This window comes from Parasteatoda tepidariorum, chromosome 10 (genome assembly GCF_982258835.1).
Source record: "Parasteatoda tepidariorum strain Cologne lab strain chromosome 10, Ptep-v5.0, whole genome shotgun sequence".
Classification (NCBI taxonomy): Eukaryota; Metazoa; Arthropoda; class Arachnida; order Araneae; family Theridiidae; genus Parasteatoda; species Parasteatoda tepidariorum.
Genome location: NC_141764.1, coordinates 35902856 through 35974944, shown reverse-complemented (window position 1 = coordinate 35974944; position 72089 = coordinate 35902856). Strand labels below are relative to the sequence as shown.

Below are 72089 nucleotides of genomic sequence, written 5' to 3'. Positions count from 1 at the left end.
ATTATTATTTTTACTCCTAAAATATCACTACTTTTTTGATCAATAAAAAAATATATCCCAACTATGATAATATGCATAATTAACTATGTTTTAGTTGAATTTATGAACTGTTACAATTGGGGACAATTGTAACAAGTGCACGACTGCCAAAAATTATTAATAACTAATATAATAACATTTAAAAGAATATATTTTTTTTATTAGTAGAGGATAGTCTACTTTACTTGTCTGTCAATTAATACTAATAATATATTGAATTTTTTGTTAGTTAAAAATAGTTAAGGAAAAAAATTTTACAATTGACCCCACTTTCCCATATAATTAAAACAAAAATATGACTCGGTTTTTTACTTTATGTGAAATGTTCGCTTTTAAACTTCTTTTCTGCCCAACTTATTACTCAGTTTTTTTAAGCTTTTTGTTGTTCACGCGAAAGAAGGAATTCCATTTAGAAATTTGCAAATATGTACAGTATCGGTCAAAATTTTAGACTCACTTGTATTTACTTCAAAACTTTAAAAAATAGTTAAATATTTCTGACTTAAACGAATAATTTTTCAAATCTAAACATCAACAAACTTCGCAAAACATTGTTTTCATTTAAAACTGTTAATTATTTTTTCATTTTGTATCTATTCTGTAGTTGATTACGAATCGAACGAAAGTGCATGTAAATCTCTATTATAAAGAGGTGTACTTTATTTAAAGAATTTCATTAATTACCGGATTCCGGATAATAAATTCCAGTAAAAAGTAATGGAACCCTCGGTGCATCATCCGTAAAATCCATTTTACCGTAAAATTTTATTCGTACTTTTTAAAGTGATATTTAATGATCCAGTGATATTACAGTAAATATGATTTTATATATAAAAATTGCGATATATCAGATTTTTTGTTCTGTAAAATTTTATGGTAAAAATGGGTTTTACGATAACAAAGTACCTGGTATTTGCCGTAATTTTATCCGGAATTTTTTGCTGTGTAGTCACAGAGTTTTGAGTGCTTTAGATAGTTGGAAAGTAGTTTAACATATAATTGTAACACTCCATTCCCACACACATGAAAGAGAGTTAACAAAAACGAAGTAAAAACAATGTGTTGATTGACCTAGCAAAACTTTGCAATCTCAATAACTCTAAGAAGTACCGACACTGATGGTGACGTTACTGTTTACCGTAATTTGATCCGGAAGATTTTACAGTGTAAGCACAGAGTTTGGAGAGCTTTAGATAGTTGGAAAATAATCTAACATATAATTGTGGCGCTCAATTGCCACAACCACTAAAGAAAGATAACAAAAACGAAACACAACAACAAATTAACAAAAACGAAACAAGTTAAAAAAAAACGAATAAAACAACATGTTGATTGATATAGCAAAACTTTACGATCTCAATAAATTTAGTTTACAACTCAAGATTTAAAGTTGTATAACTTTCTTTTCGTTCTAGTAACCTCGAATAAGTTGTTTTCAGGTGCTATTTTTATTATTTTTTTAGCAAATTCATAAAGCTTTCATTTATTTTTAAAGCCAATTAGTCTTAAAATTCCTTTTTGTTTTTATTCTAGCTTTATTAATAATAAAATGCTAGAAAAACAAGAAACATTAAACAACGACACGTGAGCAGAGTTAATCATTATACAACACCCGTATCTTGAACTTTTTTTTTAAATCAATAAACTATCAAAGTTTATTAGTTTAGCTCACGAAGTTTAATGATAATAGGTAATAAAATAAATGTTTTAACTTTTAAGACACTTATCTTTTGCATAATATAATGCATCTAGATCATGTAAAGTTATTCAGTACAAAAGTTCTGTGTAATATTTAACAAGGAAATCTATGTTTATAATTATCTACAATCGAAATCATAAATTTTCTTCAATCTATATGTGTCTATACTTTTTAATCAACATAATAAAAAGTGAAATTAGTTCAATGAAATATGCAATCAAGTTATTAAGTACCTTACATACACTACCCTACAATAACAGAAGTGACTCTTTTAGTTTTTGATATATTTTATTTTAATTTTTCAAGAAACACTTAGGGGATTCATTTGTAACTTTAGAGATTGTTTAGTTCATGCAATGTTTCATATTTAGTAGAAAGATCTATAGCGTTTTTCGAGGTTTGAGGGACCAACTATAAATCTAAAAAAAAATGTATTTTTGAACATCTTATGCCAGATTGTAAACCAATAAGCTAGCAACTTGTATCGATTACTTTGGTGATTATTTCAAATAACTGAATATAATTCAATGATTTTCTTTAAATTTTAAAATAATAATCAAATAAATAATTTTAAATTGCTTCAAAGATTTTTTAATTCTATTGAGTATTTTTAAAGTTTTAAACAAAAAACGTAAAACAAATATTTTTTTTCAAAAAAAGGTCAATGTCTCAATAAATATTTAGGCGAAGTTTACGAAATTTTATGCAGTTATTGCAAAGAACAACCAAAGCAATCAGTACAAGTTTATTGCTTGACTCCCTGGCATAAAGTGTTCAAAAATACTTGTTTTCTATTGTAATTTATTGTCGTTTCCTTTTACCTTTGAAAGCTTTAAACTTTGTAGCTAAGTATGAAAAATTGCGCGAATGAACCACCTTTAAGGCCATTAATAAGTCATTTGATTCCTGTGAGACAAACTGTTTCACATTGCTTTAAATAACACTTAAGTAAAGGATTTGGCCATATTTTGAAAATCTTGAAAATCGTTAATAAAAAGAATAGATTAAATTAAATAGAACTAAAGAAATATATATTAAACTAAACAGATGACAAACATTATAATAAACTAATAAAAATGATAAACCAAAAATATAAAACTAAACATAGCTATCAAATAATATCATATTGGAATTTTCATTAAGCTAGAAATACAAATAGTTCATGTGGGTTAAATTTCTCGGATACTGACTGTGAGTTGAAGTTAAAAGTTTATAAAAAATTAAAACCTTTAGTAAAACTTTATTGATAGGAGAACTACCGTAGTCAGGAGTAACTTCGGTTCTAAAATTGGAAAAAATTGTTATTTTCCTAGTAATTCTGAGTATTAGTGGAGAATTTCAAACTTTAAAAACAGAAAATATTTAATTGAAGAACATTTTAATTTTTTAGGATTTTTATGTTATGGGATTGGCTGCGAAGAAAATATCATAAGCACTGAAATCTGAATACATCACATGTAAAAGATATTTAACCCTGCAAACTTTTATCACTACGACCAGTTATAGGAAAGCAATCAAATCGGGGTAATTATGAAAATAGTATTTGTAAATATGGGATAAAACAATGTTTAATATTCCCCTCTGTTTGTTTACTTAAAAAAACATTTACGTAAAACTTGCGTTTTCCGAGGGGGAAGTTTAACCCTTCACTGTAAAAAATTCTGATTAAAATTATGGTAAAAAGATTCTCTTTACCATAGAATTCATTTTTACTGAAACATGTTACGAAACGAAGAACCAGTACACCGTAATTTTTACAGTAATAATTCCCGTAAAGTCACTGAATACGCACTGAATTACAGTAGAATAACTTATTAAATGATTATATCTGTAAAAATAGTAGTAAAATATTTTATGGTAAAATAGTTTTTACGGATGATGCAGCCAAAGTACCGGTACTTAATAACGTCATTTGATCCGGAATTTTTTACAGTCCAAATTTGGCTCTAAATTTGAATAAAGTTGCTGCCCAGATTGCAGCAGGCTTCGTTTGTTATCAAAGAATCAGTTATAATATTAAAAGCAACTATATTTTCATGGTTTTAATGCTTTTTATCTTTGTGTCCTTCTCTAGGTTATAGTAGTACTAATATACTACATTACAATAATGGAAGATACACTTTCAGTTTTTGGCATTTTTTCAAAGCTTTTTTTAAAGAAATAATTAGAAATTTTGTTGTGTATCGTTTTTGAAATGATTATATTAGAATTTCTTGAGGAATTCGAAAAAATACCAAAAACTGAAAGTGTCTGTACCATAATTGTAGAATAGTGCATATAGCAGTAAAAATAATTTTTTTATAAGTTCACCAGCTCATAAAGCAGACAATAATTTCAGAGAAAAAAAAACGACTGGCCCAATATTTAACTACTCTTTCTTTTTTTTAAAGCTATTAAAACTTTAAATTAATGCCTTACTCATCAACAAAACGCAATTACTGAAGAACGTATCAAAAATCTTTCGCATCTTTTATTGGCCTAAATTTCATACAAATTGTAGAAAAAAAGATCCAAAAAAAGACGAAGTCTTATCAGACCGTTTTGAAGGAATAAAGATTAGGAAAGAAAATGTTATAAAAAATAAAGAACTACTTTTTTTATTCAGTGGTCATTTCGGAATGGATTGTTATATAACCATTTGCTTATGATATCTTTGTCCTTAAGTTATCAATTTGTGAAAGTGGACGCCTTGCCTTCAGGCGGTCGTTTCGTTGTAAACTGTGGTAAGTGAAACATGCTAATAGCGATATAAGTACCTGGAATTCCTGATGAAACCTCTTCCTAAAAAATTTCCTACATTATAATTACAGGACTTCCTAACTTTATTAGCTTTTTGATCTAATTTTGTTTCACGTTTGAAACAGACTCAATGAAGCATTGAAACGGAAAGTTTTCTTCTTCAAAACAATGAAGAATGTCTGCGGAAGGTTTTGCAACAGTTTTTGTCATTGTATTTATCTTATGCTGAAGGAGTCATATATTTGCAAATTTTTTTAGGTTAATCAAATTATTGAATGGTGCAACGGATTGAAATTATACTTAATGAATTTATCCGTATTTGAGTGAGGTTTACATTTCAGTGGTGGGGCACGGTACAATTCATAATTATTCCGAAGTATAATTAGTGAAAGGGTTATTTCCAGGCTGCATGCAATAAGATTATCATTCATAAAAAAATGACGAAGATGAAATATTTCTGTTTCATTTTTCAAAATAGGAAATCTTAAATTGGAATGTATTTCATTTTTAGCGTCAATTGCTATTTTAAGTAAGGTTTAAGCAGGAAATCCTCTAACGATATTTAATTAATCTAGAGTCAGTTTACTTTAAAAGAATATATTTTCCATAAAATAATTTTAAAATATAACATTATACAGTTCTTAAACTACTAAAAAAACATTTAAAGCTTTATTTATATAGCTATTGCTTTCATTAAAGCTTCTTTTCTTCATATAGAAAACATTCTTTATATAATAAAAGCGTGGTTGATTCTATGTATTTCTCTCCTTAGAGTTACATTAAAACAGAGGTAGTTAACCTTTTGAAATGCGCCGATAGACAAGTTCAGATTCATCAAATAACTCTAAAACTTTTTATTTTGCTTTTATAGTCAGGGGTTAGTACGTAGAGATAAGTATAAGCCTTTACTCCGTTTGAAGATTGAAAAGATATAGCTTAATCACATAATGAAAGAAATTTATTAATTTTCCCTCCATGGTCAGAATTTTCATTCTGAAAATACGATAAAGAATTTTTTTTCACCTTTACTGTTTTGAAACCGTTTACAACTAGTATTGTTAAAAAAACATGAATGAAACTATAACTATTTTAAACTATTTACAACTAACATGGTTTCAAAACGGTAAAAAAGAAATTTAACTGGAGATTGTAGCTGGGCTTTTCAATTGGAAATGGGCATTTAAATTAGGCTGTGGTTAAGTAGTGTTCTATCAAATGAACCGTGGAATGTGGTTTATTTAGCTTATCTGGTTGTTTCACTTATCGTAACAGATGCGAAATACTAGACTTTCAGCATTAAGCGACTGTATGGTGCTGACATCCATGCTTAAATAAGAGTATCGCATTCTAATTGTCCAGGGTCACAAACTTGGGAGAGCCCGACGCTGGAAAGATGTTGAAGAGAATCGAAGGAATATTGTGGTGTCACCGTGACACTCGATCCTTTGTTCTACCTGTTACGAGATTGACAGTGTTATGTGCACTATTGCTTTTGAAATATATCCACCAATGTAACAGCAACAAAATAATATTTATTAAAATTTAAAACGACAAAACAAAACAATTATGAGCATATAAGGGCCCTCTGCGGCCAAAATACAGAATTATAAAAATATTCTCTTATCGAGGAAAGACCAGCCTACGCGCCGGCTCCTCTTCATTCCTCTTCTATTCTTAAATCTTTAATTGGGTTAGTGATTAACTCGCCCTCTAGCGGTGAGCCAATCACTACAGACAGATTAGCCCTTTCAGCTATAATTTGTACTCAGCTGCAAGGTACTAAGTGGCTTCCTAAGGTGGGCCTAGTTTACGCGTATAAAATTCTGGTTGTTTAGCTGTATTACTAGAAATCAGTCAACATCGATTTTTCTGACTTTTGACAGTTAGAATAACATCTTATTTATGGTTATTTAACTGTTTTATTTGAAAATTGTAAAATAACAATTAAATAAGTTATTATTTAACCATTTTTCCGATAAATATTTAACAGCGTCTGTGTAAACTATGCGTCATCCTTACGAGACTCAAAACTAAAGTAGAATCAGTGGTTGTTTGACTATTTTGTTTGAATATGGCGAAATGATAATTAAATAAATTGTTTTTAACCAATTTTCCCCCCCGAAATTTCTAACAGTTTAGTTGCTTAAAGCAGCAATTTACTATAGTCAGCGATCATTTTCTGTAGGTGATCGTATGGTGATGTTATAGGTTTGATTCCATGATTTCGATGTCGCTCACGGAGTGTGAAACTAGTTAATCTGTTTGTCATAAAATACTGTAAATATGTATCGGTGCATGAAATATCTTTGTTCTAAACGTGAGGACATAAAAATAGTTTTAATAGTACTCATAAAATACCCTGTGTAAATTTATAAATTCTGATTGTCCTTTTGACGTAGAATTGCTTTTTAGCTGCCAAAGATATTTGTGAAGATAACTCTGAAGCTTAGTTGTTTACCCCCAGTGATATATATAGTTGAAGCTTAGTTTCTCTCAGCTTCCTAAAAGGAGTCCTGGTCATGTATCTTCAGAATTTAGATTCTAGAAAAAAATTGAATCGTTGGATAAATTATCTGTTTAATAATTGCTTTTGATTAAAAACGAACACATGCTCTCGATCGTTGAAGTTATAGTTAAGCAGCGATCTGAAAATAAATGAAATTAATAAAAATGACGAGGCTTTTTTTTCCCGAGAATATTTTATATCGACATGCGTTTGTAGTTAATGTTAAGTATGTAGAGTTAAGTATTGGGTATGCTCTCAGACTAAAAGAAATAGTTTAATCCTATAGCAAAATTAATTTATTTGCCCCTGTTTATCGAAGCATCAATTTAAAGTCAAAAAGTCAGCAGTATTCTTCTGTACGTTACCACTTATAGAAATGTTATAGAAACGTTATAAAACGTAAAAAATTATACGTTAGCACTGACATCATATCTGTCAGAAAGTCTGGAGGTGATATCTTTCGAGAGCACTTGCAGACACTAATAAAGATGTACACCGAAGAGCCATTACATTAGGACCACCCTCCATCTATAACAATGGCCTCGCCTTGGTTTTCATGGCTTCTCGCATGTTTTCATGGGGCACATTAGGACCCATAATCCTCATAGAACAATCCCTGACGTCTGTAAGCTACTTGAACAAAGTTACAGACCAGGTTCATGGCAACAGTTTTCCTGCGGGGGATGGTGTTTACCAACAGGATAATGCACGATGTCATAAGGGTCGAATCGTCGAGGAACATTCCAGTGACTTTCAAGTCATGTCTTGGCCCCCAAATTCACCTAACCTTAATACAATAGAGCATTTGAGTTCCTACTTGGGAAACCAAATTCGTACTACCACGCTACCCCCTCGCAATGTGAGGGAATTGTAGGATCAGTTGGTGAGCGCTTGGTACCAGATACCTCAGACTACCTATCAGCTCCTTGTGGAACCAATGCCACGGTGGGTGCTAGCAGTTTTGAGGGCTAAAGGTGGTCCTACTTGTTATTAGCAGGGTGTTCACAATGTAATTGCTCTTCGGTGTATTTTGTTTGATATTTGTAATATTTTTCATTTTTGACTATTCATTTGCAAAAAATTTCATTTGTAAAATTTTTTTTTCCTTTCAAATATACACTCTAATTTTATGAAGGCATTAAAAAGAAGTACTTTTGTATGTGAATTTAAAAAAAAAATCATGTGCATTAAAATATAATCATTAAACACACATTTTTATTTTACGATGTCTTAACGAATAAATATTTTTCTCTGTATGTGAATTTAAAAAAATTCATGTGTACTTTAAAAAAAATTTTTTTTTTTTTATAAAGCACATTTTTATTTTCTTCAGTCATTAAAAAGAAACTGCTCTTTTTAAACAGGAAAACATCATGTTCTATTATGACATCGTTTCTTTACAATTTTATGTTTTACAATGTTATAAATACTAGAAATGAACCAGTATCAAATGAAAAAGAATAAAAGAAAACAAAAATTTTTCATCAAATGCGGATATCTTCTTTCAAGTGAAGGTCATGACTATGATATGATAAAGAAATGCTTTTTCATTGCTCCAGTTACAGTTATTTGTTCAGTTATAGCCGTACTATTTTAAATGCAATGGATAATTTTTTTAAACTTATTTGTATGTTAATTTTTATTTATTAGGACCACAAAATATGCGTTTTCTAAAAATACATGCTTCAGTAGATCTCTAAAAAGTTAAATAATTTTTCAACATCTATATTTTATAAATTTTAAATTATTTTTGCTTTGTAGAAGCTACAATATAACTATAGCATATTTGAAAGGTAAACTAGCTTATTGTTCAGGGTTATTAATTAAAACTAAGTTCTTTATTGAGCTTATTATTTTTAATTATAAAATTTAGTTTTTATCGAAGTCCGCTTAAAAAGAAATTGATGCATGTTAATTTAGAACGGATATAAAACGGAACATCCTGCATAACTTTTGACCTTATGATATGATTTTCATATACTAGAACTTAATCTTAATCGTTCGAAGGGATGACTTCAAATATGTTTATTAAATAGTGCAGATGATATTTTAAGTCACAGAATCAGACATAGTCCTACGGACATCAGAATTAGTCCTACGATTTTTTATGATTTCAAAATATGGGAGTAGCACAATCTGGGAAATATGTTCACATAGCTTATTCAGGAGAGTGGCACAGTGGACCATTTAATGAAATTTTTTTTTGTGCAGTTTTTGCCACATTTCGAGCATTTTTTAAGCGAATTAAAAAATTTTTACTCTGAATTATTAAATTTATTTATTCAATAATAATTCCATGTAAAAATAATTTTAATATTTTATTTATTATTTCTTTATAATTCATTTTAATATTTTATTTATAATTTTTATTTATTATTTATTTATTGAATTGGAATGTATGCAAATTTTACATCGCTTTAAGGAATGTAAGTATTCGTGGTAAAATATGAAATTTAAATTTAATCGATGGAATAGCTTCTGAGTCTTAAAATTTAAAAAAAGTGTCATATTTAGAATTTCATTTCTCAAGAACTATTCAGCTGATTTATTTCTGATTTTGTATTTTGCCATATAAAATTATATAATTAAAAATGATGTAAAAATTTGAGTACTTTTAAATTAAGTTTTTTCGGTCATTTCAAAATAAAATAATGAAACACAATAAGTAATAATTAAAAATTATTTTTTTGCATGGGATTATCTTCGGACAAACGAATTTTATAATTTTGGTGATTTCTGTGATATTTTAAGTGTGATAATTTCTTTTTAGTATTTTAATTATTCCTTTTTTTACTCTGTTTAGATAAAACTATTCAGATTTTTAATTGGCCCAATTTCGTTTTTGAAGAAATTACTCAAAAACCGAGTCCGATACTATCTATTATAGACTCTATTTATACTATGTTCATAATAAAAAATATTGATTGCTTATTTATATTATTCAATTATTTGTTTCTTATTATGTGTTAATTTATTATTTTAAACTCTTTCGACTTTATTTCTGGATTTCTTTTTTTTAAAAAAAATATAGGAGGAAAGTAAAAGCAAACCTTGTTGCTTAAGCAAAGAATAGAAAAAAAAAGAAATTATGAAATTTTTTTTACTTAACCATTATTTGCACAAAAAAGTAATCATTTAAAAATATATGGAAATCTTACTGTGATAAATGTCAAACATATGTATATAAAGTAGCTAATTTCCTATTAATTAATTAGATAACGCCTTAATTAACCGCAAGAAGTAAGTTAATTAATTCTTGGCGTAAAAAATACTGACAAGTTATTTGTGCAATATTTATGGCTTTGATCTAATATTCTTGTTTTTTTTAGTGTAGTTCAAAGGCGTACCCTTAACTTCTCTCATAAACGCCAAAATATGATTTCTTTACGATAAAAAAACAACAGGAAAAGAGAATATATTGGTGAAAGTTAAGATACATAAAATGAGTTAACTCGTTTCGGTCGGGTCAAACATGCGAACGAACCCGATCTGTATTTGATTAGGCATAAACTACGAAATTTTAATCATTTATCAACCACGTGTGAGGCACTCACTGAAAGGAAAGGTTTGTGTTGCTGTTATGTTTTCGACATTGAAGCGTTTGTTGTTTCAAAAAAAGGTCAGGGATTTATATCAGGTTGAACTGCGAAGAAAAATTGAGTTTCGGACACCCACGTTGTAAGAATTATGAATTTATTTCAAAGGCTAGAAGTGGAAATATATTTTTTTTCCTTGTTTTACCTTTAAAAGTTATTCAAAACATTGTATTGATACTTGGCGAAATTTTGATTATTTATGGATATCGTGGGTATAATGAAACAATATAGAAAGTAAATTTTTCGGAAACTTTTAATACTCCAAAGGGAGTGCTCCTTTACCTTCATTAGAATGTTTTCTACACTAATCAAAAATATATTTTTTTTTGTCTTAGGTGGAAACAAAAGCGTGGGTGCTTTTTTATCTGCACTAAGATAAACAATATGGTCAAAACTGCCGGAATATCGTAAAAATTAACCTGATTCTGGCTCCGTGGTAAAAGCTAAAAAGCTCAGCAATTTTTACCCATGGCTATGGAAATGAATTTGGTAAAATTAATTATATAATGTAGTTTTAAAATGTGGGATAAAATTTGGTAAAGTGGTAAAATTAGGAAATTTTATTGCAATACCTTCGAACATAACATAATAACTATCAAGGCAGTTAAATTTAATTTTCAGTTTGTTTTTTTATTAAATGTTTGATAATATGAACTGTAATTTTGTAAAGCAGAGTTTCCTTTTCAATCGCTAACATATGAACGGAAAACTTTTCAAATGAGTAACTTAGATGTCGTATATTTTGATTCTATTAACCCAAATTATGGTTTTGCTCAACATAAAAACCATCAAGTCAGTTGAATTTAATTTTCAGTCTGTTTTTTTATTAAATGTTTGATAATATGAACTGTAATTTTGTAAAGCAGAGTTTCCTTTTCACTCGCTAATATATGAACGAAAAAATTTCCAAATGAATGGCTTAGATGCCGTATATTTTGGTTTTATTAACCAAAATTATGTTTTTTTTAACCATAATTATCTTTACCATACAGTATAGATAAGCTATGGGGCTAGAGGGGCAATCTTGATCATTCGTTTAGTTGTCATTCTTCACAATTCAGAAAGGTATATCTAAAGACAAAATGAAATTGATTTCAATCTAAGCTATATTTTAAAATAAATAATGACATATATTAATTAAAATATTAATTAGTATCTGATCATTAAGATTCGACATTGTAAGAATTTTGTGCTAGGATGGTGGACTTTATCAAAACCTGAAACTCCTTTTATGCTATTTACATAAAAATCTAGCCTTTTGAAAATAAGACTGGGGAACTAATTTTTTGTTGCATTTATACAAATACTTGATCTTTCCTAATTTGGGTGTTTTCAAATCTGAAATTAGTTTTGCCTCTAAAGCTACAAATTTTCTTAAAATTACATTTTCATTTTTTTAGAGAAATTTTTAACAGTGAAGAGGGTTCAGAAAATCACTTTGTACTGCCCTTTTCTCTAAATTAAGATATCCGTTCTCCCATTTGATAAGGGCTAATAATCCATTCCTTGTAATGAGCTCAAAACCTTGCAGATGAATGTGTAGTAATAATTAAATAAATACATAAATTTCAAATTATACTTTAAAGAAAATATTCTCAAAAAACCAGATTTTTTTCAAAAACTTTCTACACTACAGGGAGACAACGTTTTTGATAAAATTACTGTACTGTATTGTAATGACATAGCTAGTAAAAAAAAACCCTATTATTTTGTAATAAAACCAAAATATACGATCTTGGAACCAATCAATTGGTATTTGTTTCATTCCTATAGTAACGGTAAATTCTGGTTTTCAAAATTATAGTTCTTACTACCACACGTTAAGTAAAAAATACAAAACTGAAATGTAAATTTAACTCAATAAATTATTATTATGCCATGATTTAAAGTATCATGATAAATTTATACACGATATTTAATTGTTAATTTTACCAAAACATTTACCAAAACGCTTCAGGAAAAAATATTGAGCCTTTTGGTTTTTCGAAGAGTCAGCAATCTGGTAAATTTAACCATATTTTGGTAATTTTGACAATACTTTTTTTCTCAGCATAAGTACCAATTGAACGATGATAAGAAAGAGCTTGGTTAAAATATAAATAAATAAATAAAAAAAAATCGACTTTTACTTTAAAGAAAATATTTTCGAAAAGCCATATTTTTTAAAACAAAATGTTTTCTACATAGCTGTTTTTCTGAAGGGAGACAAGACATCAAAAATTTTCATAGAAACTCATCGATAACTTATTTTGAAACTTCATTGGTTTGAGCTTCATTGGTTACCCAAATTCTTTAGAAACATCATATTCATCTCCCATATGTAGTTTTTAATTAGTACTCAAAGACTTTTTTATTAGTACTCAAGAAGAAGCGTAGAGCATATATTTTTTTAACTTTACTTCAACACAAGAATCTAATAGTTTATTTTGGTTTAATCCTTCATAGATCTTAGAGCCAAAGGCTTGTACTAAATCTCATAAGAATTTGGCATCCTTAAGAAATTCTTTGTGCAATGAATGAACCAAAATGTTTTTGTTCATCATAAGAGAAGTTAACATATTTCAAAAACATTTACATAACTATAAATTTTTAAAATATTTTGATTAGTATTTTTTTATTATTTTTAGGTGACGGCATTTTTTAAAAAAATAATAAATAAATAAACAATATTGCTGAATTTAATTGGGCTGTTGAAATCGAAAAGTTCCAAATTTTGTTATACATTTACATTTCTACATCAAAGAAAAATTATGTTTCAGAAAGTTTGGTTGTGATATTTTATTAAGCATTAAAACAAAGAGTCGAAGTTAGTTCCTGACACTATGCAAATCACTAGGGCAAATCTAGGTGAAAAAATGGTATGGGTGGCTTGAAATTAAAGTTATGTACAGCTCTGACTAATCATTAGAAGGCATGATTAAGATTTTACGCTTTGAGAAGTGGCGTTGTAGTTACGCCCTAAGCTCCATTTATCAAGTTTTTAGTTCATTTAGGTATTTCTGTTATTATTTCAAAGCGTATATAATATTTCGTTATCCTTAAGTTTCTAACTGAAATGTTGATTACAGTTGTATGGAAATAAGGTTAAACTATTTTACATATTTCTTTTAGTTAATGTTACCGTTAAGTGATATTTCAACGAGTTTTGAGGATAAAGTTTGATCTGGGTGGGATAAGTTCAACATAATATTTTTTTCAAAATTATGAGACATCAATACTTTTTGTTCATGAATTTCAATAAATTAAGATTTATTTCACGCAATTAATTTTCCATTTAATGAAAAATTTTTGATGTACAGGGGGTGGAGAAAGATAATGGTAACACTTCTACACGAATGCATTAGTTTCATATTTATCAAGAAATACAGTAATTATTTTATAACTGTAGAAGTGTTTAGATCATGCATTTTCACATACTTATCAATAAAGTTTAATGCTTTTGGAGGTTTGGGGGACCAACAGCAAATTACTAACAGAAAATAGTGTTTTAAAAAATGTAATAATAAATTTTGTAACTTGTAACAATTATTTTGGCTATTAAATGCAATAATTGCACAAAGCTTCGCAAGTCTAGCAAAAATATTTATGGAGACTTGGACATTTAAAAAAAAAACAAATTTCTTTTCTCTTGCTTTTTTTGCGATAACTTTAAACATATCGAATGAAACAAAAGAAAATTTTGAGATCAATTTAAAATTAAATACAAAATATTTCTATCAAATTCGAAAAAAATTCGTTGATAATTGTACAATATATAAATAATTAAAGTAGTTCTTTTATACTGTGCATGCGTGGAAAAAAAAACTAAAAATTTTTCATAATTTTGCAGTGAATCGTATTTGACATATAATGAAAAGAGTCTGATTTGAATAGCGTAGAAATTTTGAAGTTTCAAGCTATTTTCTAAGTAGTTTTTGTACTTCTTAAAAGATACTTAAAATGATAAGAGGTTTCTACAAATATTATTTTGTACCATAAGACAGAATCAAATAATAAAGCAATGAGCGTTCATATACTGAAATATAATTGTATAAGAAAAGAAAAAAAATGCCGAAAAATAATACTTTTATGGGGGATGATCTCCAACAATGCCGGTGTCATTTTTAATAAATCTTGTTTAATATGTTTAAATAAAATTTGTGGAAAATCCCTTATCATCTTTAGCTTTCTTTTAAAGACTACGAAAACTACTTAGAAAGTTGCTTGAAATGTTTTAAATTTTTACGATATTCATATCGGAGTTTTTTTTTATTAGTTTCTAATTGCGATTCACAACAAAATTAAGTAAATAAAAATTTAATTTTTTCTCGCGCATGCTAAGTATAAAAGTTCTACTTCAATTACCCTTATTTTTTTTGCATTTTTTAACAATTTTTTTTCAAATTTCGGAACAATATTGTTATTAATTTTAAATTGTACCAAAAACGTTGTTTAATTTTATTGTTAAAAAAAGATAAGAAAAAAAATAGTTTTTTTAATTTTTTTTATTATAAAAATGTCCATATTTCCATAAATATATAAGCTGCTTTTACGAAATTTTGTACAATTCTTGCATATACTAATAAAAATAATTGTTACATGTTACAAATTTATTGCTGCATTTTTTGGCATAGGGCTCTCAGAAACATTATTTAAAATATATAAATTTAAAAAAAATCAAGAATTTTTCAGAGTAATTTCCTGTTTATTTATTAAGGGAATTATTTGATCGTTTTAAGGATATTTTTTTAAGTCGTAAAAAATCTTGGCCTTAGACTGTTATTCTTGCATTTTAAGTGATTATTTTTCATCTCAACTAATAATTTTTTAAAATCCTTTATTTTCACTAAGATTTAATGTAAAAAAATTTTATTTACGAACAAAATAAAATAGATAGGATAATAAGCGTTGATAAATAATGTATTTCTAAATCAAATTGAAGACTGTCCATGATATCTATATTGTTATCACTTTGAATATTTTGAAATCATTCCTTCTCCTACTACACGGTGAACACTATTCTGGCATAATTATTGTAGTTCATGATAATAATATTTTCTGAAAAAAAAAAGCCAACCATGATTCTGGTGATAAAAATTGAAATATACGGCACTTAAACCACTCATTTGGTACTTTTCACGCTCATATAGTAAAGGATTACTCTAAATTCTGGTTTTCAAAATTATAGATCTTATTACCACACATTTGGTAAAAAAAAAAGAAAAATGAAAAGTAAATTTATCCAAATAAATGGTTTTTATGACATGCTCTTATGTAACATGATAAAATTACCAAATTTTACATTTACCAAATTTTATCAAATATTATAAATTTACATTTTATCGTTAATTTTACTAAAATCGTTAATGAAGCGCTTTGTAAATTTAAAGCTTTTTTGGTTCCTTATAGAGCCAGAAACACGGTAAATGTTACCATAGTCTGGTATTTTAAATCAAATTTTTTTCTCTGTGTATAATATAAAGAATCGAACTGTTTAAAATATTATTAATATTACGGAAATTAACGTAATGTCATTGATGAATTTCCTAATATCTAAAATTTTAAGTTAATACAATCAAACAATCAACAATTTATTTGATAGAAGGAGCGAAATAAAGTTTTAAACATCAACGATACGGAAATCCCTCGGAATTACCTCGGTAAATTACAAAAAGCTCATGATTACGAGCTTTAACGGATTGCTCTAGTTAATCTGGAGATTATCTAGGTAATGTGCATATTAACGGCTTTCGAGCTTAAGCATTAACAAATATATACTTCTTAATTTTTTTAAAGAAAAAGTTTAAACAATTTGTGAAAAATAAATACTTTTATAAAAATGAGTATGAATTTAAAAGTCTTATTACTATTGAAAAGAATGTTATTTCGGAAATTAATCATTAATTAAATTACAATTAATTTATAATGGCTATTTTGTTAGTTTAATTTTTATCTATCTAAGTTTGATTTTTTAAAAAGAATTATTGATAGCTTTTATTGCAAAGTTCTATGAACTAATAATATTTTCTCCTTGTTTGATAATAAAGTTTGACTCAATGCATAAACACTGAATCATCCTTCTAAATAAGTCATTTTATGTGATTTATCGGAAACTTCAAGGGAAGCAGAATAAAATGTTATTGAATGCAAAATATTACGGTTTATGAAGAAAGCATTTGTTTTCATTCATATTTGTCATATATATAAACGCGTTGTTCATTTAAAATGGAATGAATTCAGTTGTTAAAATATCAAAATTATGTTCTTTCAAGTAAGAGTTTATGGTGAGTAGTTTTAACTTAGAAATTCTTTTGATAAAGACTATTTCTTAAAAGGATTAGTGTATTTAAAATTTTACAGCATTTCTTTTTATATTTAATTGTTTTGTGCAGAAAAATAATGTAATTATGCATTAAGATGTGAAATCGAAACATTTTGAAACAATTCTTCCGGTTGTGAATGATAAACGATTTAATCATGTCTTTTGTAATATAATGTGCCTGAAAAGTATTTTTCGATAAAAGAGTTTGTTTTATGTTATTATTTATTTATTAAAGTATAGATGGCGGGAACTTTTGGAACGAAAAACTGGTTTTTAAAAAGCAGACTTGGTTGGTTGGTTGGCTCTAATGCCACTTGCCACACGGGCAAGCCTGCTTGGTGAAACCGAGCAAATTTGAGGCAGAGTGTGCGTTTCTTATTTTTGCAGTGGCCCCATCTATGGTCAAGAATTCAACTTCTACTAAACCATACGTCGCACCCGTTTATAGGGTTCATCCACAGATCGTAATTTTGACCTGAATCAGAGAACGATCGATCTCTTATCCAGTACCCCCAGAGGTATTGATTTGTTATGGGAACATGAAGGACTTTTGCGACTCGGCAGATTTAACGTGCATCAGTCGGCGAGGTTTGAACCCACGAGCTCTCGGACATGGGCCCAGCTCCCTACCGACCAGGCTATCCCAAAAAGCCCACTTACATTATTGGATACTTTCAAACAGAATGACGTCTAGTATCAAAGAACAAAATTTTCATCCGAAAAAGGGACGTTTTTTAGACTTCCCCTTTTCGTTTTTTATGCAAAAAATTTTATTAAAAATCGGTAAGATTTTAAAGATATATAGAATTTTGAGTTGGTGTTTATTTTATTTTATAATTTGCTTTGAACAGCCGAGTAATTCTCAGTTAACGGATATTAGTCTTCAACTCCGTAGCCTTGTATTTGTGAATCCAACCAAGAAGACGAGGGACCTCTTGGATCAAGCACTGGAGCAGACTTGTCTTCGTGGGGGATATTTTGAGGAAATTAACCCACATTATACGGAGAGAAAAACTGCGAAAACCTAAAGCAGTTATCCTGACGGCAGGGTTCTAACTCATGATCCGTCTTCTACTGAAGATATTTTACGTCAGCACTGTGGTTGGCGCGTGAGGAAGAAGAATTCTCATTAACCAATCACCGATGATTTCCGAACCTGTAACCTATATCCCCTGAATCAAACGAGATAATGAAAAAATGAAAAAAATTGGATAAATATGGCAACCAAAGCTGACGTCTTCAGAGGGTACCAGCTCCGGAAGTCATAAAAGCAAACCCTTTCTATTGAGAGAGCAAGACAAAAGTCTAAAATTGCCCTCTCTGTACCCCAAAGGTTTTGCCAAAGTTCAGGAAAAGAATAGAATACATAATATACAATATAAAATACAGAAGAATACAATATAAAATACAATATGATGTAGGTAGCGTATTCCCAACTTTATGCGCACGCACATCATTGCGCACCTCATCACGTATCATACTGCGCACATCTTAATCCTTTAACTAAATTGTGGTTAGATTGCCATTCTTGTGATTCTTCCCACGCAGAGAATGTGATGAAAGCTGACGAGGCAGACGGCCTCTTCTTATATGTTAAAAGTCCTGTATTATGTCCTATATGTTAATAAATGTTGCTTAATGTAGTTATGCTCCTTGCCTTTTCCCATAATAATGTAATATAAAATACAAAAGCAAATACAGCTGAGTTACTGCAGCTCCAAATCTATATTTAAAAAAAAATTGCATAAATTTATTTATTTTAATTTTTATTCAAAGTGTGTTTTATTGTCTTAAAATAGAACACGAAATTTCCATTCACCTTGTAAAGCACGAAATTTCCATTCACCTTGTAAAGACTTTCAAATTTTGTCACAAAGACTAGTAACCTGCATCTTAAAATAGTCCCGCAGTGGACTGATCGTTAAGACACGGTTCCCAGCAGATCACCGAAGTCAAGCATCGCTGGCTACGGTCAGTGTGCTGGTGGGTGACCACTTGGATCAGCCTGCGTAGGGACCGAGAGTGTGCGGTATGGGTCCTCGTTAAACTGTTCTACCGTAAAGTGCTCAACTTCGCGTGCAGGTCGTCGGGCTACAGAAGCGGGGGTGCCATCCCCTCTGCAGATAATCAAAATTGCGATGGCATGTCTTCGGATCATCCTCAGGGATGTTTCCCTGACCGTCGCCAATAGCCCATTGTGCATCTCTAGTGCGACGTAAATGAACAACAACAGCATCTTAAAATAATTTATTCAAAAAGCTATAAATACGCATCACAGACACATAAAAATATTAGCAAAGACACAACATTTAAAGAAAACTGTCATCCATCTCTTTTACCCTCCACTCCTCTTCTCTTCAGGAAAACAGAAATCTAAAAGAAAGTTTTCTGCGCCATCTAGTGGCCAGCTTTTTACAACCTGCAAGCCATTGGTGTCTGAAATTTAGGACTGGCGAGTATAAAACCAAGGAGAGGATACAGAAACATTTTGAAGTTCAAGACAACTGAAGATTTGCTCTTAATTTCTAGAAATAGACCCCGTCCAACCACGAATGATTTTCGCTTTGCAGCTCACAACTGGTATTTTAATGCCGCAATTTTGAGGTGTATAAATTTGAAGGGTTAAAAATTTGGAAACATTCCTGATATTTTTCTTATTTCAATGACCTTACTGATATGTGGATGAATCGTTCCTTATCCTTGTGCTAATGAAACTCATATAATTAAAGTCAACTTTAACGCAACCTTACTTTAAGTTATTATAAGTATTAAGTTATTATTAAGCAGAAAAGCTTGGAGAGCAGGGGAAATGAACTAAACTTAAGATGTTTATTCTATTTACAAAGTCTATTAATGTATTTTGAACACATCGTGCAGTCAAAACAATTTGAAACAAAAAAGTCTATGTATCTTTTGTAGTTTTATTAGTCGTAAAAAAGAAGCACGTGAAGAAATACATTAAGAATTAAAGGCTTTTGAATGCTTTTTGAGCTGTCCTTATATATTACGTATAACTTGAAAACTCCTCAGCAGATCAGAATAGTGTTTGTTACCCCAAGTTCCTATGCCATTTTTGTTCGTTTCGTTTCGAATTTCACAATTTCTATGGAATAATTTCCAAATTCTTCAAAATCGAAAATTTTGAAACTGTGTTAAATGAAAATGCTTGGCAAATATCTTCAAAGCGAATGATATTAGCGTACTTTTGCATAAGTATCTTTTGATAAAGAATTGGTTTTATAATTCTGAAAAAACCTTTATTACAATTGAATGCAAACGAATTTTTTTACGTCGATAAAAATGTCGCAAAAAAATTGCTGCAAACCTGCTGTTAGAGTGGATTTTTTTCTCTTATTATGTAAGTACAATAAAAAATTTTTTTCTCTATATTTTAGTCTTTCAAATTTGTTTGCTTCAGGATAGTCATTATGCAATTTGGTATGAGTTATATATTCCCCACATACTTTGAAAATTTGAAAAAAAAATAAAATACCTGACCTATATTTTGATGTCAAGATAGCACCACCTGTCAGATCAATATATGTTTTGATATATAATCTCTTTATTTTTTTTACTTCATAGTGCACTGAATTGAAATATGATGCATTTTTATGAAGTTTGAACCTAATGATATATTGGGTTTGTTTCATTGCATCGAATATTAATTGAGGATCAAATTCTGTTTGAATTTTCTTATCTTGCCTTTTTGGTTAAGGGGTTGGTAATAGCACTCAACAGACAGTTTTTTTTTAACAGAATTAAAATGAATAATTTTAGGTTCTTTAAAAGTACCATTAATTGTCAATCAAGAATTATATTCAAGAATTTCTGAGTTTGTCTTATGCTTTAAAAAAATAAAAACATGACCCAATTTTTAAATTTTTGGCACATTTTTTTATTTTTTAAAGATTGCTTAAGTTTTTTTTAATCTAATTATTTCATTGATCATCGCTATTAATCTGGGCATTAGTTTGCTTAATATAAGATTTAGAATTTTTTGTATAGTTAGTTGTATGCAGTTATTGCGTTAAACAGTAGACTCATTTTTGAGTTTCTGGCTATCAGTGTTCAATTCTGTAGTCTTGTAGTTTTAAATAAATCAATGAAGATAAAGAAACTCTTGGATATTGGAACAGAATGGTCTTCGTAGAGGGCATTTTTTAAGAAATTTACACGGATTTATGCCAGGTGGCAGGAAAAATATGAAAATTTCTTTGGCTAGTTCGAGGGGGAAAAAATTCTAACTCATGATAAGTCACAATAGTTTTCTAAATTACGCATACACGAAAAAAACAAACTCTATACACTTAATACCTGCAAAAAGATTAATTATTTTTTATCTATTTATTGTTATCACTTTGAGGAATTTGAATCGATAAGAGTTCGCGGAAATTTTCTTCATTTGTCTGGAATACAGAGTAGGACTTTTGGAGATTTTTAATTATTAAGAGGAACGTATACCCATTGACCCTCCCCCTCCAACGACGCCCATGTATAGTTTATCTAAAGAAAGAACTCCCCTCACCAAAAAATCTAATACTGCCTGCTGCTATGGAAACAATAAATGATGCATTTCAAAGAGGGGAGCGTCTTTCTTTCCGGATTCTTTTTCTCACACCAACCCGAGGCAAAACCCGTCTTAAATATTCTCCGAACACCCTTACTTCAAATGGTTAAATCTCGTAACCATAGTTACCGGCACTGCTGCAGACGAATTGCGATGGGAGCTTCTTCCATAGACAGAATATATATCAGCATTGTGGCTGGTAGGGTAGGGTGTAGAATTGGAATCAAGTAATCATCGTTGGGATTCGAACCTATTCCCCCTCTATCGCTTGAGCCATCACGGCTCGTTTAAATAAAACAAAATAGTTAAAAGATAAATTTTTTTCCCGATACTTCTGTTATTTGTAACCTTGTGTTTCACTTTATTGTAGCCTTTTGATTTCACACTAATTAATTTAATTAATTAATAGTCAATTACTTTTTTCGGAAAAAGCAAACATTAGGCGTTTATTATTTAAAAAAAATGTTACTCTAAAGATGATTTGTAAGTTGTGGCAAATTTAAAAGCCAATTTAATATCATTTATTATACAGAATATACAAGTAGTGTATGCATGCATTTTAAAATACAGAGGCAGCATCTTTAAAGTCCAACAGACAGAAGATTTGATTTCTTATTTTGAAAGTAAAACAAAAAGATTATAAATTATATGCTCTTTTATTTTTAAAAACTGTGATAAAGAAATGCGACTTCCTACTCATTTGTACTCCCTAAGAGCGTCGATATGATTTTTAATAGTTGAAAATAAAATTTTAAAGTTATAAGGAAATGAATTTTAATAATTTACTAAGAAATATTTTATTTCTTGTAAAAACATAAAATATTACGAACTTTTATGGTATATTTCAGCTTGCCGTCGAAACAAACCTTTTTAAGCTATAAATAATTACGACTTCACGAAACTTTCAGACTGTTAGGAAACCGACATTTTTTTCTTATATTTTTCAAATTATTTTTAAACGTGAAATTGACTTTTCAGTTAACTATTCTTTTATTATAAAACTGCTTTTACTGTTGCTGTTGAATTGCTTCGCTATTCTATCTCATTAGTTATTTTTCTTTTATTTTTAGTCGAACTTTTTACATATACTGAGTGCTTCTTAAAATGTTCCAAAAATATGCGAAGCGTATATCTTATGTAACTTTTGATTTGAAATTATGGAATTCAATTTATATACATTATGGTTTTATTTATTTATACTCAAACAATATTTTGTAATTACACAAATGCACTGTAAAAATTTCCGGATCAAACTGCAGTAAAAAGTACCGGTACTCTGGGTGCCAGTACATTTTGCCGTAAAAAGCATTTTCAATTTCAAAAAATCAGAAGTACCGTAATTTTACAGTAATACTTATTATAAAATTACTGAATAGCTGTAATTAAAAAATATATAAAAGTTACATTATAAAAGTTTTGGTAAAAATAAATTTTATGATGTAAGGGGGTTTTATGGGTACTTCTCTTAGGGTACCAGTACTTTTTGCCGTAATTTGATCCGAAATTTTTCAATGTAGTTCATAGAATTTTTCACGAAATTTTAAGTTTCAAGGTTTGGAGATGTAACAGTTTTAAATCTTTGACAGATCTAGTGATCGAAGAACTTTTTCTTTGATTTCAACTTATTTTGCTAGCCAACATACACCGAAGAGCCATTACATTATGACCCCCCTCCATCTATAACAATGGACTCGCCTAGATTTTCATGGTTTCTCGCCCAGGAACAATGTTTTCATGGGGCACAATAGGACCCATAATCCTCATAGAACAATCCCTGACATCTGTAAACTACTTGAACATAGCTGCAGACCAGGCTCACCCATTCATGGCAACAGTTTTTCCTGCGGGGAATGGTGTTTACCAACAGGATAATGCACCATGTCATAAGGGTCGAATCGTCGAGGAGCATTCCAGTGACTTTCAAGTCATGTCTTGGCCCCCAAATTCACCTGATCATAATCCAATAGAGCATTTGTAGTCCTACTTGGAATGGAAAAACAAATTCGTGCTGCCACGCTACCCCCTCGCAATATGAGGGAATTGCAGGACCAGTTGGTGGGCGCTTGGTACCAGATACCTCAGACTACCTATCAGCACCTTGTGGAATCAATGCAACGGCGGTTGCTAGCAGTTTTGAGGGCTGAAGGTGGTCCTACTTGTTATTAGCAGGGTGGTCATAATGTAATGGATCTTCGGTGTATACTTTCAATAGAAAATCGGTTCATCGTGAAACCGTAACACGATGCAAATTTGCGTAATTAAATTGAATTATATTTCCGGTGAACGCTCCAATATTTGCGACTATATTTCCGATTCGTAAATCATATTTCAGTTCCATTGAAATTTGAGCCGACGTAAAATGTAATCAAGATGAAGAAGTACTATTATATGTTTAAATTTAGCACTATTTTAAGATTGCAGCAAATTTAAACAATATTATGATTCCATTCAGCTCCAAAAATTTTGACATAATAGGCAATGATATTTATATATCTTGCGTTCAATTACGAGCTTGAATTGAAAGTTTGGTTTTTATGACTTCATAAAAAGCTATCATGTCGCGATCAAAAGCTATTTGTCATCCTGTCCATTCGAGGTTATTTTTTATTCTGCTTTCTAAGGAGTCCCCGAAAATACTTTCTCAATGTCGGAATTTAAAATAAAAATAGTTAAAAATTTCATAATATATTTTTCAAATATTTTTACTACTTCTGATGATATTCTTTTGCGTGGTTAAAAATTAAATACAATAATTCTTTTTTTTTAAATTAAAAAATTATTTGAGAAAATTTGATCTCTTTTGCTTTACTTAAAGCATGTATAGCCTCTTAATAGTCATTAATACCATGCTAAAAAATTTAACAATTTTAAATTTAATTTTGTTTTAATTTAATAAAAATTCAATGAAATTTTTTATGCATTTAAAACAATTTAAATTTAATTTTATTTTAATTTAATAAAAATTTAATAAAATTTTTATGTATTTAAAACAATACACAAAAATTTTTATTAAATTTTTATTAACAACTCAAATTTAAAAAAATTAAAATTTAATTCAACAAAATTTTTTGAGCACTTTTAGGATTTTTTATAAAGTAATGAGGAGAAGCTTTGATCATTCAGGGAATATTATGTAAAAATTAAAAATGTTAAGTAATACTATTTCGTTTTAGTGGCACTAAGAAACTCAATTGGAATTTGATGTCATAAATACATTTATGACAATACATAAATACAATTGGTGTTTGCCTGAAACAAACAATAAAAACAAACGATATTTTATCTAATCTTTTTTATGTTCACTATGGAATGTTGACTATGTTCTTCCCTTCTACGTTATGTCCAGGAAAAATGTTCATGATGTGAAAATGATGTAAATTTGTTCCTTTTACACATTAATAAATTTGTTTTTTAAAAAACCTATCTGAAAACTTTGACAAGAGGACCAAGATGATCAGAAAGCGGTAATGGTCTTTCCATTTGGAAGCAGAGACAGCTATTGATACCAACTGCTTTTTTAAAATTCTTATATGATTAAGGGATACATTATTCGCAATGTAAATTTACTAAGTGTTTTATAATATGTGACTTTAAGTATTGATATTTCGAAAAAAGAAATAAAAAGATTTTATTGACTCAAAAAAGTATATGCTGAATAAACAATTCAAGTATTACTTTTGAGTGGATTATATGCTTTTATAAGTTAGTGAAAAGATAAAGCAATAAATTGCAAAATTACCACAATAAAATAATACAAACTAGATGCATTTTCAGAACCTAATTATGTTTGAAATGTTTTTTGTTCTTTTTAGTTGTGCGAACAAAACTTATTTATGGTTTAAACTATACGAGCTTCAGTTTATAGAATTTACAGGTTATTAAACTACTTTCGCAACAACTATCACACTCCAAATGCTAATATAGATTTCCTTTTAATTTGAGTTCTTATTTCAATAGGAATAATTCTTTCAAACCATAAAACGGACAAAAATTTCTGCATAATGAGAATACAATGTGATGCATTGTTTCCTGCGGTCGCAGTTTTCACTTGTCCCAGACAACAATAAAATATTATACGTAAAAATAGTCAAGCTTCTGACTATCCTTTGTTACAGAACGATTATAAAAATTTATTTTATGATATAATATGCAAATATATGATGCTTAACTATCATTTATATTCAAGATATAACACGTAATGTAATATTACACCGAAAATAGCACTTAAAAGGGATTTAGAGATTTATCAAAGGATTATCAGGATTATTGTTCAAAATATATGCACTTTTGTTATTTCAAAATAACTAAAAATGTAGGTTGTTTAAGTATGATTAGTCATTTATAATTTCGTTTCATAGAAATATTGCATTAATTCATTTGTAAATTCATTGAATTTATTTGTAAAAGAGGTGATGTGTAAGCAGTATATACTGTTATTTAAAAGAAATTTTATCTTAAAAACTTAAAAAAGAGTTAGTTAGTTACTACTGCATTGGATTAACTATGCGAACATTTAAATTATAAAATGAAATAAAAATTTAAAAAAAAAACTATGTTTTTTTAAATAGGTTAAAAAAGAAAAAATAATTCTTTGTCAGACGCAGTAAGGAAAGCGTAGGGTGCATTACGTTAGAAAGACAAGGGGTGAGAGACGTTATAGTGGTAATAAAAAATAATTGCAAAAGTGATGCAATCACTTTTCTTTATTTCAGATCTGCCTTTTAGGTACAAAAAAGTCATTTTATCCCTTTTTTTTGATTTGAAAAAGCTTACTTTCTAATTTTTGTAATATTTTCAGATCTATGTCTAATAGTTTGTTTACGTTAGAAAGTAGTTTAAATCCAATTAGCAATAAAATGGCGAAAAAATTAGTTTACAGCATTCAAGAAAAAATTGTAAATGATATTGGCGCAGACTCATCTCTCCAGATGAAATTTGAGCCCTCTTGCTACTCGGTAAATTGAATACCCAATTTTGCGTACCAATTAGCGTACCCAATCAGCCAATCAATACCAATCAACGTACCTAATTTTGGGTGAACGACTACTAATGTTCAACTCCATAACCTTGTAATTTTGAACCCAATCCAGAAGACAAGGGAACTTCTGGGTCAAATATTGGAGAAATTTGCCTTCGAAGAGGACTTTTTTTTACGGAACTAACCAGTATTTGCGTTACACTGAGAGGAAAACCACAAAGAGTCTTATGGTTAGCCTGATTGCAAGGGGACTCCAACCAGGATCTGTCTACCACTGAGGATATTTTACGTCAACACTGTGGTCGGTGTGAGCCGGGTGCGGAATTCGTATCAACTTACCATCGCTGGAATTCGAATCCGTTTGAAGGCGAACACTCTATCCCCTGAGCCACTACGGCTCAGTAAATTGAATTGTAGAATTTTTGAATGATGCTAAATTCTATTTTTCGATAACTTGGCGATATAAAGTTCGATTAAAGTAGTGAAGAAACTATTGAAGCTTGTATTGTTATCCAGCACAGATCAGCAATTCAGTTATGAATTCAACTAAATGAAAAAAAAACTAAATGAATTTTTGAAACTAAATGAATAAAACTAAATAAATTTTTTAAAAAAATAATTCACTGAAGGTAAAAAATTAAAGTTTTGCAGTTTCTTTTAAAAAATGCAGTATCATTTAGTTGAAAATAAATCCCTATAAATAAACTAGGTAAGAAAACGTCATATTTGCGAATAAAAACAGACTAAACTAAGTTAAAAATATAAAAAGTGTTAATTTAGAACTATGACACAAGTGTGAGGCAGCAATGTCACAATTGTTTCAACCTTGAAATAAATTATCTTAGTCTGGAGCTGAGCTACCTAAACCTTTGTACTCGCGTGTGAGTTAAAATTTTATAACATTTTTATGTTTTGCGAAATTTAATAAACATTTCGGAAATCTTTAATCCAACGATATAAAATATGGTCAGTAGCCAACTATTTTTAATGAACACTTTGTGGAGTTTCACTATTATTATACTAGGAAAAAAGTTTCAAGGAGAAATTGCGTAAAATTTTTTATAGTCTTCATTTTTGTTCTTGAAAATAAAACATAATGAGAATCTGCTTTATCAGAACTAATATTTGTTTCCTCAGTTTTTATTGGTAGCCCGTATTTTTCAGTTGTTCGTCTTTTTTACACAATAACACCTACTAATATTGTTGGTAAGACTGAACTACGAACAAGTTGCAATTATATGGAAGAAAATGAGAGTTAGGTATATCATTTTAAGTAAGTGCTTTTTATTATTTCATAACTTTTGGAAATGTTGTTAGTTTTATCTGTTTTCAAACTGCTATTGAAGCATTCATGTTATATTTCAAACATTAAAAGCTTGATTCTATAAAAGATTCTAAATTAAACCTCCTAAGACCTTACAATTGAAACCAAAATGAAATGTTTAAAAAATCGATATCGAATGATTTTCTATTCTTACTGAAAGAGCGGTCAATTTCGCCGCCTGAGTAACTTCGGGCATTCTCTACTATATACTTTAGGTGACAAAAAAAACCCAGCCTTATATATATATATATATATATATATATATATATATATATATATATATATATATATATATATATATATATATATATATATATATATATATATATATATATATATATATATATATATATATATATATATATATATATATATATATATATATATATATATATATATATATATATATATATATATATATATATATATATATATATATATATATATATATTGTGTTCATCTGATGAAACAAAGATAAGTAATTTTTAAAAGCGTGCTATAAATATATTTGTTCAATAAATATTATGCTACAACGTTCCCTACTCTTGAAGTGGAAAAATTCAGTATTTTTCTAGTCGACGTTGTTTTTAGGACTCCATCACCAAGGAAACGAAGACGCGAATTTCTTTTTTAAAAAGGTTTTTATTTTTAAACAACAAATGTGTTATATCGTGTATAACCCTTGATTACCTAGTTTGAACAGCGTCATTCTTTTTCCTGAGACCTTTGTGTTCCTTTCGAATTTGATTGGCTGTCGCCGATCACATGGGTAATCAGTCGCCATTTTGTTGACTAGTTGGAACGGTGAAATATCATTGCACTCTATCTGTTTATTCTATTTTTGCTTTTATTTTTACCTTATTGTTTCATACTTTTAAATTAATAATGACAGGATATTGAGTTCGAGTGTTCTAATAAATCAAAATTAGGCTTTAAATTATATCGCTTACCTGTCGCAATAAAGAGCGACTGAAAGTATGGTTGCATATAATTGGCAGAAGGAAATAATACTAGATAGGAAATAATACTAGATACGATATAATTTTATATTAAGAAATTGCTAAAAAAATGTCCCGTTATATTTTAAATTGCTCATTATTTTATTTGTTTATGTGAAATTTTTGCTTTTAATTTTAAAGAAAGGTCTTAATAAATGTTTATATTGATATTTTGAATTGCTTTGCTTTATTTTATAAAAGAATAATGCTCCTATTTCAATCAACTAACAACTAGGGCAAGTATTTTCCTCTTTAAAGATATGATATTAACATTAAAACTAAAACATAATCAAAAACTAAAATATAAAATAATTAACGATTCAAATTGATTACAATTGAAGTACCTTTGTGCTAATTCATTAATATATTTCTTAATAATTCATTAATATATTCATAAATATATATCTATTCATAATATTTTTTCATATCATATACCTCGCAGTTCGATTGTTTTACTTCATCCAATTGATAAAATTGAAATGTATTTTACTTTGAAATATCAGGAATTATTTGTTGAAATAAAATATTTGTCTTACAATATTATAAATACTCAACTAATATATCTCAATCATAGTGAATCCTTATAAATTAAATAGCATTAGCACTTATTTTTGAAATACCGATAAGATGATAATGGCGTTGAAGTGACTGTATTAGTTTAATATTTATAATATGTTTTATATTTTAATTGCCAAACACATTTTTATTTAATTTATAATTTTAAAAATTAAACGGCAATTTTTAATTATTTTCTGATTTTGTTGTTCGCATTTAAAATTTTAATTAAGATTTCACATTAAATTTAATTATTTGCTCTTTAAGCTTTAGCAATTTTTTGTAATGAAAGACCGAATGACAATCTGTATGGATTAAGAAGGAAAAGATTTGAACTATTGAAAAAAAAAACTTTTTCATGGAACACTGATAATAATGTACATAATGATTTAAATCCCAAATCATACCACCTTTTGAACCTCATAAAAAAACTGATTGCACTTGAAAGAGTTTAGAGAAAAAAGTTATAGCTGATTATGAATGACGAAATGAGAAAGTTTCAGTTTACTGATAATGTATTATTTTCACTGAACGGAATAAAACTTAAACATAATTTCATAAAAAAAATGAATTAAAAGAATAAATAGTAAATATTTAAGCTATCTTCAAGAAAATGAAAATATTAATTAATAAAAAGTGGCACTTTAGAATAGAAGCTCCTTACTTCTACACTGATAGTTGCGGTTACAAAAGGAATTGCAGTCACCAAGATGGCTGTGTGTCGCTACTTAATCTACGTATTCAGGACTTTAACATCGTGTACTTATATATATGTATTCGTTATTTAATTATATCTGCTAACAATTAACAGGTGATATTTATATTATCTACTAAAATTTTATAATGAGAATCTAAAAATTTAACTAACGCTTAGCATAGAATTAATAAAAAATGGAAAATAATAAATATTTATTTTGTCAACTGCTCTTAAGTATATTTTTGCTTAATTTACTACATGCGAAAGAATTACTTCCAAAAATTTGGCCGTTGAAAAGCAATTTTCAATAGATTGCGAAAGAAATACTTCCAAAAATTTGGCTGCTGAAAAGCAATTTTCAATAGATTGCGAAAGAAATACTTCCAAAAATTTGGCTGTTGAAAAGCAATTTTCAATAGATTGCGAAAGAAATACTTCCAAAAAATTGGCTGTTGAAAAGCAATTTTCAATAGATTGTGAAAGAAATACTTCCAAAAATTTGGCTGTTGAAAAGCAATTTTCAATAGATTGTGAAAGAAATACTTCCAAAAATTTGGCTGTTGAAAAGCAATTTTCAATAGATTGCGAAAGAAATACTTCCAAAAATTTGGCTGTTGAAAAGCAATTTTCAATAGATTGCAATTAGTAATCAAAGCTACTTCGGAATGTTATTAACTGGAAACATTCCTTGGCCACCATGTTTTCGTTACGTTTTATTGAAAGAGGATGCGAGGAAAATATATTTTAGCATCATATATAATTTAAGTCCAGAACCATCCAAAGTTAAGAATTGAAGTAACCCCAGTTGATGATACCACAATATTATATTTCTTCAAAGTTTCTGAAAACATATTAGAAACTAATTTGTGTTTTAAATTTTTATTTGATGAAAACATCAATAAGTCATTTTCAGTTACCCATTAATGTCAAACGTTTAAGCTAATTAATTAGAAAATATTAATAAAATAACATTTTTATTTCCTTCGGTAAGTCTTTTCATTTTATCAATAACTCACTTATGTTTATTTTAGTTGTTTTCATTGTGTCACGGCGTTCTAAAAGGAAACACGTTATATGTTAAAATATAAACAGGCTGTTCCAATAAAAGGGGGAAATTTAAGGTCTTAAAAATTTACTTTTGCAACTGAAATGAAATATTTCGAAAGAAACATTGCAAAAATGCTTCATATTCAAGTGAAATAAAGATTTCCTAAAAGTATGCGGAAAACAGATTGTTTATTAAACGTTGAACGATTCTGAAATATAAATATGTCTTGTGTGATGTCAAACGTTTCATAATAATGAAAAATAACAATAAAAACAATTTTTAAAACTAGTGGGCAGCGCCCCCTGCTCGCTAACGCTTGCCAACCCCTGAAAATTGCTACGCAATCTTATATGGTTTGCTTCGCAAACCAAGCTCGCTTCGCTCGCTGCTAACTTAGGTTCATTGCAAATGCACAAAAGTTTAAGAATTCAAAACAATTATTCAAATCCATATAAAAACTCTTTTTAAAAAAGAAAATTACATCTTTTTGGTAAATACTAAGTCATTAAAATAAATTTGAATTCAAATAAATGACATGTAATTCGTTAAGCCTATTAGAAAAATGCTATAGTATAAAATCTTAAGATAAAATTTCTAAAACTGATATCTCTTTAAAAAGGTTAAAATTTTGGCTGTAATTAATCGTCAAATAAATTCGTAACATATAAATTCGTGAAAAAAAGCGCTTTCGACAAAATACTAAAATAAAGATCTACCGACAAAGACTACTCACTTCTGCCTAGCTTAATAGGAAGAGATCACATTTGGTGAGAATACTCTCTCTGGTTATTTCAGTTTCCGTTTTTAAAAGCGCTATATGTTCAGCCACCTAAGCTAGATTTGGCATGTGACATTTTTAGCGGCAATCATTGGTCGATTTTCTAGCGTTGCCATTCGAGGAGTTGTAATGAGGCTTTTTTTTGTCGCTGTGTAAGAGAAATATATATATATAGATACTTTTAGCTATAGATATTAACTTATTAAATTGATGTTCCAATACATCACTCCATCATTTTTAAATATCCTATACAACAGTAGTGCAAAATTATTTTAGTTAAATATTCTATACATCAGTTGAAAAAATTGTTTAATTCGCATTAGTTGACAAAAAGCACACAATACGAAAAGCAATGCGTATTCTCTGAACTCAGAGTTGTGGTATCTACTTTTTGTTGTTAAATCAGTTTTAGGTTTTTTCTTTCCTTTTTCTTTTTTTTTTTTAAATTTTTTTTGTACTGATAATACGCATAAATGTCACTGTACAACATTACAATTTCGATGAAAAACTTATTTACGGTAAGAAAATCTTTTCTTTGTTATCAATTAGTTGAATTTGAACTGCTCTTTTCATATTTACGTAAATAGCACCATTTGTATTTTATGACGATAGCATTGACTTTTTAGATTATAAATCTAAACGATTAGCTTATATAATTTTTTGCCTTAGAAATTTGTTTAATAAAGTTTGACAAAAGAAACAAAAACATTATAATTAAAAATGATAAGTCCAAATTCTAATTTGTATAACAATAATTTAGTGCAATGATTTTTTAAACTTAATATAAAAATTTTAACTATATCCACTATTCAATTATAAATATAATATGAGTTCATTTAAGCATATAGCATTATTTTAATTACGCAAACAAAACATTAATAAAAAATTATTTTTTCTAATTTGCAGTTTTTTCAAATAAAAATCACACTTAGGAACATTTTTTTCCTCCCGTTTTCTAATGCATGAGATTTTTCAAACGGATCATGGTCGCTGATTTGAAATAAGCAATTGGCTTCTATATCCAAGCTACAGTTTTTTCAAATGACATTTTTAGTATATTTTTTGTCGAAATGTGAGGGTTTGTTGCTGTTTCTAATGACACTTGCCAATATTAGCAAGCCTGCTTGATGGAACTAAACGAATTTAAGGCAGAGGATGCGTTTCTTGTTTTTCAGTGGCGTCAACTATGGCCAAGAATACGACTTCTGCCACACACACACGTCACTGCCCATTTATAGGGTGAACCAATTCGTACATCCATTCATAGACCCACAGATCATAATTTTGACCTGAAACAAAGAACGGTCAATCTCCAATTCAGTACCCACAGAAGCATGATTTGCTACGGGATCATAAAGGACTCTGTGACACGTCAGTTTTAACAGGCACCAGTCACAATTTACTTTTGTCTTTGACCAGCGTGGATCAAACTCTCGACTTCTTTGACATGGGTCCAACGCCCTACGAACCAGGCTATCCCGGCTCAGGTACAAGTATAAGAACGTTGTATACAAAGAGTGGGGTGTCTCATAAATGCTGCAACAAACTTCTAGGAGAGTTTGGACACATCATCATGATTAAAATATGACAGAAACACATTCCCGAAAAAGTCGCTATACGCCATTAGGTGAGCTTCTTTATTATGAACTGTTTCTTCATTTGATTCCGAACATTTATACGACCCCACGTTATTATATAACGTTTTTAAACTAGTACATTTTGTCAAAAAATAGACTAAACATGTCATTTAAAAATCCATAGCTTTAGGAGTAAAACTAATTTCAGATTTGAAACCTTCACACCTGAAAGTCAAGATCAAGTACTTGTGTAAATGGAACAAACAATTTGTTCACAAGTGTTATTAAATTTAGCTAAAATAAACTGAAGGAAAGAAAATATTTACTTTTATTTTCATTTCTTGCCTATAATTGATTGATTGTTATCTAAGAATTAATGATTTAAAAAGTAAAAAAAATATTGTATTAAGGTGAATTTGGTTCCATAAATTTGAAATTTCCGATTCTATTGTCATAAAGTTTGAATTTAATCATTTTACTTGGTTACCATTGCAATTTTATCCTGGATTAAATTATTTCATTTTTGGATGCCATAAAAAGTAACTAAATATTTTCCTCCAAATGGATAATTTAGTAATGGTGCAAGAAGTTAGCTCCTAAAATTGATTTACAATTTTTTAATAATACTTTTGTAATCATTATTGAAAGAGTAATTACGTACCTTTATCATGAAATGCTGCGTAACAAAACATCAAGCTATTACTTTATAAAGAAACTGAACTTCCAAATAATGCCTTTAATTTTGATTTATAATAAAAATGAGAAATGAAATAAAAGTAGAGAATAATACGAAGAAGAGATAATAAATAAATGTTATTGAAAAATCCGATTGAATAACGAAGAATAAAGTAATTTACTGGTAAATGAGGTTATAACTATTATTAATTTTACGCTAATTAAAGCTGAAGTAATATGAATTCTTTTTTTATTAATTAATTACCATGTCATGTGATTTTTTCGTTTAATGGAAATGAACGAAAGGGTAAGGCGCCAATTACTAACTATAAAATACAAACAAATACAATAACTAATTTCTACACCTTAGCGGTAAAATTTAATGATATTTACCGCTAAGGTAGTGTAGAAATTAGTTGTTCTACAGATTATCTGGAAAATATGCAGATTAATTATGATAATCCATAAAATGCCCAAAAATTGCTTTACTTTTCAAATTACCTACGCAATCTGCAAATTACCAAAGTAATCTGCAAACTACCTAGATAATCTGTAGACTACCTGGATAATCTGTAGACTATTCTAAATAATCTGTAAACTATCTAGACAATCTGCAAATTACTTAGATAATCTGCAAAATACCTAGATAATTTGCAAACTACCTAGATAATCTGCATATTAAATGCTAAGCACTCGTTAATGTGAAAATAAGATATTTGTTGGAACAACAGCAAAAGCTCTGTTCTCTTAAATTAACATAATGAAATTTTATTTTTATTTTTCACTATCTGAAAATTTAAGTTACTACAATTAAAAAATAGTGCGTGGAGTCCCTCCGCCCGGAAGAAGTCAAACTTCGCAACCTGCGACGTTAATTGTAGAAGAATCAGCAGTCGTAGAAGGATCACTAGTTCTATTCAACGACTCTTTTTCCTGCTCCGCTCGCTTCCGTGCTCTGTAATCATGGTAATATTGTGAATTTTTCCCTCGTGGACTTCTTGAACCAGTGGAAGTGCTTGTGCTTACCTCATCGTCTCACCCTGGAAAATGCATTTGTATTAATAATGTATGTGAATGCGTCATAATGTAATTTCAGAAGAGAAAACCTAACAATCAATTGATATTCACAAGAGACGTACCTTGACATAACCCTAAATCCGTCGCATTGTCCGTGGGATTCTTTTCACTCATTTTTTACAATTGTTATCCACTAAATTTGAAAATAAAAAATAGTTCTCCATTAAATTATATGTGAATCAAAACAAACTAAAAAAAATATTTATAGTAAAACAATACTTTTATGACTTTTATTATTTTTATGCTAATGAGAACCAAAACAATATGGAAATGAATGAGGGAAAACTGGATCCTACCACGTGATTTCCCGGCCAATAAAAATGTAGAGTTAAACGTTTAACGCAACCTTGTTCTTAGTCGCATAAGAAGTATCACTTCAAAAAAACCAACACATTCTTTGTTTCAAAAACACTTTCACATTGAATGACAAGTGATATAGTTCAGTCTCTGGTTTGGACATCACTATTATCAAATCAAATCACTCGCACTTACATTTATTACTGAATAAGAATGTGAGACAAACATTCAGATATCTTCAACTGGCATCAGCATAAATTAAGAAGAAATTTTTTATTAGTTTCGATTTCTTTTCAGAGTGAAGTAAACTAAATGAGGTATTTATATTTTTTATTGTTTTGATGAATAATAAATTAATAATATATTTATTTATAATAAGTTGCATACGTAACTGCATCCAGTAAGCTTAGGCAATTAAAATACTTCAAACTAAATAGAATTTCTGAAATAGCAAGGAAGTGTAGAAATGGATTAACTTTTCGCATGGCTGTTAAGTTATCTTTTTGGCGACAAAACAATAACCTTTTTTAAAGTAATCAAAAGTAAGAAGTTAATCGCGCGAATGGAAAGAAGTTAATCGCGCGAAGTTCAACTCTTAAGAGAACTGGGGAGGGGGAAGGGGTAAGCTTTTCTCAGTATTTTATATAATATTTTCTGTAATAGTTTACAATAGGCGCCCCCTTTCATTTTCAGCGATATTTTGAAGCCAAAATCAGCGCCAAACATTTATAGATATTTGTCATGCTTTTTACACATCATTTTAAAGCTACTGAAACACATTAAAACATTTTATTCAATGAATATTTGAAATATTTAATATGCATATTAATTAAACATCTACAAAGAAAGTTTAGAATTGACATCGTATGATGAGCGTGGTGTGTACAGGGCGCAAAATAAAAAACGGGCCACCTTGAGTAACTTTTGTTCTATTGATCAGATCTGCATGTTCTAGGAATCATTCTTAATGGTTCGAGGGGTTGACCTCTAATATGCTAATTAGTTAATGCAGAGGATATTTTAAGTTACGAAATGAGATACAAAAACGTATTTTATCTGAATAAACATACTTTTTTTTCGAAGGATTTGGATTTTTGATCCCCAAAATATTGGGGAAATATGGTCCCCATTGTGACTGTCATGAGAGTGATCCAAAGTTTGGACCCCTTAATGTTATTGTTACTTACTGCGTATTTCGCCATATCTCGAGATTTTTTAAGCGATTTGAAAATTTTTTTCAAGCAGTTATAAAATTCGTTTATCGAAAGATAATTACTTGAAAAAATTTATTTTAATAAATATTTATTATTTTATTTAATAATAGTCGTAAAAAAGTTTGAATCGTAAGTCATTCATTTTTTTAAAATTATTTCAAAGAATGTGATGTTACATGGCAGAATACGAAATTTCAGCAAAATCGGTCGAATAGCTCTTGAGAAATTGAATTTTAAATATACGACTTCTTTGCAGTTATATTTTCAAACTTCAAAAGTCCTTTTTGAAAAAAAAAAAAAAAAAAAAAAAAAAAAAAAACAACGTTCACTAGTTAACAACTCATTTGTTTCAATACCCTCAAATGCCTATTTACCATTCACTCGTTTACCTCAATTATATTTTTTCTTATCGAATTTGCTTTCATGAATTTCGACAACTCTCTCTACATCTGAAAAAATACACCAAACAACCACGATTTTATTTTTAATTTGATAAGTTTTTCTTAAAAAAAAATCTTACATTCATCTCATTCGGAAGAAGATCAGTACCAGCTTTAAACCGTTTACAAGGTTGAATATTCATATCTTTCACTCGAACAGGACAAAAATAAGGAGTAGGTACTAATCAAACTTTCATACATACACCTGCCAATCATCGCTTTCTTACTCTTTTTCTTCACGTCAAAAAAATGTGCATTTATTTTTTCTGACATTTTTTGTTGAGACACAAAGATAATGCAACGATATCAAGCGAGTAACTAGTAAAAGAATAACGAAGGTTAAAATTCGAGATGAAATTTATAAATTTGAAAATTAACCAAGAACCAATCGCATCATGGTAAACAAAAATTGCGGTAACCCGAAAATGATGTCAATGAATGCAAAGAATCTATGGTAGCCAGAAACGGGCTTTCAGCAAAATTGTACAATTGACATTGTCGCCAACCCAAGGTGCCCCCGAGTCTACACAAGAGCTATAAATATTAATTAAACTGCCTGATTCAAGGACGAAATTGCAGTATTTATTTCTGCGTGAATATTTGGTAAACGAAATTATTAAACTGTAATTGAATTCACCAAGTTTGTTTTATTAAATTTTTTATCTGTTTGAAATAATATTGTTTAAGATATGGTTAACTATCAAACTAACTCTGGTTAACACTTTATCTGAAAAATAAACTAAAGCGAATAGGATTGGAATTTAAATCACGAGGAAAAAGTTTTCTCATTTAGATCCAGTTCTAATATATAGAAGCACCTTGCAAAAAAAAAAGTTTGTTATTTTCAGTTAGATTTGATACCGAACGGTTGTTAAAATAATGGGAATTATAAAATGACTCTCCTTGTTTTACAGCATTCGAAGCAGCTTCATAGATGCAAGGAGTTATTAGGAGGGAAGAAAGTGATGAATCGGTTTGATTCTCAAGAGAATCGAAGTTGAGAGGATTCTTCTAGAAAGAACACTGAGCAATTTAATAAAAACTTGTATGAAGATTGATGGAAAGTATTTGTTAGTTGCGCATGAAATTAATTTAGGTTTATGAAAGAAAATCTCGAAATTTAATCATAATTTTCTTATACAATTTTGTAGAGTTAAAAATTTAACATATTCTCTGAATTTGTTTAAATTATAAACCACCACATCATGTCCTTACTTCAACGCCTTTTACGCAATTTTTTTTAAAATTTAAAGCTTCACAGATCTTTGTGACATACTATAATGTTTTAATAATACTATACGACTTTGGCTTTCTATATTGGTTATCTTTTGAATTTATCTTGTACAACATATAATCTTCCTTTAATGATCACCCAGCCTAACACTACTATCTTTGAACTAATTGTAATTGTTCAATTCCAGCACTTTTATTAATTTTAAACAATATATTAATCTAAGCTTTTTTTTATCGTACAGCTCTTGCCTGTACGGAAGTACTTTGATTTAAATTCGAACTATTTTCAAAAGATTTCCCTGATGTTGTCACAGTACTTTACGTGTTGAATTTTAACTAAAATTTAAAATCTGTTTGACAGTCACTAAATCTTAAAAATCATCGTAAGTTTGAGTTTGAGATATTTCAGCGTAGAAGGCAGCAGAAATATTAAAATTATTTCCCTCTCTGTCGTATAGTAAGATAGAAAATAAACCTCTCCCAATGTACTATTACATGTTGTTCTACCTCCTCACGAACCTCTTGAGCAATAACTTGAGCATCGTATATAATAAATATATATATTCCATTTTTCTAAAATGAAAACTCCTTCATCAATAATTGGTATGATGGCTGCGACACCAAAGCACCGCTTATGTTTAAAACTTCCACAGCCATTTCGGAAATAATCAAAAATAAATCTTTTTACTTCGTAATTACTTCGCGACTGAGTTATATTTCTATAAAAGCACAAAAATATTCTAAATAAATACTTAATGTGTGACTAACTATTCAACAAGACTTAAATTATTACTTAAGGCCACATAACAAAATAAATCCAAATAAATAACGTATAATTCATTTTTTTAACACTGCTCAAAAGACAACTAAATAAAATATATATATATATATATATATATATATATATATATATATATATATATATATATATATATATATATATATATATATATATATATATATATATATATATATATATATATATATATATATATATATATATATATATATATTATATTATATTATATATATACAGTACCGCTCAAAAGTATCAGTACACCTAGAAACTTATAAAAAAATGGCAAAATTCAAAGCGTCATAACTTCTTTAAAAATGATCAAAAATGCTTCTGCTTCAGCTCATTTTAAAGCTTAAAATCTCTACTCTTATGTACTCTAATTGTTTTCAATTAATATATTTTGCAACTATGTACAATTACACTCTAAACAATCATGGAAAATTGTATTAATTTTTTGTGAAGTTTGACGCAATGTACGGGCACAAAGGGGTTAGATATTGTTAATTTTTATTATACCATTGAAAAATTTGGACTTTTAGCTTTCATTTAAAAAAAAAATCCAAAAAAACATGTTTTTTGCGGAGTTATTGTCAAATAAAAAAAAGGTTTTTTTTCAGAATTTAATGATTTTTCAGCAATTATAATGAATTTTAGTGTAATTATAATATGATATGAAATTTTTTTAATTAAGGTGAATTGAAATTTAATATTTCTCGATAATATTATTTCATAATTTATTATAACAATGTTAATTTTTTTTTTGGAAAATATAATAATGAAATAAGAATCAACGTTTACAATTTAACATTTTGAAATTTATTTTTTCGTATTTTTCTCAGAAAAAATTTGAAAACAAAAATGTACATACAATAAATTATGAAATAATATTATCGAGAAATATTAAATTTTAATTTATTTTAATTAAAAAATTTTCATATCATATTATAATTACACTAAAATTCATTATAATTGCTGAAAAATCATTAAATTCTGAAAAAAAACCTTTTTTTTAATTTGACAATAACTTCATCAAAAAACATGTTTTTTTTGAAAATTGTTTTTTAAATGAAAGCTAAAAGTCCAAATTTTTCAATGGTATAGTAAAAATTAACAATATCTAACCCCTTTGTGCCCGTACATTGCGTCAAACTTCACAAAAAATTAATACAGTTTTCTATGATTGTTTAGAGTGTAGTTGTACATAGTTGCAAAATATATTAATTAAAAACAATTAAAGTACATAAAAGTAAAGATTTTAAGCTTCAAAATAAGCTAAAGCAGAAGCCTTTTTGATCATTTTTGAAGAAGTTATGACATTTTGAATTTTGCCATTTTTTTATAAGTTTCTAGGTGTACTGATACTTTTGAGCGGTACTGAATATATATATATATATATATATATATATATATATATATATATATATATATATATATATATATATATATATATATATATATATATATATATATATATATATATATATATATATATATATATATATATATATATAAATAGATAGATAGATAGATAGATAAACGCTATATTTTTACGACTGTAATATGTCTAGGATATATCTCAACGATATATTTTACAAACTTTCAAAAGCCTTTTTTAACACGTTTTTTGAAAAATAAAGCTTTAAATTAAGTGTTACAGTCTCCCCACAGGAAGGACAATGACCGTGTTGACCATGAGGAAGGTCAAGCAGAAAGTTAAAATAAATACAAGCTGCTATATTAAAAAAAGAAAATTAATATTACTTAATTAAGAATTAAAATTAATATTAATTAATTAAGAAGACCAATTTAAGAAAATTAAAGGATTAGGTATAATTAAGAGTTAATTGTCATTTTGCATTAATTGTAAATGCGGCATTAAGTGTTTACAAATTTATAGAGATCTCATTCATAATCGCAATCTCATTCATCAAAGAATCAGCTTCTTAGAAGGGTGGGGTGGGGGAGGGTGAAAACCAGGTGCCTCTAAAATCGGATGAAACTCCCAAGATACCATGTTATTATAAGCTCTTTTTATAATTTTTCTCAAAGGTATATTTTCAAAATTGTCAAAAAAATATTATTACATATTTTTAAAATACTCAATGAGTGATCACGTTTAAGGTTAAAGTGTTCTTACATTATTCTATAACATAGAATATAGAGTGTATATTATTCTATAATTTATTTCCACCGTAAACATTGATTGCATTGTGATGAGGCAGGTATGACTCTATTATTGAAAAAAAATTTAATCAGATAAGAGGATAAAAGAGAAGCAATTTCTGATTTATCACGCCGTTGATAAGATCATTGCTACTCAATATTATCTCTTTAAACGAGGGATACACATTGTTATGAAGTGTGTTTGTTACACTTAGAAATCAGTAAATTTTAAAGTAAACATTCGTTTCATTAGGAATCTCAAAAACATTATGAAGCTGTGTGACTTAAGGGACTATAAGGGAGCCATTTGTACGTATATTTTGAAAAACAATTGTGTCTTAAAAATTTATTAAATTCATTTATAAATTTAAATATTTATTGATATATCAATTTTAAATATTATTATTACGTAAAATTAAACTTTTTTTCAATAAAAAACTAAAAAGTAATATCCAAAAAGATTGTGCCAATTTAATTGGTTTGAGTTTAATGAAATTTAAACTGCGTATGAGAGCAATCTACATTCTAATGACAACAGGAAGTCAGAATTGTTTTAATCTCTGGTTAAAAATGTTTAGTTGTTGTAGTTCATTTACGTAGCACTAGAGCTGCGCAATGGGCTATTGGCGACGGTCTGGGAAACATCTATGAGGATGATCCGAAGACATACCATCACAATTCTGATCCTCTGCAGAGGGGATGGCACCCCTGCTTTGGTAGCCCGATGATCTGCATGCGAAGTCGAGAACTTTGCGATAGAACAGTTTAGCGAGGAACAATACCGCACACCCTCGGTCCTTACGCAGATTGATCCAAACCGCACACTGACCGTGGCCAGTGATGCTTGACTTCGGTGAAAAAATCTTCAGTAGACCTTCTTTAGGAAGTAACCACACATGCGAAATGACCATAGCTTTCACTCAACTGGACACACTAGTGGTGATTTACGCAAAATATCCAAACAATGGTAAACAAAACTTGGGAATCTCGTTCTTCTGGCATGTAGACTGTTCACATGTTATGTATTTAATTGTAATTTATATTTCCTGAAGTAAAAATTAATTAAATTGGGTCTAAATTTTTGAATAACCCGTATTCAAAATTTTTTTTCTGTGTATAAAGGGTTACAAGCTTTTTTTATTGATAGAAATAATTTTTTTAAAGCATAAAAATGTTCGATGCCCAATGTTCAAATGGAAATGCCAAAAATTTAATAAGTTGCAAAGTTTTACCAAAGTATCATGATGCAGATTTTCAATTACACAATGATACAGCTAATTTTCAATGGTAACTTGTTTAATTTAGTACCTTTTGAATGTTGCAATAAATTTGAAATCCGAAATTTATGGTTCAATATTTAGCCATTATTTTTCAGGAGAGTAATTGTTTTTAAATGATGTAAAACTCAAAGATTTAAATAACGGAAAAGGGATGGAACAAAGTTAATAAAATACGAGGATAATTAACAATTTTTTTTTATTTGCATTGTTTCATTTTTAAATTAAAATGTTCCTTAAACTAATCTATGATATTAAATCAAGGACATTGCGTATCTCGCTTATAACCCAGAATCCTTTTTGATAGGGTACAAAAATTTGGTCAATAAAAAAATTTATGTTTAGTGGCTAAAAATTGATAAAATATTTAATTGCTGATTTTTAAATACAAGTTTCAGATAATTTTTTTTTTTGAAAGATAATATCAATACATTTTATCGGCTTATAAAACAACTAACAGCTCAAAAAAAGAATTGTTTTCATGGTCTTTTAAATTTAATAATTTCTTATCCGCCATGTGGGATAAGTTCAATAAACATGTGAATGACATGTGAGGACTACGTAATGTGAAGCAATGTGTTTATTTTACATGTAGATATGCTTTTGAAGAAAATGCTTGAAGCTGGTAAATTATATGTTGCATTGAATATTGACCCTCATCAATGCAATCATTTTCAAGCTGAATGATACTGAGAATAGTTATTATTTCTTTTGATGAATTGAACCTCTTATCATAATCTCATAATATAAAGTCAACAGGAAGAGCAACAAATTATAATAAAAAAATTAAATTATTATAAATCATTAATATATCATTATTATAAATTAATATATAATTTATTTTATTTATTATATAGAACTTCATATATTTTATCGTTATGCTGGAACTGACGTAAGTAAAAAGAATCATAGGTGTGTAAACATACCACTTCACCATGGCCAAGCACCTAGTCTCTCTTTTATGGGCTCTATCCTTTAACGGCCATGGCAGGAATGCCACAAAAATGAAATAATGCAATATTTTTCATAAATATTTTAACTTTTTTCTTGTGACTTGCGATGATATCTCATTTCATAAAAATTCTAAACTTTAGTTCTCATTTCAGTTATTTTAGGAATATGTGCTTCAGTAATTATTCTCACCTATCTGACAATGAATTTATTGCCAAAATTAAGGCAAACGAAGGATCAGAACTATTATAGAGCAGCAGTATTGGAAGCCATTCCTTATTCAGATCCATCAATATCGATAAAAGCTGTGGTTGAAAAGAATTTGGAAACATATCAACTCGCTGCAAATATTGCTGGAGGAAATGTAAGTTTTTTTTTTCAAGAGTGAAGTCTCATTTCAAAAATGGTGGCAACTACTTTACATCAGTGAGGTGCAGTGAAACACCATACTTAACTATGAATCTAAGTTAGTATCTAAGCTCTATACCAAGTTAGAATCTAAGTTCTATACCAAGAACTTTCTTTTACACTTCGTCTAAAGTAGCTGCCACCATTTTTATTCTTCAGTAACACTAAAATTTATAATTGCAGTCAAATAAGATACACACAAGAATAAGTAAAATTATTTTTACAATAGAATGGAACTCAATCATTAACTCAGGATGCATGGATACACTATTTCTTGAAATAAAATTAGTTTGTTAATCAAACATTTACACAAGCATAAAACATTGAAGCGGATAGAAGCTAAGTATTATAAAATTATTTATTGTAATTAGAAGATTTATGTACATTTTCTTATGAGAATATAAATATCTTTGTCATACAACTGGAAACATGCATGCATTTAAAAGAAATTTACTTCTGTTTCTGCAGAATTCTTAGAATCGCGAGCGTAGAGATCAATCGTTTACCTTCTCAGGCACAAATTCTAAACAAAAAAATTCGGTCGTTTGACAGTTTCCAATATGATGCTCCGACGCCAAATTTGGAGAAAATATTTCATGGAAGTAGCAAACAATTTTGGTGTAGCTTTCTCAATTATTAGAGTTAAGATTTAACTACAACCTTTAAAATGTGTATAAACTCTTGATTTGGGATTAACTTAAATTAATTCAAAACCTTTTAGAATTTTTCAACACCGAAATCGATAGGTATTGCACCACAGATAATTTTGATATATAAAACAATACCATAACAAAACCATAAAGCAATATAAAACAAAATACCAATACCAAAATATCAAATAATAGTTCAACAATATTTTAAACATTTCAACATTAATTCTCTTTCTTTAAAGAATATCATGGAAATATTATGATTAATAATTCAAACTCAAAGCTATGATTCAAATAAAAAGGAATCAAATTTCTTCAATAATCATATGATTTCTAATAAAATAATAATAATGAAAAACAACTGAAAGTCTGTATTTTTAAAAAAAAAAATCTTCTAATATTTTTTCTTTAACTGTGTTAAATTATTATTAATAACTGATGCTTGCTTTATTTTTAATCGTTTCATAATATTGTTTTTTTAAATGATCTTAACTAAATCTTGCTCATTTTTAGGAGGTTGATATAATTGTGTTTCCAGAAGATATCTTATTTTTTGACAGCGATGATTACACCGAACATCGTTCAGCATTAATAGGTTCAATCGCCAGCGATATACCGGACCCTACTTATGGTAACTATAATCCGTGTGATCAAAAAGACGTGTTTAAGAATCATTTCCTTCTTAGAAACCTCAGTTGCATGGCTAAATCTAACAACCTATACATTGTGGCTAATCTAGTTGATTACAAGATGTGCAAAAATGGCGGAGGTAAAGACAGAAATGCAACGTTAAATTGTTCAGATAAAAGCGAATGTCCATCAGATGGAATCTATCTTTATAATACCAATGTTGTATTCAACAGAGCAGGTAAATTAATAGCGAGATACTACAAAAAGCATCTATATTTTGAGCCATCAATGAATCCATCTAAATGTCCTTATAATGGCTTTTTTGATACAGACTTTGGGAATTTTACGACTATTGTCTGCTTTGATATGCTTTTTAAAGAAGCTTTAGAAGATATCGAGCAGCTTAATGTTAATAACTTGGCCTATCCTTATTTTTGGTACGACCACACACCAATACATCAGTTTGCTACTGTGGTCCAGCAATATTATGCCTATTCTAATCGTATCAATGTTCTGGCAGCTAATGGTCATGTTCCTGGTACAGGGTCTTTAGGAAGTGGTATATATTCAGGACACAGTGGAGCTTTAATCTCGACGCATCAACCAGATGGACATTCCAGGCTCTTAATCTCCGATGTCCCCAAGCAACCCAAAAGCCTTAAGGTGAATGCAGGAGATTTAAATCGAAAGCGTTTCAAAATGGTAAATGGAACATTTGTTGTGGATAATGTCGAAGATGACATAGTATTGGAGGATCAGTGTGAGATAGACGTTGTTGGCCCTCCCAAAGATGAGTCCAAAGATTACAGGTGTAATTCTATGAATCTTACTGATTACAAATTTCAAAGGCTTAATAAGACAGAAGGCAAAATTGACCTTTGTGTAAACACGTTTTGTTGTTCTGTGACCTACAAAGCTCGATCCATGAATGAAGAATATTTTATAGCCGTCCAAGCGAGTGATTTTGATGCATACAAGATTGTTCACTACAGTAATCAAATTTGTTTCCTAGCTCGTTGCAAGTCAGAGAATGGTAAAGATTGTTCAAGTTTTTATATGAAATCAGAGACAGTATTTGAAGAGGTAAAACTTATGGGGACATTTTTTAATAAATATATGTATCCATTTTCTATAGATGCTAATATAAGACTCACTAGTAAAGATAAATGGAGTTATGACGGAAATGTACAAATGAACTATCAAAACAAGGATAATTCATCACTCCTGTTTTTTGGAATTTATGGAAGAGACTATCCGGATAGTTGAAAAAGGAAAATTTGTCCCAATTATTTTAACTAGCTACTTAACACGTTTTGTTTACTTTTTGTATTTTATTAAAAATTACGCTGGCGTTTTTCGAATGAGTCATTTTTTTGAAATTGTTTCGAATCAGCAACTCAATATTCCTTGTCTACTTAAGTTCTATGCTACATTAGATAAATTGCAAGTTGTGTGAAGCTATAGCGTAACACGGGTTGGGATGGCCAAAACCCGTAGTTCTTGGCTCTCCCTAACAAGTTTATTTTTAGAGTGTATTTCTAAATCCAATGCTTTTTGGTTAAATGTTTATAAAGAAAGTTCTACATTGTACAGTAATTTTTAAAATAATAGATATCGTAAAATGACTGAATCACTCTAATTAAAAAAAATATGTAAAAATTATGGCATGATATTTTACGGCAAAAATGGATTTTACGGATGAAGCACCTAAGTGTCAGTGTCACCTAGTGTATATCGTAATTTGATCCGGAATTGTTTTCAGTGCAATTATTTTTTTTATTATTCACTGCAATCGCGAAGCAATGGAAATTCTTCACTTTTCTAATCCTGACATTTAGCTAAATAAACGATAAAAATCATAATGATCTTCATAATGAAAAAAATTAAATCTACGTGTGTATTTTTAAATCTACGAGTGGTGTATTTTTAAATCTAATGGTTTTTGATTTGAGTGTTTATAAAGAAAGCTCTACATTGTGCAGTAATTTTAATTCCATGAATTTTACAGTAGTAATTACCTCAAAATCACTAAATCACTTTAATTAAATAAATATTTCTGTAAAAATTATGATATAATATTTTACGGTTGAAATGGCTTTTTCGGATGAAGCACCTAGTTTACATCGTAATTTGATCCGGAATGTTTTTCAAAGTAGTTATTTTGTTTTATTCACTGCAATCGTGAAGCAATGAAAATTCTTTACTTTTCTATTCCTAACATATAGCAAAATAAGCTCTGTGCTACATCGTATATAAGCTATATCGTATCGTAATTATTAATTCCGTAATTTTTACTGTAAGAATTACCGTAAAGTCACTGAATCAATCAAATTAAGCAAATATTTCTGTTAATTACAGTAAGGCATTTTACGGATGAAGCACCAAAGTGCCGGTACTTTATATCGTAATTTGATCAGAATTTTTTTTCAGTGTAGTTATTTTGTTTTATTCACTGCAATTGTGAAGCAATGAAAATTATTTACTTTTTTAATCCCAACATTTAGCTAAATAAATGATAAAAATCATAATGATCTTCACAACAAAAAAATTAATTTTACAGATAAATTTTTATGTAACTAACACATAAATTATGAATATGTCTTTTCGCAAATAAAAATTAAAAAAAAAACGAATGCCTTAAAAGAAAAAACGTAACTTGAGAGTTTGTCAGTCAGTGTGTTATTCCAATATCTCTGCTTTTCAGTTTCCCTTTGTATAGCAGAAGACTAATTCAAACTTAGAGATATATACTGGCGTCGGTTTGTTCGAAATTTCAAAGTGTTAATTTAGTAACTCCTAATTGCTAATTTTTTAAAACAACTTAGATGTTTTTGATTTGAATGGTTTAATTTTTGACCTACTAATAACTTACAAAATGTTTAAATCAATCCAAATAATGTTAGTAACAATCGAACACTAATATAATTTGAATTAATGGAAATCCCATAATTAAATGTAAAAAATATAAATAAAAATGTCATTTTTTTACTAAATATATTTAAAAAATGTATTAAAATTACCTTATATTTTTATGTTTTTTATTTCAGAGATCAATTTTATTAAATTTTTATTTAAATTAAAATTTTATTTTTATTTAAATTAAATTTAATTTTAATTTATTTAAATTTTATTTTTATTTATTTAAAATTTTATTTTTATTTAAATTTTATTTTTAGTTAAATTTTATTTTTATTTATTTAAATTTTATTTTTATTTATTTAAATTTTATTTTTATTTATTTAAATTTAATTTTTATTGAAATTAAAATTGAAGCTGAATTTAAAATAAGACACTGAATTTAGAATTCAGTTCTAGTATCAAGGTCATCTTATGATGGTGTTTTAATGAGTGTTTTTAAAATTTTTTTTTATCTAAAAATCTACTTAAGTTCAGTTAATTTTATGAGAATCTACAAAAATTGCAAATTGCTTAAAAATTGTTTTTTGCTTTCAACATATTTCGATTGATTATATTTTAAGATGGTATACTATTAATAGCATTAAGGTCATTCACATCATAAATAATTATTTCTCAATAAAGGTTCACTTGTGGTTATAAAATAGTTCGAAACAGGCGTGCCCACCAATCATTATTGCTTTTTTCTTTATCAAGTGCTATATGTTGAATAAATCCATGTCATACATGACCTTGATCTGATATTGGCTACTTAGTATTCATGGTTCACAATCTATAATTGTCTGGGGCATTTTCGAGGTTTTATATGAAATGAATGTATCGTCATCTCAAAATGGTTTTGTTAATTCGTAATTTTAGGGAGACAAAAATTTTAACAACCTTCATAAAATCTTAAATTTAGACACATCAGAATGTTTCTTAGAATTTTAAAAAGGAAATATTTATAATAATAAGGAGTACACATTATACATGAGTATGGATCAGATATGGAAAATGAGTATGAGTTTATATATTACATCAAAAGAATTACAATATAAGAATTGCAACAAAAAATTTGAAGTTTTTGAGATTTAAAATACACTGTTCATTCTCAGTTTCAAGTTTGCAAATAAACTAAACCAATAATTCGTATTTTTTTTCTAATATTGATATATGGTTGAAGATGTACGAATTGGTTTTTAAGCATAAAGGCATTTTATTTTTTTCCAACAAACTCGGCCTCTCAATTAATCTTAATCGGAATTTCTTCTTAACTCTTGAATGCTTTCCAGAAAAAATTTATGCACTATCCAGCTCTTTAATATACTCTAATTTACCCCACTACGCGTCATAAGAGTTGAAATGTTTCAATATACTCCAGAAGAGCCGTGGTGGGTCAGAAAATAGAGCACTCGCTTCTCAATGAGGTTGCCCGGGTTTGAATCGCAGCAACGGCTGGTCTATACGAATTTTGCCTCCTTTTTGCATCGACCACAATGCTGACGTAAAAGATCTTCAGTGGCGGACGGATCATGGGTTAGAGCAATATCTTCTGGTAAAGAGAAGGCCTCAGCACGGGTTACCATAAACAAGAAATTTGATTATTTAGTAGTCCAAATGCAATGACCTCTTTGGCATTTACCACCACTGCGCAGCTTAGTTGTCCGAACGTAGTAACATCTTTCTTATTTTTTATCCATTGCGCAATTTATGCTCGTTACGTCGGACTGCTAAATTGATCCGTGATGAGGCGTAACCTCCGAGAAGATAGAAGGCCATGACGGCTACAGCCGAATCTTTGATGACTCATAGCTAGTCGTCCGCCTTCCATCAAGTGTAATCTCGACCGCAGCAACTTTGCAATGCGCGTTGTTTACTTATGTATACAGTGCGATAAATACGATCATTTTCGAGCGAATTATCTAATTTCTTGTTATAATTTTTGAGTTTCTTTTGTAAAACTTTCTTATTGTTTTGTTTACATTTTTATATTGTTGAAATTTCACAATTATTACTGTTTTTAAACATCGTTAAAAGATTTTAGTGTTAGCAATGCCGGACCGTTGTTGTGTGCCTGCTTGCAAGTCTAATTATACATCAAAAGCTGCTAGTGTCGAGTATGTCAGTGTTTTTAAATTTCCTAGAAATGAGGAAAGGAAGAAATTGTGGCTACGTAAAATCCCTCGGCAAAACTTTACACCATCTAAACATTCAGTGGTGTGCGAAAAGCATTTCCAAAATCATATGATCATCAGGGAAGAAGATTTTACAGACTCCAAAGGAATCACTCATAAAATAAAACGAGAACGCCCTATTTTAACTGAAGATGCATATCCATGCATATTTGATGGATGTCCCCCTTATTTGAGTGAAATAAAAACTACTCAGAGATCCAGTAGAGATGAAAAAAGACTCAAAATGGACAGTGAGATGATTTCATCATTTGTGAAAGATGATCAGATTTCTAATTTTAAGGAATGTGTGAATGAATTTTCTGCAAAGATGGAAAACTTCTTGCGCAGAGAAAATCTGCTTGTTTACCAAGTTGAGTCAAAATTTTTTGTTCTTTATATGAGTTATGATCCTTCTCCAGTTGTGCTAAAAAGTATTATAGTTGATGATAATATGAATATAAATATATACATAATGCAAGATCATTTGGATCTTAAAAAGCACCTGCACCATATTTTAAACAGCTCGACTAAAGTAAGTTTATGGAGTGAACTAGAAAATGTATGCAGTTTTATTTATAATTTTTCTGTGGAAAATAATGTCGAATCCTCCAAGGATATGTATTCTGCCGCTGTTGAAGTATGGGATCAGTTTGTGCAAGCAGAAGCATGTGAGGAATTTTCTTTTGAGGTGTTCGTTTCGGAGCAGTTAAAGCTTCACAAAAAATCACCAAATAGTCGAAGGTATAGTCCTCACTTGACAACGCTAGCCTATTCTTTGTACATTAAATCGGCTGCCTGCTACGAAGAGCTTCGTCAAAGCCAGATAATTTATTTGCCATCTATTAGACATCTAAAACGATTAACTTCCTTCCTCAGCTTATCACCATCTACAAACAATGTTAATAATGTTAGTTACTTAACAAAAAAATGCCAAAGCCTTTTAGCTCATGAGAAAACTGTAAGCTTATTAATTGATGAAGTACATGTAAAACCTGCAATTTCTTACAAGGGCAAAGCTTTGTATGGTTTTGCTGAAAATGCTGTTAATACTGAGGCAACATCAGTTCAAGCTTTCATGGTTTCTTCAATATTCAGTACATATAAAGATATAATTGGACTAGATCCGGTGAAAAACATGAGTGCTTCAGATTTGACCAATTTTACCAAAACTGCTCTCTCGGTGTTGCATGGTTCATCATTCAATGTGCTTACTGTCATATCAGATAATAATAGAATTAATCGAAATATGTTTCAACATTTAAAACTTCAAGCTGAGGATTCAGTTTGTATTAAAAATCCTGTGGATAATTCTCGTCCCCTATTTCTCTTATTTGATTCTGTGCACATCGTAAAATCCATTCGAAATAATTTACTAAATCAGATAGATTCAGAAAAGACATTTGTGTGCCCAGATTTTGAAGATTTTACCAAAATCGTGAATGTGAAATTTTCGTTTTTACGAAAAGTTTTTAACATTGAACGAAACTCGATTGTTAAGTATGCCCACAAGTTGTCTTTTAAGACAACTTATCCAACTAATATTGAGAGACAAAATGTCAACCTGGCATTGAATATTTTTGATGAAAGTACTCAAGCTGCAATTCAGATATATGGGGAACAAAACTGTTTTTCAAACTGGCAACCTACTGTTCAATTTTTGAAAACAGTAAAAAAGTGGTGGGATATTATGAACATAAAGAACACTAAGAAAGGTTTCCTTAAACGAAATGCTGCTTCTTTTCCATTTCGCTCTTTAAGTGATGAAAGGTTTCAATTTCTTGGAAATTTTCTTGCGTGGTTAGATGCATGGAAAAAGTTGAAACTGAAGCCTCGCTGTGGATGTTTGTCAGAAGAAACCTTTTATGCCCTCACCCAAACAACTCGATGCATGATATCCTTAATTGAACATCTCTTGAACCAAGGAAACTCTTATGTCCTCACAGGCAAGTTTCAGACAGACTGTTTAGAGTCTAGATTTGGCATTTACCGGCAAATGTCTGGTAGCAATTACCATGTTTCGGTAATTGATGTAATTGAAAGTGAGAGAAAACTTCGAATCAAAAGTATCCTCACTCTGAATTCAAGCAGTTTGGGGAACATTTTCTTTCGCAGTTTATGTGGTGATGATACTTCAGGTGACGTTGAAGAAGTGGACATTTGTGATTTCAGTGATGTCTTGTGCGACTTCAACGTCGATGTTAGTTGTGATGAAGTAGAGATTCTTACATATATTTCTGGTTATTGTGTCTTCAAATTAAATCTAACATGCAGTATGTGTTTAAAACATTATGTAGTTAATCATAATATTCTGATTGAACCTAGTGAGATTCACTTGGCACCTATTTCAGAAAACAAACCCGACTCTTTTATAAACATCGTAAATAGAGGAGGATTAAAGAAACCCTCAAGACTAATTTTAAACATAATCATTCATGCATATAGTATTTTTAAAAAGCTTTTAACTTCTGAATTTGAAGAAAACTTTCAAAAGTGTAACATGCCACAACATAAAGTTCTTGTAAACTTAATTAAATTTTATCTTGAGAACAGTGATTTGTTTTCACTACAAGAGAAATGTGACATTTGTGGAACTGAATTGTTTAATTCTGTTTGTAAAATTATCACCACCTTTAGTAACATTTGCTTAAAAAATTATACTAAAGTGCTATCTGACAAAAATCTTGTAAATTTACAAGAACGAAAATTGAAAAAATTCAAACCTCGTTAATTTTTTTGTTGTGCTTTTTATATATTACCTTTAAATTTGGTAAGTTATACTATCGCTGTACTTTATGTTATCTACTTTTTATAATTGTGTTGATTTTTGTCAATAATTTCTTTGTAGTCTGACTTTTATTAGTATAGTACCATTTCAAATTGAGAAAAATTTATTCTAAGTTATTTTCTTCTATTTTTTAACTCTGCAATGAACCATTAATGGACAATGTATCCATATTTTTTACATATTTAAAATAGCAAACCTGTTTGATAATAAATTAATACACAGATATTTTTTTAAATGATTTTAAATCTATGGTTTTTATTACCTAATTATTTTGAAAGAAATCAAGGCATACATCTGAAAAATTCTATTTTATCTAAATTATTATATTTCTTTCTTCTGACATTCTATTTCTTATCAGATATAAATGCTGAAATTTTATATTTATTTTTAACTATATATTTTGTGGAATGGCAGAAATTTCCTTCCCAGAGTATGAGTTAGTTCAATTTTATAATTAATTATCACAAATTTACCCTTACTATGTTTATATCATTATAAAATTTATTGAAAGAGTATTTATAGCATTATTTAAAAAATGTTACTTTTTTATTGATTAACGTTGACGGGCAGTATAATTCTTGTTGGTCAATTAAGGCTTGATGAAATCTATCATTAATGAAAGCTCGGGTGCTATTATTTTAAAATAGTAATATTGTTTTTTACATTATAATTTTTCTTAAACTCAAAGCCTGACCTTGATAAATCTATTTTCATTCTTCTCTTCGACATCAAAAATCTATAGAACAAATTCTCTTGGCTGTACATTTGATGAATCAACTATTCTTCTTGCTAGTACATTAAAATCAACAATATGTGTTTGATTGTGAAGTAATAAACAAACTTTGCTTTCATTATTGTAAAATTATAGTAATGGATTTTATGTTAATAAGAAAATTGAAATCTATAGTTTTCCATAATGCACTTTCTATTTATAAAATTCTATAGAATGAGCAAAAGAACTGTTTCAGTAAGTAAAGATAAGAATGTTAATGCTTCTATAATTCAAATATGTCTGAAATAAAAGAGGACTATGAAGAGATAAAAATTGATACTAACCATTTTAAAAACTGCATGTTTTATAACAGGCATAAATAAGTTTGGAAAAAACAATAAATAATTTCATTCATTCTGTTTATCACGATATATGCTTGTAAAATCTATTAAAGTTTCTGGTCTGTAAGGTTATGATGTTGAAAAGGTACCTCAATTTTTATATTGTATTGTAAATTAATGAATCCTCGCCCTATTTCCAAATACAATTTCAATTATGTTGAGTTAGGAAACATGGCTACACCATTGCCATGTTTCATGAAATTAACCTGTGTTGCTGGTGAAATAAAATTTTAGTTTTCTGAACTTAAAAGTAAAGGATTAAATATAATAATATAATGTATGTAATATTTAGTATTGAAATGAATACATTAATAAATTTGTTATACCATGAAACATTTCTGTTTATTTTATTTTAATAAATTTCCGTTAATGAACTGTCACCAAGTAAAAAAGTTTTCTGATACTAATGATTTATTAAGTGTATTTTAATGAATGAAATTAAATGATTTATTAATTTGGAGCAAATGAGAGAAACAATAAATAATTTATCAAAATATATGTTTGTAAAATACATTAAAGTTTCTTGTCTGTGAGGTTATGATGTGGAAAAAGTACCTCAATTTTTATATTGTATTGTAAATTAATAAAGCCTCACATTATTTCCAAATACTATTTCAGTAATGTTGAGTTAGGAAACATGGCTACACCATTGCCGTGTTTCATGAAATTAACCTGTCTTGCCGGTAAAATAAAATTATAGTTTTCTAAACTTAAAAGTAAAGGATTAAATATAATCATATAATGTATGTAATATTTAGTATTGAAATGAATACATTAATAAATTTGTTACACCATGAAACATTTCTGTTTATTTTGTTTTAATAAATTTCCCTTCATAAACTGTCACCGAGTAATAAAGTTACCTGATATTAATGATTTATTAAACCATATTTAACGCAAAATTTTAATATGATTGTGATAACGCATTAGAGCAAATAAAAATTTTGAAATAAAATTGAACACAAAATTAATATAAATAACACTAACTTAGAAATCAAATTTCTTTCTATGTGAATCTAATTTATTTGAATTTTAACTCTGAATATTAATCTTTAGTAGCTTTCTTCCTGTACAGTAATAGTAGCGTCATAGATGTGAACTGTACTGGATTTTGCAAATTTCTCTTGATTTTCTGGCTTTCTAAAAATTATATTGGTTTCTTCTATGTTTTAGAAAGTTTTTTAAAATTTGGACATTTTCCAATGCAAGATATATGTTTTATTAAGTTTTTTGCTTGCTTGAGTATGTAAACAAGTTATTTCTATATGAAGTATTATATAGTGCTTTATTTTTCAAATTAAATAATATCTTACAGTCTAAAATTAATTCAATATCTCTTGCTAAAACAAATTCTAAACTCAAAAATAGAATAAACATTAAAAAACATTTATGAATTATTAAGTATTGCAGTCAATTTAAATCTACAGTTTTTTTTTTCTTCTTATTTTATTCACATAATAGAAATCCCTAAAATCTCATACATTTTAGATAGTTTGAAATAATATAAATTCAAATTTTATAAAAATCTATTGGATTATTTCCTTTTAGGTTGATAGTATTCCTTGACTTTTTATTTTAATTAATACAATAATTAACATATGTATATGATACATTCTTTTTTTCAAATAGATATTTAACTTTATATTACAGCAATTTGTAATTATTTTTAAAATTTAGTTTCCAATGATAAAGCATTTTAAAATAATCATGTTTTTAATTTAATTCAAGTAATAAATTCTTTCAATCTTATTGAAAAATATTTTATTGCATATTTAATTATCTGTTAAAAATCCGCAGTGTTTCTTTCTTTTTTCCCAATGTATGATATTATACAGGTCAATTCATAATCTTTGAAAAGAATTTCTAAAAAAAATTCGATTTCCGAATGTTTTTAAAAACTGAATTTAGTTTTTTTTTAAATAAGTGATGTTTAATTTAATATAATTGTCAGAATTATGGCTTAACGAAGCGATCCTTATTTTTCCCTTTTACATTCCTCCGCTATCACCGTCTTCTAGCTATGCTTCCCGTCGGACGGCTAGGTATGAGTCACTCGCAGCTGTCATGGCCTTCTTCCTTTCTCGGAGGTTACGGATGAGGCCTTCTTTCCTCTACGAAGTGTTGATTAGAGTATTCTAACTGTAATGCTTACCATGAGAGGTTTACATGGTTTTTCCTCTCATTTAGTGTCAAATGCAGGTAAGTTCCATCAAAGAGTTCCCCGCGAAGGTAGATTTCTCCCACTGCTTGATTCAGGAGTCCGCATGTCTTTATTATTGGGTTCAAAATTACAAGGCTATGGAGTTAAACATTGATATTCGTAAACCCAAGATTGGGTCAGTTGTTTAACGATGATTATAAAATTAAAAAAAAATCCTCTAGAAATCTTCAAGAAAAGAAAAACCATTTTCAGTAAAGAAATAAGAAAACATTTTGCTCTTCTTCTCTCACACTTCTTACCAGATTAAAACAACAATGCATAGTTCAACACCACCAGTTCACACTTTAAAAATAATTCAACACCGTCACATGATGCAACAATGGATTGTAAATCATCTTCATGCGATGCAACAAAGAATAGCACAACACCATCACGTGATGTAGCAATATAAAGTTCAGCACCAATATGTGATGCAACAAAAAATAATTCCTTCCCTTCACGATATAACACAATGGTGTTAAGACATGTTACGTTGAAACGTAACAAGTGTTGTAATGTATCACCATAGTCGAACACGTTTGTTGAAAATTTCTAAAGCAAATTGATGCATAATGATTCATGGAGATTTTCAAGAAAACAAGAAACCTTTTATATTCTGAAATTAGAAATTGTTTTTGCCTTTCATTTTAAAAGTTTTTTTTTTACATTAAAAATATATTGGGTAATTAAATACTGTCATTTGATGCAACATTGGAGATATTACCCATCAGTATTCAATGTATTGAAAAACAGAAATTTAATAGTAATTTACTCCTTACGTCAACAAGTCGTGCCCTCTTTTGTTTTATACTCTAATGATGGATACAAGATACACGGATACAACTTTGGACGCTCCCTGTGAAAGGAAGGGCTCAGTCACATGATATACTACCATTTTGTTTCAAAAATTCGTTTCATCTCTTTTTTTTCAGTTCTCCGATGGGAGGATAGATATTACCCAAAGTTAAGGATAGTTCACCTTTGTTCATTCTTGTTCCATCAGTGGCAACACTGTTAATTTGAAGTTTATTGAACCATATTATTGTTTAAATTTACTGTAATCTTAACAGTGCATAAATTGATCCACATTGTTTTTGTATTTGATACTATGATTCAACTAAAACGGAGACATGGTTCAATTTAACACCTACTTTATAAATAAGATTACCTAAAACTTCACCTCATTGAGGTTCGGGATAATGATATTATGGATTAAAGTTAAAGTGATTTTTATAAAAGAATAGGTCAAAGTGCTTGCAAAAATTACACATTGTTTTAATGACATTGTGTTGTAAAAATTACACAAAATCCACATTGTTTTAGTACTTGATACTGTGATTCAACTAAAACGGAAACATGGTTCATTTTTAACACCTACTTTATAAATGAGATTACCGAAAATTTCACCTCATTGAGGTAAGGGATAATGATATTATGGATTAAAGTTAAAGAGATTTTTGTCCCACAGTGGACTGATCGTTAAGACACGGTTCCCAGCAGATCACCGAAGTCAAGCATCACTGGCTACGGTCAGTGTGCGGGTGGGTGACCACTTGAATCAGCCTGCGTAGGGACCGAGGGTGTGCGGTATGGGTCCTCTTTAAACTGTTCTATCGTGAAGTGCTCGACTTCGCGTGCAGGTCGTCGGGCTACCGAAGCGGGGATCAAAATTGAGATGGCATGTCTTCGGATCATCCTCAGGGATGTTTCCCAGACCGTCGCCTATAGCCCATTGTGCAGCTCTAGTACGACGTAAATGAACAGCAACATCAACAACAATAAAGTGATTTTTCTAAAAGAAAAGGTCAAAGTGCTTGTAAAAATTACAACTTGCAACTACAAATTACAACTTGCAACTTTAACTGAAATATGGTTGCTTAAAGGAAGATTTGGTAGAAGTGATATAATTCTATGCTGTGCTGCCAGCGAAAACTGCCAAAATGGCATAAACTTACCACCCAGATTGCGCTATACAAAATCTTTTTGTTAATAATAACTATAAAATTCAAGTAATGAAATGGTTAATTTTACACTTCATATAAATAAGACTAAGCAACGTGAAAAGAGCACAGATGATATCACATAAGCAGACATACTATAGTTTAGGTTCTATTACATAAAATCTACAAGCTCTCATCCTGCTCGCACCAAACCTGTTCCTCATATCCTTTCTATCGTGTGATTATTTTGTTTAAGCTTGTTCCCTCGTCTCTGATAGTCAACTATTTTTTTTTATTTGTTTAAACTTGTTAGTAATTTTCTTCTGCAACTGTGTGTTTCTCTTTTAAATTCTGGGTTTAGGCACCAACGGAGGTTCTTACGGAAACTACAGTATTCTGTGACTTTCCTAATAGTTGGTTGGAATTTTGCAAGACATTTTTCAATCTAGCAACTTCTAAATTTTTGCAGCTGATTAAAAAAAAGTTTTAAGTCATTAGTTTATAAATGTTCATTAAATATGAAACACGCTCTTATATTTTAACCTCGCAGGAAAGACAAAATATATTAATGGAAATTAAACTGTTGTACCGCTTTATACGTATGTTGTATGACTGTTGCATTTATAAGTTACTATAAAACATCAAACAAAATTTTTATAGATACTTATAATTTTATAAAATAAGAAAAAAATTGGGCGTAGTCATTAAATTGTCATACCCATCCTTGAAAAAAGATCGTCAATAATTGTTAATCACCCGATCACGTTTGACCTCTAATAGACAATATTGTGTTGGATGATAAATTGCGTTCTAAATTTTTAACAAATTCTTTCGCACACCATAAACAAGGCGGGAAAGTTGTGGCCGACTTGAATTCAAGCCTTTAATTGATTCTAAAAGTACTTATAGTGGCTCTTAAATACTCTGTTCAGTTTTGAGATTAAAGACAAATTATCAGAATTTCAAATAAATCATGATGTGCATTTATCAATTTGTCTCTTACGAAAAATACAATAATGAAAACAAACAGTTCATGTGTTTAGATTGAAAATTTTAGGTTTCTCTTACAATCTTTTATTAAAATCAATACTTTGAAAAAAAAACAATTAAAAATACTTTTAACTTTCTCAAAACTAAAATTTGGTACTTCTTTGACAAAATTAATAAATGGTATGGGATTTTTTCTTGAAAATAAGGAAAAGAAGCATTTCTCTGCTCTAATCAGTATATAAAAAGAAGATGTAATGATATGTTCTTATTTCAACAGAACAGACCATTTTCATTAAGATATACAAAGCGTTTCTATTTAAACTGTGCCGAATCACAGAAATCCTTTAGTTTAAATGATTAATTTGAAAAAAAAATTTAATTATACAAAATGCTATTCTCAGTTTACCCACTAAAAATGCTCATTCTAATAATTAGAATTATTGTATTTTATATATGCTTAAGTTTTTTAAATAAAAATAGTTCTGTAAAGTCGTTTTTTTTAAATTTTAAAGCCGATATAGTACCACGAATTTATATTTTTGTAAATAATTAAACAAATAAATAGAATAAAATAACATAAAAAATAAAAAAACATAAAAAATAAAATAAATTAAAAAAAAAACCAAACAAAAAATTAAAAAATAAAATTAAAAGTACGAAAAATGTAATATACAATGGGAAAATTTCTAATTAAAATTTAATTATTAATCGTTGTGAATTATTAAGATAATTTTTAGAATCACAAATAATGCAAAGAGCAAAATATTATAAAACAATTAACGCAGGAGTTACAAAAAATATGACAGCTTGGTATATTCAGGCATTTTCAAAACAAGTAATTGTAAAGTGACAACTTATTGTAACTAGGTGATCATTTGTAACCGAACTAGGTGATCATTTGTAACCGAAAAATGATCACCTAGGCGCAAGAGTTATCATGCTTTGGAATGAAGTAAATTTTTAAAATTAATTATTGTAATCATAAATGGATATTTTCAGAAATTTTTACGCTCATATTTAAGGGTGAAATCAATCTGAAATGAATCTGAAGTGTTCACCCTAATGTGAGTTTTAAGTTGGCATATGAGAGAGCACATTTTGACCTAAAGAAAACATTTTTTATAGTATTGTACTATTATTTGTAGACAAAAAAGGGAATTTTTGTCTACAAAATTAAATGTAATTGAAAATTACTAAAAAAAATCGCAAAATGTCCACCCTAATGTGAGTTATAAGTAGGAACAGGAGAGACCACATTTTGATTGAAAGAAAACATTTTTAACAGCTTTCTACAATTAGTTTTAGACAAAAATGGCTATTTTCAGAAAATATGACGCACCCATTTAAGGGTGAAACCATTTTGGAATGAGTCTCGTCTTCCGGAAAATCATAAAAAATGCTCCAAGGGTCCATCCAAATGTGAACTCAAGGTAGGTACAGAAGACAGCATGTTTTGAACAAAAGAAGAAGTTTTTTTAATAGCTTTCTACTATTACTTGCAGACATGAATGGGTATTTTCTGAAATTATGACTATCATATTTAAGGGTGAAATCAGTCTCAAATGTATTTCGTCTTCTGAAAAATTAAAAAAAAATTCACTAAGTGGCCACCCAAATGTGAGCTCTAAGTAAGCACAGGACAGAGCACATTTCGACCAAAAGAAGACATTTTTGAAAGCTTTTTACAGTTATTTATAGACACAAATGGGTATTTTAAGAAAATTTGACGCTCTTATTTAGATGTGAAACCAGTTTCAAATGAGTCCCGTCTTCCGAAAAATTATAAAAAATTCGCAAATTGTCCTTCCAAATGTGAACTTTAGGTAGGCACAGTAGACAGTATGTGTTGAACAGAAGAAGTTTTTTACAGCTATCTATAATCATATATAGACATCAGTAAGCATCTTCAGGAAATATGACGCTCATATTTAAGGGTGAAACCAGTTTCAAAGGAATCTCATTTTCCGCAAAACAATAAAAAATTCGCAAAGTGTTTACCCTAATGTGAGCTCCAAGTTAACATAGCAGAGAGCATGTTTTGAGCAAAAGAAGCCATTTTTTACCGCTTTCTACAATTATTTATCGACTTAAAAGGGCATTTCAGGAAATATGACACTAATATTTAAGGATGAAATCAGTTTAAAAGAATCTCATTTTCCGCAAAACTATAAAAAATTCGCAAAGTGTCCACCTTAATGCGAGCTCTAAGTAGGCACAGGAGACATCATGTTTTGAACAGAAGAAGGATTTTTTGCAGCTTTCTTCAATAAGTTTTCGACATAAATGGGTATTTTCAGAAAATGTATGACTCTCATATTTTATAGTGACTCCAGTTTCACATGAATCTGTCTTTCCGCAAAATTATAAATAATTATCAAATTGTCCATCCAAGTGTGAGCTCTGTAAAGGCACAGGAGGCAGCATGTTTGGAACAAAAAAGAAGTTTTCCACAGATTTCTACAAACATTTATAGACATAAATGTGTATTTCCGGGAACTATAACTTTCATACTTGAGTGTTTAATCAGTTTCAAATGAATATCGTAATCCGAAAACTTTTTAAAGTTTATTTGCAAAATATCCACATAAATGTCTTACTGATTTATAAAGTTTTATATTAGCCACTTTGATCTATACGATTCTAAGGTACTTGAAATCGAAGTTTTATACATATTTATCTAATTTACATAATCTCATTTAAAAAGCTAATGTCTTCAATCGAAAATACAAAATTTACAACGTCTTAATTGCTTCACAATTAAAATAACGAATTTTTATAATCTTGTAAACTCGTAAACAATTCCATAAATAAAAAATGATGTATAAAAATATTATATTATAGAGAGAAAAATTCATAATACATATTATCATAAATATGTATATTGAAAAATGAGAAGAACATAACAAATTATGGGCTTAAGTATTGTGCATAAACTTCGTTATTTTAATTTACTAAACTAATTTGTACATCTTTTTGTATATCTTTTATAACTGAATTAAATTAAAAAAAGCTTTAGCGCAATTTTTCTAAAATAGATTGGAATTTTTATCTTAAAACCAGTAGATAATCATGAAATCTAATTGGAAATTATGAAAGAAATATGGGGAAATACATGAAACAGAATCTCCTGACTGGCAACTTTATGGAAAAGATTTAAAAATGCCAACTTTCTGTAGGCAATTCTAATATACCACCACACCCAATGCACACAAATCTCAATTGAAGGTTAGTCACAGTTCTATGACAGTGATCTTGGGCGTAGTCAAACAATTAGACTTTTTAGAATGTTTAACTGATTTTCGGCACGAATTTAAACTGCATTCGCAATCACATTAAAATATTTACTATATCATTTCTCACATTAAAATCAACAATCTCATTTCCATTTAAGATTTCAACTACCCAGCTGCTGTTTTGAATTAAAACAAAGATCATTTGTTCATTACTAATATCGTGAACTCGTATCTAAATGTTAACCCATTACCCAAGCATAAGCTTCCATTATTCTCGGCAGGTGTTGTTTATCTTGATTACTTTCTCTGAACTGTTTGCTTATTTTCATATTACTTTTTCAGAAATTAGAATATCATTTCTCCAAAGTAAATACGATAATAAAATGTAAGTATGGATAACGGTAAATAGTGTCTAAGTACGATAATCACGAACAATAGTTGATTAAGCGTAATAGCGACCTATTTGATATTGTATTGCTACAAACGGTTCATTAAATGAAATTTGAAGAGAAAAAAATTACGTATTTATTTAATTATTTGTCTTAACAATCTCTTCTTGGATTACTTGTTTAAAACAAACATCTTTTTTATATCAGTTTCCGTCTTATTAAAAATGTTTAACTTGGCATCCGGTATATCGGACATCAATTTTAAACTCAACATCAACCACTTCGTTTGCTAATCATACTTTTCCAAATGATTGACAAATTTTTTAGTTCAAGCTCTACATTATTATTATTATTATTATTGGAAATTCTATAGTAGTACGTTATTTGTTGGCAACAATTAGTTTATTTGCGTTAAACATCGTTGTCCGAAGGAAAAGGTAGGTACGTACTTTATTTAAGTCGCACTAGAGCTGCACAATGGGCTATTGGCGACAGTCTGGAAAACATTCTGAGGATGAACCGAAGACGTACATCGCAATTTCGATCCTTAACATCGCAATTTTGATCCTCTGCAGAGGGGATGACTCCCCTGCTTTGGTAGCCCAGCAGCCTGCTCGCGAAGTAGTACACTTTACGGTAGAACAGTTCAACGAGGACCAATTCCGCGGACCTTCCGTACCTACTCAGGCTGATCAAAGTGGTGAACCACCCGCTTACTGATCACACCCAGTGATGCTTGACTTCGGTGTTCTACTGAGAACCATGTCTTTACGATCAGTCCACTGCGGGATTCCAAAAGAAAATAAATTCGCGTTAAAATTTCATAGTTGGGTAGTTGCAACTTAAAAATAAGTAAAGTGAATCTGCCTAACCATGCGATTTAAATCAGATTTAATTGGATATCAGTAAATGACATCATGCGCATGTGCTGAATCTTCTTGGATTCTGAATCGATATTTGCTCGAGTCTTATTAAAAATGTCAGACAATATATCGAACATCAACTTTTAACTCAGCCGTATTCTTTAATAGCTTTGAGATTGATCAGCAATTTCTTTTTAGTTGAAGCAGCTCTACATTCTTTTTCATTTTTTATGAAATTCTGAACTAATACTCACTTATTAGCAACAGTTAGTTTATTTACGTAACCATAATATTTTTTACTAATGGAAAAAAAAATTTAATTGAAGTTTTATAATTGGATACCAGCAACTCGAGATGAAGTGTGCCTAACCAAGTGATTGGAATCAAATTTTATTGGATACCAGTAAGTGACGTTACACGTGTGTATTGAATCTGATTGGCTTGCAATAAATGCTACGATTCAGTTACGATGACGTCACTCGCAGATATCCCATTTCGATTGAAGGGGTTAAATTTAATTTTTTATGGTTCTGAAAATAATATTTTCAGACGAAGGAAACGTCTGTTAAATTCAGGGCTGTTCAACTGCAAAGAGCCCACGGGCCAGAATTCCGGTCACTGATCACCTGGCGGGTCGCAGTTTGAAAAAGTTGAAGAATAACCTCTTATTTCGTATACAATAACAATTAATAGTTGAATTATGAATTATAAAACAATGGAACAGAAGGATTATAAAACCACTTGCTTACATTTTAATGGGAAAACTGAGGCCGATCAGCCTGAATAAGAAGTTGGTGGACCGCACAAAATGTATTGGGGGCTCGCATGCCACACACGGGCCGCCAGTTGGACAGCCCTGTATTAGCTAATGCTTGGAACATTTTTCGTTTTAATTTAAAGTATATGTAATGACAAATATTAAAAAAAAATATTTTAATGTTTGAAATCAATTTCACTGAAATATTTCCTTTTAATTATTAAAAAATTGTATTTATTTGCAAAATTAAAGGTAATTTAGTATTTTTTATGAAAATTGTAAATATTAATTATATTCATAATTATTGATAATTTTATTGGTTATTTTTATTGCAAGGAGAGAATAGCTGTCGGCAAAACATACGTAATATGAATTGTCTATTAAAAAGAATATTCCTTTTCAATTGCAAAAAGGAAAAACAAATACATAAAATGTTTTAAAACAAACTTCTAACTTTAATAAGAATTGTTGCTATATTTTATATTACTGGTTAAGCTATATTACTGGTTAAGCTATTATAAGTGGTCTTTAACGAGCTATCAATTTTGGAAACAGAGAAGAAATATAATAAAAATAGAGGAAAAATATTTATTTATAAATTTAGAGAAATGAGATTCTAGCAAATAATAGTATCCCAATAAACAACTACCTGTATTTGTGAAATATAATATGATTATAAAGAAAGATATAAAAAATTAAATATAATTAATAGAGAAAAATTGTTTTTGAAAATTTTGAGAACAATAAATACGAAGTGGATTTGTAGTTTACATTTGAGTAATTTAAAACTTTTTTTTCATAATTTGAAACAAGGGCATGTATTTTATACTTACAAGTAATCAGTTAGTGAAATAATAATAAATAACTGTTTGTTCAACTGTAATTCAACGTTAAGCATTTAAATAATTTAAACTGTAAAAAGGAAATAGAAAACATTTCCCGTTAAAAATTATTTTTGATCGATTGCTACGTTTTTAGCTATAATGAGAAAATAAAAAAAAATATTGTCACTTCCTGAAAATTACAGAGCTGTATATTTTTCAACTAAGCAACAAAATGGTGCTTTTATCGTCAAAATATGAAAATTTGAATAATTTTGTGTCAAAAGCATCTATATTGTAAGAGTTTTATTTAAAATGAGCTCATTATGAATATTTTCAGCTTATTTCAAAAAGCTGCCGTTACTAACAATTCAAAAATACTTCCATCATTCGCACGCGATATTTATTATTTTTATCAAAAACTACTAAACACAATTTGTGTTGTAATTGAATTAGGAGTGTTATTTTCCCAGGACTAACTTTCGGATATTATTGAAGTACTAAGAACCATTATATTAATGTGTGTTTAAATAAATGTTTACAAAATAGATAGGAGGACATAAAGTTTGATTTCATCATGTATTTTTCATATTATTTGAAAAAAAATCTCAACATGAAAATTTATGTATCAAGTTTTGTTATTGAAAATTAGCTTAAAAATTTATGCAGATTTTATGACACAGATTATCATTAAAGATTTTCGCCATAGAATAATATTACAGATTTATGGCCCAGATTATTATTATAGATTTGGGGCACAGATTGATATTATAGATTCATAGCACAGAATATTATTTCAGATTTATGGCTATTATTTTTGTTACTGATTTATGAATCATATTGTTAGTACAGATTTATGGTAACAAAATAGATTTATCATAATAGATCATTTTATCATAACAGATTTACAGTTTATGGTGTATACATTTAGTGTATTATGGTTCTTTCTTCGAAAAAAAAAATCTCAAAATGAAAATTTATACACCAAGTTGTGTCATTGACAATTAGTTGGAAAATAATTTACACAGATTTTATGGCACAGATTATTATTAAAGATTTATGGCCCAGATTATTATTATAGATTTAGAGTACAGATTGTTATTATAGGTATATAGCACAGACTATTATCACTGATTTGTGATACATATTATCCTAACAGATTTATGGTAACAAAACAGAATTATCATAACAGCTCATTTTAAGATAACAGATTTATATGGTATATAGATTTATGGTATTATGGTCCTGTCTTGAAGAAAAAAAATCTCAAAATAAAATCCTATACACCAAGTTGTGTTATTGAAAATTAGTTGAAAAATAATTTATACAGATTTTAGGGATCGGATTATAATTACAGATTTAAGGGTATAGGTTGTTATTATAGATTTTTGGCATAGAATATCAATACAGGTTTATGGCCCAGATTATTATTATAAATTTATGACACATATTATCATTACAGATTCACGATAGCACTGCATCTTTTAGCACGAGGTCATTATAGGCAACATTAGTTGGTAGAGTAGGCATTTCCTGAAGCTGCTCCAATTTTTCTGATGTCAATTCTCCGGACAATCTCTTGAATTGAGCCGTGATGGCTCAGGAGATAGAGCTTAATCTGAACCGAACTCGAGTCCCATTGATGGTTGGTCGATACGAATCCCGCCCCTGGCTCGCACCGACAGCAGTGCTGACGTAAAACACCTTCAGTTGTTGACGGATCATGTATTAGAGTCTCTTTGCTTTTAGGCCAACCATTGGAGGTTTTCGCGGCTTTCCTCCCCATGTAACACAAATGCGGATTAGTTCCATCGTAATTTTTTGATGGAACTAACTCGCATTTGATTTACACGGTGAGGAGGATCACGAGAACCTCCCATGGTTAGCTTGATGGTAAGGGGATTCTAACCCATGATCCATCTACCACTGAGGATATGGTCGGTGCAAGCGGGATGCGGAATTTGTATCGATTGGGATTCGAACCCTGTTCGGATCATTGGAAGGCGAACGCTCTATCCCCTGAGCCATCGCAGCTCAGATTACCATGATTTTATTTTATTTTATAACCGTCGTTGAACAGTCGACCCAATTTCATGGGTTTACGACTACTAATGTTCAACTCCGTAGCCTTGTAATTTTGAACCAATCCAGAAGACAAGGAAACTCCTGGATCAGTACCCCCAGAGGTATTGATTTGTTATGGGAACATGGAGGACTTTGAGACTCGACAGATTTAACGTGCATCAGTCATCATTTACTACACGGGGAGTCTATGGCCGACGAGGATCGAACCCACGACCTCTTGGACATGGGCCCAGCACCCTACCGACCAGGCTATCCCGGCCTAGATTACCATGATTTTATTTTATTTTATAACCGTCGTTGAACAGCCGACCCAATTTCATGGGTTTACGACTACTTACGTTCAACTCTGTAGCCTTGTAATTTTGAACTAATCCAGAAGACAAGGAAACTCCTGGATCAGTACCCCCAGAGGTATTGATTTGTTGTGGGAACATGGAGGACTGTGAGACTCGACAGATTTAACGTGCATCAGTCACCATTTACTACACGGGGAGTCTTCGGCCGGCGAGGATCGAACCCACGACCTCTTGGATATGGGCCCAGCGCCCTACCGACCAGGCTATCCCGGCCTAGATTACCATGATTGTAAAAGGATCAGGAAGAGCAAAAAATAAAGATAAATAGAAAAGAAGTAATTGATTTCAGCTTAATTATTCGTTTCAGTTTACTCGCATGATTTTGTAGTATTGATCATTTCCGATTTTCTGAGCATGTAGTTAAAAAAAAGAAGAAAAAAAAATAAAACAAAGAAGGATTATTCAGCTAATAAGAATAATACTACACTGAAAAAGTTGCATAAAACAATATATATTTATTTTCAACGTGATTCTGATCACAAATAAATTAAATTCGTCATCAGGGCAGTGTGTCAGAAACACAAAGCCTCGCGAACCAAAAAACAATAAAATGACATGCTGAAGCCATTCAAGGGCTGTTTTTTTTACCTATTTTTAAATTATTGTTTCATAAAAGAATCTACATTTCTCCTTAATGAATGGAAGCTGCTGTTTTAAAGTTTTTTTCTCGTTCTCTTAAGTTTCTTAGCGTTTGATGCCAAGTGGTTTATTTGCTGCCAAGTGCACTAACCTTGTTATTCCACCCCCCCCCCAAAGAAAACTCAAATAGCGTCACTTTACTTCTTCTTCCCCCACCGACCAGATGGCCGAGTGGTCAGCGTACTTGACTGCGGAGCCGATGGTTGCGGGTTCGAATCCTGCTTAGGGCATGGATGTTTCTTTCTCTCTCTCTCTGTTCTATGTCCTTTCTTCTGTGTGATTGTGTGAATGTAACCTGCCCTATAAACGGGTTTGTGGTTGTATGACGTGGACGACTCCACCGCCGTGGCTTAACCTAGGTGCTCACTGGGTAACGATAAGAGAGTAGCAATTCTGGCATTTCTGAGGCCAATGGGAAATAGACCCATGTGCCCGCCATTAAAAAAAAAAAAAAAAAAAAAAAAAAAAAAAAAAAAAAAAAAAAACAACGTTTTCCTCCTCTGAGTATCTTCGAAACTAATAAACTTAACTCAAATGAATATTATATATTTAAAAAAGAACTTTCCCTGGGAAATATAATTTTCTTTAAAAGTTTCACTTTCCCGGTTCTTCCACTAAGCTTCTCAAATAAAAAACCGATTATTTACATGGCATGGTACATTAAATTTTCTGATTACGACAGTAATTAGAACTTGACAATATGTATAATGAATTTATTATGGTTTCATATCCATTAAACAAATATAAACTTTACTTGTCATTCTTAATCACTATACATTTAATAACCAAAGAACTCTGAGTAAAAATATTTTTTTTATTTTTATTTTTATTTTTATGAAGTATGATTTATTTAATGAAGTGATATAGTTACTATACATTAGATTGTGGGGCTTTAATTTTTTTCATTATCTACAAAAATTTCATTTGCGAGATTTTTTATACACAGAAGAAAAATTCTTGTAAAATTGAAGTATGGTGACGACATTTTTAGCAAAAAATAAATAAATAAAAAAAATAAAAACAATTCTGGTTAATGAACCAAAATATATGGTATTTAAACTATTCATTTGAGAACTTTTCCGTTTATATAATAACGATTTAATGGAAATTCAGGTTTTCAAAGTTACAGTTTTAAAAATTCCACATGTTTAGTAAAAAAAAAACAACAAAAAAACTGAGAAGTAAATTTAACTGATTAAATAGTTATGCAATGCTCTAAGATATCATGATAAAATTATCGGAATTTATTTATACCAAGTTTTATCCCATATTATAAACCATATTTTATTGTTAATTTTACAAAAATCATTACCAAAATGCTTCGGTAAAAAGTACTGAGATTTTTGGTGTTCCCATGGAGCCAGAAGCACAAAATCTTACAATATTCCGGTAGTTTTAACTCTACTTTTCTTCTCAGTGTCAAAACAAAAATTAAAACACAACAAGCACTTATTGTTTCTCATTAATAAGCCAGAACATTCAACTGGTTGAAATTAAAAGAAAAATATTTCGGCTATAAACTCGTGTTTTTCTTTAAGAATTCGAATTCGCGGGATTGTCACTTGATACATGTTTGTGCGATTCAGTAAACACTATTTTATGTTCAACAAAATACACTGTGATAAACAAACTAAAAAAGTTTATTCTTTCTTACTAAATGTCTATTTTCTTCCGAGTGTTTTTTTTAGGGGAAAAAAATGGTTTCTCAACTACGTATATTTTTTATCAGCAAATATTTTCGAACAAATAAACGTGCATTAAGGCAAAACAAATTGATATGTTTTACAGATATTAAAAAAATGCACTATTAAATTTGTCTGCTAAAACGTTTGATGATATATAAAGCATTAGTTCACTGTACTAAATCAGTTTTTTTTAAACTGTTTCATGTACTATACGAGTAGATATTTTCTGTTTTTGCTTTCTTACACAAGACATCAATTAATGAATAATGCTGGAAAAATTTATTAATTATTTGTATATGTTAAGCAATCTTTTACTAACAAATAGAGTACTTAGAAACTTAATCATATTTGTTCATATCATGCTTTTTTTTCATGCCTCAATTTTCCTTTTATTCGAAAAGCCTTGAAGTAATTTAAATAAATTTTGACGCGATGTTTTTAAATGTCTTAAATAGTTAACTCGATTTAGAAGGAGATTCGGCTATAATAGTTAAAATTTTTTAAAACTATGTAAAAATGGGATAAATACTTATTTTAATTTTTAATCCTGATACTAATTGGTCTTCTAGCATAACTTTTTACTTTTTGGGAAAAGTTTTTAAAATTTTATAACTTAATTATTTATGTTTAATTTATTTTTAATTATTTATTTTTAATTATTTTTTAATGATTTATTTTTAATTATTTATTTTTAATTATATTTTTAAATATTTATTTTTAATTATTTTTTTTTATTTTTTAAAATTTTTTAATTTATATTGAATTATTTTTTAAATTTATTTGGAATTATTTTAAAAATAAATAATTAAAAGTTTAATGTTTGAAATATGCCATATCGCTATCTGATATCCAAAAAAAAGCAAAGATTTTATTCCAGTTAAAAATCAATTTATGAATAAAAGGGACAGTTGTATTTAAATACCAGTAGCGATACGTCTTGTGTTTATTAAAAATAATGCCCTTTTTGGGACATGATTTCAGACAATCTGATAAAATTTAGTGTAGAGTTAGTGTTAAAAACATTTACCAAAATTACTCACGAATTTCAAAAACATTTTTAATTCAGCTAAAATGAATACCTAAACTCGGATATTTTAAAATCTAATTCAAAACTAATTTTTGTAAGGCTAAAATAGCAATTGGTAATTTTTTTACTCTTCAAAAAATCAAAAAGGAGCTACTTTTAATAAAACAATTCATATTTCTCCGTTTCCTGTTTAAATGATGACCTTATCGTAATCTGATAACAGAAACATAATGATTTGATCAAAAATTTAAGAAAAGAAGCTATTTCCCAATTAAACAATTCATATTTTAATAAGTCATACTACTATTTATATCCATTTATAGTTTCATGATAATCTTATCGTAATCTGGTATGGGAAAAGTAAAGATTTGATTCCAGTTTATAATTTGTAACTAATGAAAGTGACAGTTGCTTTTAAACACCAGCAGCAAAACACCTCGTATTCATAAATCATTTTTTTTTTTTGGAACATGATTTTAGATAATCTGATCAAATTTAGTGTAGAGTTAGTGTATAAAGACATTAATTAGGAAAAACACTCACGATTACCAAAATCCATTCATATCAGCGGAATTAAACTCCTATTTTAAAATTTTATTCGAAGCTAATTTTTGTTATACTAAAAAAAAACAACAATTGAGGATTTTAGATAATCGTTGTGCGTCAAGCAATATAATAAAAAACTATATCGCAATAAAACAATTCATATTTCGCCGTTTATTGTTTAATGACACTCATATCGCAATCTGATATCAGAAAAATAAAGATTCGATTCCAGTTAAAAATCCATTTATAAATGAAAGTGACAGGTGCACTTTATCATAAGCAGGGACACTCTTTGTGTTCGTAAATCATTATAGTCTTTTAGGGATCTGATTTCGGACATCTGACCAAATTCAGTTTGGGATCATTGTAACGTAA

General features: G+C 29.1%; 2 protein-coding genes across 5 annotated transcripts; both read left to right on the top strand.

The window, feature by feature from the left end:
- Positions 1–16701: 16701 nt before the first annotated feature.
- Positions 16702–46573, top strand: LOC107449061 (biotinidase). Of its 4 annotated transcripts, none has more exons than XM_071184531.2 (3): positions 16702–16842; positions 43684–43892; positions 45100–46573. In XM_071184531.2, the coding sequence occupies exons 1-3, from the start codon at positions 16818–16820 to the stop codon at positions 46480–46482; spliced, it is 1617 nt and encodes a 538-aa protein (XP_071040632.1). In that variant the 5' UTR covers positions 16702–16817; the 3' UTR covers positions 46483–46573. The 4 variants fall into 4 exon arrangements, with proteins under 4 accessions (XP_071040632.1, XP_071040631.1, XP_015919965.1 ...); XM_071184530.2 differs by lacking the exon at positions 16702–16842 and adding an exon at positions 19909–20238; XM_016064479.5 differs by lacking the exon at positions 16702–16842 and adding an exon at positions 27543–27698.
- A 3309-nt stretch (positions 46574–49882) lies between these two features.
- On the top strand, positions 49883–55387 carry LOC107449051 (DNA transposase THAP9). The gene has a single exon (XM_071183868.2). The coding sequence runs from the start codon at positions 50164–50166 to the stop codon at positions 53011–53013; it is 2850 nt and encodes a 949-aa protein (XP_071039969.2). The 5' UTR covers positions 49883–50163; the 3' UTR covers positions 53014–55387.
- Positions 55388–72089: the final 16702 nt, after the last annotated feature.

Excerpts from the sequence above, each read along its gene's own strand:
- LOC107449051 (XM_071183868.2), top strand. The coding sequence starts at position 50,164 with ATGCCGGACCGTTGTTGTGTGCCTGCTTGCAAGTCTAATTATACATCA.
- LOC107449061 (XM_071184530.2), top strand. The coding sequence starts at position 20,151 with ATGCAAACGAATTTTTTTACGTCGATAAAAATGTCGCAAAAAAATTGC. Across the intron at positions 20,239-43,683 it reads GGATTTTTTTCTCTTATTAT|TTATTTTAGGAATATGTGCT; the intron begins GTAAGTACAATA and ends TTCTCATTTCAG. Across the intron at positions 43,893-45,099 it reads CAAATATTGCTGGAGGAAAT|GAGGTTGATATAATTGTGTT; the intron begins GTAAGTTTTTTT and ends GCTCATTTTTAG.